This window comes from Emydura macquarii, unplaced genomic scaffold (assembly GCF_026122565.2).
Source record: "Emydura macquarii macquarii isolate MOO-44397 ecotype Brisbane River unplaced genomic scaffold, CSIRO-AGI_Emac_v2 contig_1305, whole genome shotgun sequence".
Taxonomy (NCBI): Eukaryota; Metazoa; Chordata; order Testudines; family Chelidae; genus Emydura; species Emydura macquarii.
Window position 1 is genome coordinate 76,149 of NW_027131442.1, and position 71,839 is coordinate 147,987.

Below are 71,839 nucleotides of genomic sequence, written 5' to 3' on the forward strand. Positions count from 1 at the left end.
CATGTGTGGTTGTCCCCAGAGTACATGGAAAACATGAGGCATTGTTCTTAGCCTTAGCAGAACTCTGGGGGCCACCAAGGGATTACATCTGAAAACACCCACTTGAACTTATATATAAACAAACCCACCAGTCTCCAAATACAATTCTTTTTGGGCTTAACAATGACAGACGTCTCCCTCCTGCAGGTAGGTTTCATCACTCTGGTTCTGATAGAGGTGGCATAAATATTCTCTTCTGATTTTTTGCAAGTGGAAATAGTTCTGATTTGGAGCCAATTCACATCCAGGTGGGACTCGGTGCAATCAGAATCCGGACTCTCGGAACAGCACATTTATTTTTTTGCACAGTAACACAGTGATGAGAGAAGCAGTGCCTCAAGGAATCTGGGAAACACAGATGACTACTTAGGTAAGAATAACGTATGAAAAAATAAAAGTTCAGGTGACGGATGGCAGTGGGCGTAGATGTTACAAAAGAGCTACATTCTTTAGTAAGTGTCAGTCAGTGGAACTCTGAAATCAATGTTCATTTGCACGAGTTGAGGACCTGGCTCATTAAAAGGGAGTGGTAGCTTTGGTATACTTAAAGATGAGACTTGCCTGCTGTTTAAGAGTATGCTTGCTCGGGTTGTCTTGAAAATTGTGATACCTCCTGGAAGCCAAGGGTAAGGATAATGGTCCAAATGTGCAATCTTTTGTGCCTGGTATCCTCAAGATACAGCCCACTAAAAAGTTATGTAATACCAAATTTTAAGGGTTCTTGTTTTTTCCACTGCACATCTGGGGCTCACACAATGGCACTGATCCTTCCCAAATGGATCTCACGCCTGAGGCACTGATCTCAGGTAGGAGTCTGGCACCCTCTGCTTCTTCGGGGGAAGCAATATTTCAAAATATTATCTGGGTGAATCTATATCTGCAGCAGGACCAGAGCTCTGTTGCAAGCCAGAAGGTTTGCAGGCAGCCTGGGTCTGGGTTGGGTCCACTCCTGGTGCTGGGACACTCTGGCAGTGGTGGGGGGAACGACTCCTGGGGTGCGGAATGGCCAGGGTAAGTTGGGGTGGGGAGAAGCAGGAGTACAGGCTCTGGGGGCGCTTGGGGTGCTTCAGCACGGGTGCCACTCGGCCAGCCTGGCTGGTGCTTGGGCTGCCCAGGGTGGGACTCTGACGGGAGAGGGGTGGAAGGTGCAGAGCTTTGGGCAGAAGGAGTGGGGCTGGGGGCTAGCCTCTCCGAATGAGCGATTCACCAGCCTCTCAGATTTATTTTTGTGGGGCCCCCCTTAGCCCAAGGCCCTGAGCTGCAGCCCCTAAAGCCCCTGCATTAATCCAGCCCTGCCAGGGTGGCTCAAGTCTGTGCTCACTGAATCTTACCATCACTCTTGAGTCTCTGTGATCTTGAGTCCTGGCCTTGACAGCTTTCTTAGCCTGTGTGTTGTGTGCATTAGTTCCATTCTGCATAGGCTCATGCGGGAGCTTTCACCCTGAGAGCAAAGCTTCTGGTTTAGGAGCTGATTTCTCAAAATGCTCCAAAATTCTATATGCACACAGGGATTATCTTTAAAAGTGACATGTTACAAAAGAGCCCGGGGTGGCATTTGTGGTATAAATTAGGAACCATTTTGTTCAGAGGCTCCAGAGATACAGGGCTCCTTAAAATCAGCTGCTTACAACTTTCAAAGAGCACTAAAATCCACATATATGATGTGGGTTATGGTATGAGAATCTGGGTTTTCTGTCACCTGTATTGGAAGCCTATTCCAGCACTTAACAATCCTTAGAGCTAGAAAGCTTTTTCCTCATACCTATCTCTAAACTGAGTGGACATGAAGAAGAATTGATCACTGTCCTCTTTATAACAGCCCTTAACATATTTGAAGACTATCAGTTCTCCCCGCAGTCTTGTTTTCTCTAGACTAAACATGCTCAGGTTTTTTAACTTTTCCTCTTAGGTCAGGCTTTCTAAACTTTTTTCTCTGGACTCTCTGCAATTTGTTCATATCTTTCTTCAAGTGTGACACCCAGAATTGAGCACACTATGTCATCTGAGACCTCACAAGTGCCAAATGCAGCGTAACAATCATCTCCCTTGACTTACATACAACAGTCCTGTAAATGCAGCCTGGAATGATACTAGCCTTTCCCTCAACTGCATCACATTGTTGATTCACATTCAATATATGATTCATTGTAAACCCTAGATCAGTTTCTGCAAGAGCTACTGCCTAGCCAGTCATTCCTCATTTTTATTTGTAAATTGGTTTTTTTTTTCATAAGTGTAGAACTTCACACTAGTCTTTATTGAATTTCATCTTGTTGATTTCAGACCAATTCTTTAACTCAGTCATTTTGAATTCTAATCTTGTCCACCAAAATGCTTGCAATGCCTCCACATATTTTATAACCATGTTCTCCACTCCATTATCCTAGTCATCAGTGAAACTATTGAATAGTCCTGGATCCTGGACAGACCCCTGTGGGACCCTGCTAGATATATCCTCCTAGCTTGATAGTGGACCATTGATAATTACACTTTGAGTGCAGTTTTTCAACTAGTTTTGCACCCATCTTATAGTAATTTCATTTCGACCACATTTCTCTAGTTTACTTCTGAAAATGTCAGGTGGGACTATGTCAAAAGACTTACTAAAACTCTATATTATGTCAACTGCTTCCTCCCATATACTAGGCTGGTTACCCTGTCAAAAAATAAATTAGGTTGGGCTGGCATGATTTGTTCTTGACAAATCCTTGTTGGCTGTGACTGATCATTGTTGACAAAGAGGGATTGAATTTGCAGCTCTGACTTTAGGAGTATGAGCTTCTACTGCCAGAATTAAAAGACCCAGTTGTGTAGCATGAAGTCAGCGGTAGACACTTAAATCTCTAAGTGGTCCAGTCACTACAGGGGGGCAGATGCACGTGGTATATGTGAGAGTTATATCTTAGGGCCTATCCACTGACTAGAGTTTATGCTTTATGGACGGTGACAGTCAGAATTAATCTGAGGTGTTTGCGTTCAGCCCTTATTTGTCTCACCTTTCAGCGTATTCCTCACTATCTCCCCTGCAGAGGAGAGTGCGTCTGGGATAAATGGGAGAGAGGAATCACACTGCCGTGACCGAGTTCATCTTCTTGGGATTCACAAACAACCCAAAGCTTCAGGTCACCCTCTTTGTTGGGTTTCTGTTGCTCTACCTGCTGATCCTTGTGGGAAACTTCACCTTGATCACCTTAATCAGGATCGACTCCCGACTTCACACCCCTATGTACTTTTTCATCAGTAACCTGGCTCTCTTAGACGTCGGCTACTCCACCATCATCATTCCCAGCACGCTGATGTCCTGTATCACAAAGAACAAGGCCATTTCTTTCACTGGGTGCACGGTGCAGTTCTTCTTCTTCTGCATCGCCGTATCCTGCGAATGTTGGCTCTTGAGTGTGATGGCGTACGACCGCTTCACGGCCATCTGCAGCCCATTGCTCTACACCGTCATCATGTCCAAGCGGTTCTGTGTGCTGCTGGTGGTGGGGTCATACTTCATAAGCTGTCTGATTTCCATTGTTCAAACTGCATTTATATTCCATTTGTCCTTCTGTGACTCTTATATCAATCATTTCTTCTGCGACGTGCCCCCCATCCTGAAGCTGTCCTGCTCTGACACCCACATCACAGACATGGTTCATTTCATCTGTGGTGCAATGCTAATAACAACGACCCTCCTGATTATCCTTGTCTCCTACATTTACATCGTGGTTGCTATCTTAAGGATCAGCTCTGCAAAGGGCCAACGCAAGGCCTTCTCCACCTGCGCCTCCCACCTGACAGCCGTCACCATCTTCTATGGAATGGGCTCTTTCATGTATTTACGGCCCAGTTCAAAGTACTCCATGGATCAGGACAAAATCATCTCCTTGTTTTATACCCTTGCAATCCCCATGCTGAACCCCCTGATCTACAGCCTGAGGAATAATGAAGTCAAAGAGGCCTTTAGGAGGATAAGAGAGAAGAAGGTTTTTTCACTTTTAATGTAAATGCTGTGTATGGTTTTTATTCAATAAATGGAAGGAAAAGCGGGGAGTGACTTCTCTGTATTGATATCTTGATTTCTGTGAATAACCCGGTACGTGTACATTGCATGCAAAGGAACAAAGGGAGGTAGATTTTCCAAAGAGCTCTGTACCAGCAACTGCAAGAAGGGCACCCCAGCAAGTAGGCAGAGTTTCACAGCTCTTTGCTCCCAGTTAGGCACTGTTTTGTGCTAAGGCAGTATTGCCATCCCCAAGTGTTCAAAAATCACGAGTCAATTGCTCAAATCATGAGAGTGGTTGAAAAAGCATTAGTTTTTTATTTTAAAATAATCGTTCCATGTCTTGAACCTTTGAGTTCTTTTCAACCATTGAATATTTGAATGAACGCTCATCGTGTTTACTGGATTTTCTTTCCAGGATTTTGCTAAGAGAAAAGGATGCGTCCCGACAAGCCAATCTGAGGTATTTTTAACCACTTTTATCATGCTAGGCCATTCATTCTGTACCACCTTCTACCTACTCAACAACAATCCTTTCTGTACCCTGGATGTCCACATGTAATTTATACTTGATGGTTGCCTAAAAAATTGATCGTGGTTTGTTTTATTCAAATTTCTAATGGACAGCACACAAATTAAGCACCATAATTAGAAGTAAATTACTTCAACAGAGTTATGCCAACTGCGAATTTGGCCTAGTATACACATCTAGAGCTGAAATCTGCTTAGGCAGTTGACTTATTCTTAGAGGAGACAGACTGATTTGTAAACAACTGTCAGTTCTTCCTGTATTATTGGGTACTCACTCCACAAGGTTTTGTTAAATATCTAAAGAAGAGGTGGGATTAATAAAACCAGCAATGGGGCACACAGTGCTGAGGGGAACAGAGTGTCTGAAAGCTTAACCAGGAGGCTTGGGGCCTCAGCTGAATTGGCCAGGCCAGGCCAGTCCTAGCCTTGTGACTACGTCCATACTGCCGTCTTCTCTCTTTGATCAAAACACTCCTAGATGAATTTCAGCAAGAAAATAGTGACACCAGCAGAGCAGGTTGGAAAATTCTGATTTGACGGAATCGAAACATTCAGTGGGAAGGTGTCAATTCCGTCCAAACTTTTGACAGACTCCAGGCAGACTGGCCATCTGGCCATCCTGTCTTCCTGGCTGGTTTCCTGACAGAACACCTGGGGCCTCAGGAATGCCACGGTTCCCCAGGGTCACTGGGTGACCTGGTTCCCACTTGGTGGGCTGCTGCATTTCCATGGCCCTGGGGTTGCCTGGTTCCCATGATTTAGGTTGGCTGACAACTCTGTCTAGCATCCTGTGCTTTTGGATTCCCAGTACTTGGAGTGGTGGGCAATCTGGCTTCCTGTGGCTTCCCATCCTGCTCAGAGAGCCATGTGGCAGCTCTTCAGTTACTGTGGTGCCCTGCTTGCTAGTTGGCTGGGGCCCTGGTTCTTGGGTCCCTGGTCAGCCCACGCAAGAGGAATATTTCAGTATTTCCCAAACCATATATTTCAGAATTTTCAGTCCTGTGTGTAGTAGGCTGCTAAACTACTATAGTGCCCAGCCACTAGATGGTACTGTTTCTAAAATACCTCATTTAAACAAATCTCATCCATAACTTGCGGAGCAATAAAGGATTTGATGATACACATACTTGGTGTGTAAAAGCAAGTTCTGTAACTAGTCCATGCCTGTTAGAGGAACATGACATGGTGTCATGAGTAATCTAAGAAGAGAAACAGAAGGAACAAAGCGACAAAGGTTGTAGACAGAAGGAACAACAACCAATACTGCAGGATCTCATCAACATGCCACTCTTCAATGCCCCAGAGAACTTCAACTTTCTTATCCCATGACCGCTTATGAGCCTTTGATGAAGGACCTTGTTGAAGACTTTCTGAAAGTCCAAGTCCACTACAGCCACTGGATCACCCTTGTCCACATGTTTCTTGAGCCCCCTCAAAGAATTCTAGTAGATTGGTGAGGTATGATTTCTCTTCACAAAAATCGTGTTGACTCTTCCCCAACAAATGATGTTCTTCTATGTGCCTGATAATTCTATTCTTTACTATAGTTTCAACCAATTTGCCTGATACTGACATTAGATTTACTAGTCTGTAACTGCCAGGATTGCCTCAGGAGCCTTTTTAAAAAATGGCATGACATTAGCTGTTCTTCTCATCTCAGAAGATGATTTAAATAATAGGTTACATACCAAAGTTAATAGTTCTGCAATTTCATATTTGAGTTCCTTCAGAACTCTTGGGTGAATACCATCTGGTTCTGGTGCCTTATTACTGTTTAATTGATCATTTTATTCCAAAACCTGCTTTACTGATTCCTCAATCTAAGAGAGTTCCTCAGATTTGTCACTAAAAAGAATGGCTCAGATATGGGAATCTCCCTCACATCCTCTGCAGTGAAGACCGCTGCAAAGTATTCAGTTAGCTTTTCCGCAATGGCCTTGACTTCCTTGAGTGCTCAATTAGCAGTCAATTGTCCAGTGGGCACATTGATTCTTTGGCAGGCTTCCTGCTTCTAATAGACCTAAAAAAAATTGCTATTAGTTTTTAAGTCTTTTGCTATTTGCCTTTCAAATTATTTTTTAGCCTGCCTAATTGTACTTTTATACTTGACTTGCCAGAGTTTATGCTCTTTTCTGTTTTTCTCAGTAGGATTTGACTTCCAAATTTTAAAGGATGCATGTTTTGCTTCTAATCACGTGTTTTACTCCAGTGTTTTGCCATGATGGCATTCTTTTGCTCCTCTTACTATTCTTTTTAATTTGGGGTATACATTTAAGTTGAGGATCTATTATAGTGGTTTTCTTTTTTTTAAAGATTCAGTGCAGCTTGCAGGCATTTCACTCTTGTGACTGTTCCTTTTAATTTCTGTTTAACTAGCGTCCTCATTTTTTTGTACTTCTCCTTTCTGAAGTTAAGAAACAATTAAGAAACAATGCCAACCTATTAAGATGCTAATTCCTTAATTATTCCTTGAATAACCAAATTTCTTTGAGACAAGATAGGTGAGGTAACATCTTTTATTAGACCAACTTCTGTTGTTGAGAAAGTCAAGCCTTTGAGCTTACACAGAGCTCTTTTTCAGGTCTGGGAAATGTACTCATAGTGTCATGGCTAAATACAAGGTGGACCAGATTGTTCAGCATAAATAGTTAACACATATTTGAAGGGACCAGTCAAGGTGAAGTGGCCCATTAACACTTCTCCAGTCATATGGAGTAAAGAGGAAAAAAAAACCCTGGGGGATGGGCTAAGTGGGTTATAGATTGTCGTAATAAACCATAAATCCAGTGTCTCTATTCAGTCCATGATTTTTGTATCGAGAAAAGTTGATTTTAAGCTCCCAGGTTTGACTTTTGTATCTGTTATGCACGTTTCCTTTGAGGATGAGGAATGAGAGGTCAGATATAGAGTGATGGCTTTGTGAAAATTGTTCACCCACAGCTGATACAGGTGTTTTTGTCTTTTATCATTTTGTGTTGCGAGTTCATTGGAGAGTGTAGTGATTGTCTCATTTCACTCACATGGTTGTTATTGGGGGCACTTAGGTCACTGGATGAGGTACACCACATATTCTGATAGGCACGTGTAGGACCCATGGATCTTAAAAGGTGTGATATGGGAAGTGTTGATCTTGGTAGCAGTGGAGATATGTCTACAGGTTTTGCATCAGTTGTTCTGGCAGGGACTGGTGCCACTTAGAGATGGTGTGTCTGGTCTGTGAGGAGCTTGCTTCTGATGATGAGGTTGGAGATGTTGGGAGGATGTTTTGAAGGCCAGAAGAGGGGTTTTAGGAAAGATTGCTTTCAGGATGGGGTTCCCATCAAGTATGGATTGTAATTGTCTGATGATACCCCATTTGGATTCCAGTTTGGGTGGTAGATGACAACTAGAGGTGTGTGGTTGGAGGGGGTTTTATTTCTTTATTGAAATAGGTTGTTTCCGGTATTTGGGTGGCTTGTTCCATGATGCAATCTATTTCTCTGGTGGAGTGCCTTGTTTGGGAAAGGCGGTTTCAAGTATGTTAAGGTGTATGTTCCAGACCAATCTCCTCGGAGCACATTCTGTGGTATCGAAGTGCCTTGTCATAGATAACAGATTTCTTGGTGTGCTTGGGTGAGTACACTATGAGTATATTTCCCAGACTTGAAGAAGAGCTTTTAGTAAGCTCAAAAGATTGTCTCTCTCTTACCAGTAGAAGTTGGTTCAATAAAAGGTATTACCTTACCCACCTTGTCTCTCTAATATCCCAAGACCAACACGGCTACAACACCTCTGCATACAAAAAACCTTCTTGTCCTTCATCCTTTTAAAGGTCTCTTTCACCTCCTTGTTCAGAAGACCGTTGGAATGTATCTCTGAGATACAGTGTAAGACCAAAAATGCTACAACTTTTTAACCCCTGCACAACCAGACAAGACAACCCTGACTGGCCATTGGGAAACATCCGCCTGTATTATTGGGAGTAGTGAGCACAAAAAGGTGTGTGTATCCTGTTGATATGTTACTTATCGTTAATAAATACTTGTACGTGTTTAAGGATATTCATTGTGTGAAGGCTATTTCACTGGGAAAAGGTCTCATAGACCCATAGAGCCCTGAGTCCACTGGGAATGGGTGTCTGCCCTGAGCGTACGGAGGGGTAAATTTGGGATCCTTACACCCTGAGTACCCATGAGGATGGGTAAGGGTGGAGCCATAAATTGTGTGGGTAACACTACTATTCCAAAGCCTCAACTGCAACCACATGCTCACTCCTCAGCTACAAGCTTCACCTTCCTATTTGCCTCTCCATGCCCCTGGTAAGCCTGGAGGAGGCATGGGGTGGAAGCTTCATGGTAGCCTTCTGAGGCGTGCACGTTTCAACGTGAGGCAGGAACAGGCAGGAGAGTGGAGATGCAGTGTTCCCACTCTAAATCAGGGCCAAGTGTATGGGGAAGGGGTTCTGCACATCCTCCTGCTGCACAGGTAGCTCAGGGTGGTGTGGAGTGGCCCATTCATGTCCATGAGATATTCTCAGCAGAATGAGAACCCCCAAAAGAGACGAATTCAGCCTGAACCAATAGCTCTGAGATGTGTGAGCTGCTCTATTCATCTCAGTGGGTGTTATTATCCTCAACCCTGCTGTGTTAACACTGTTGAGCTGGTGGCATGCCCCTAACATGCCCATTTCCCAGTTCCTCCAGCTATTATCTCAGAGATGGGTACTGTGACATGCACTGAGCATGCCTAGTCTCAGCTTCCCACCTCAGTAATGAGTGCCTGGCTGGTGTGCTGAGCACACTCACTGCCAGCGCCCGGCACAGACACTGATCTTCCTGAAAAGTGAACATCCCATTCAGACTTTCAAGATCTCCATTATGGTCCCTACAGGGTTAAGGAGAAAGGCGGGTTGAGAGTGTGAATGTGCACAGCACACAGAAGACTTATTAAAGAACTGGAATGCAAAGTCCTTTGGTTCTACTGACAGCACTTGTGCCCTTAAGTCACGCAGGGAGAGCATCGCTTAGTGTGTGTCATTCACAAAGGAGTTTCGGAGAAAACAACAGCTCAACTAGTTGTGAATTATCTCTAAGCCCAGGTATTATATCTTTAGCAGTGCATTATTTAAAAAAAAATATTTCTAATCTAGTTCTTGGCACCACTGAATATCTAATCTCAGGACTGGTATAAATTGTATGAGGTTCAGAGCCCAACTTCTATTTCCCTAGCTCTGCACCAAAACAATGTTATAGGAATCTGAAAATGCTAAAAGCAACACATTTTGAGGGGTTTCATCATGGGAACCTCTGGACCAAATGACCCCAAATTTGCACCATCAGCTCTACTTCAGGCTCTTTTGGTAGGAGACCAGTTTTGAAATCAATTTACATAGCGATCTGGATTTCAGTACCCTTTAAAAATTACAAGGAAGGCTGTATCTCTGGATCCCCTGAACCAAATTTCATAGGTATAGGCATGTTACTTTTAAAGGCCATCTCCTGCAAATTTTGGAGCATTTTGAAAAATCAGCTCTTAAACCAGATGCTGTGCTGTCTGGGCAAAAGTTCAAGAAAGAGCCTCTAAGGAATGCAACTAATGTGCCCAACAAACATGCTGAGCAATCTAACAAAGCCCCGACTCAAAATCACACTTCAGGGGTGGTTCTCGAGTTGAGTGACCACCTGTGACTCGAGTTGAGTGTGTCCTGTGGAGCCACCCAGCTATTCTGAGATCAGGCTGCCTGCAAACCCCCTGGCTTGCAACAGAACCCTAGTGCTGCTGCGCATGCAAGTTTACCCTGAATAACTTTTCAAATATTGCTTCCCCAAAGAGCGTGTGGGTGCCAGACACTAGCTGAGATCAATGTTGAGGGGGTGCGATTAGTTTGGGGAAGATCAGTGCCATGATATAAGCCCCATGTGTGCAGACACACGAGTCATGAAAACCCACAACTTTTTAGTAGGGCTTTATCTCTGGAACACCTTGTACAAATGGCCCCACATTTGGACGATTATCCCTATGCTTGGCCTTCAGGAGGCATCACAATTTTGAAGAGAACTCACGCAAGCATTTTGATTTTAGAAATTTGCAGACAACAGCTGTTAAACAGCACGCAAGTCCTATCCTTAAGTGCACCAGAGCTACCACTCCACTATAATGAGCCAGGTCCTCAACCCGTGCCAAAGAGCACTGATTTAAGTGGAGCTACGCTGACTGACGTCCACTGAGAAAATAGCCTTTTTATAATGCTTACCTTCACTGCAGACATTAACCTGTATTTTATTTTCTATACAGTATTCTTACCTAAGCAATCACTTGTGTTGCCCAGATTCCTTGAGGCATCAGCAACACTTGCCTCATCAGAGAGTCAGGATTCTGATTGCAGTGAGTCACTTCCCCATGTGAATTGGCTGCAGATCAGAACTATTTCCATTTGCCAAAATCAAAAGAGAATATTTAAGCCACCTCCGTAAGAACTAGAGCAATGAGATTTACCTGCAGGCGGGAGATGTCTGTCATTGTTGACACCAAAAGGAATTGTATTTGGAGATTGCTGGGTTTGTTTATGTATTTAGTTTAAGTGGCATTTCTGGGTTGGAATTCCTGGATGCCCCAGACTTCTGCAGGTCAGTCTAGGCACAGATGGGATCATTAAAATGTCTTTCATGTCCTCTGGAGATAACTGCACATGGACATGTCGTCAAAACTTGGTCAAATGTCCTGGGATTTTCCTTCATCCCCTGTTCTTAATTTCAAAGATAATTGGCCCGTTTTTTTCGGCCTGGAAACCTGGATGATCAGTCACCACCAAATGCCACTCTGTAGATGACAAGAATGACATACTGGAAAATAGTGTCATTGGTCCCAGTTGTTTCCTTTTAGGTCTGATCTACTCTAAAAAGTTAGGTCAACCCAGCGACGTCTCTCAGGGGTGTGAAAAATCCACATCCCTGAGTACCGTAGTTAAGCCAACCTAACCCCTGTTGCAGACAGTACTAAGTTGATGAAAGAATTCTTACTACTCTCTTTCCAAAAGGTGGATTACTTATCCCAGTGGGACAACTCCTTCTGTCAGCATAGGTATTAAATACATCGAAGTGCTACTACAGGACAGATGCAACACTGCAACTGTGCCTCTGTAGCATTTCTAGTGTAGACAAGCCCATAGTCGCCTGACAGCTATTATGACCATGCTAAAAATGTGGTTTTGTTTGCGGCTCTGGCAATAAAGGAGCTCAAGATCAAGCAGTTTCCCAAAGGAAGTCAGGATTGACATGCATTACGGTGAAGGCTGGGATTGTTATGTGAATATACTGGGGTTAACTGTCCAACCAACAGCAAGTGGGAGTTTGGTGCTTTATTTCCTTAGGCCCTTTCAAAATTCCAGACTAAACATTTAGCTGCAACTTTGTGCTGAATTATGTGGCCCAAACCTTTGTTAAGGCAGAGGTAAGTTTGGACAGTTCTGCCTTGTGCCCTTTCAAAATGTGGAGAGAAATGAAGAATTGAAGCACATACCATTCCTGAAATACATTACCTTTGTCCCTTGGAATTGGCAATAGCCTCTGGAGTGGTTGAGTAAAGGGGGTTTCATAATGAGTTCATGTAAGGAAGTTCTAAGAGAATGGGCCATTATTTGAGTTGAATGCCAGCCTTTATTTTCCTGCAATCCACTTGCCTTTACTGTGTTAAGAACAGCTGTATTAAATAGCAGAGGGACTAGCTGGAGCAGGTTGGCAGAGTTGCCCCTGGGCTTGGAGGAGAGGTGCACGTCTATGACAAAGAATCATTTAACTGCTGAATTTTGTAGTTTGTGCCTGCAGAGATGCCCAGGGTGACTTCTTGCCATGGGGATAGTCAATAGTCTGGTGGCATACATGGCTGTGATCTCCAAGGCTTAGTGTGTCGTGTGTGGTCGCGTGGACCCTTCGTGATTGCCAATTGTTGAAGGAAAATATTAGTTTGTTTTGTTTTGTATAGATAAGAAATTTATATAGGAATTTGGATAGTTTTTAATAGTTTATTTTGTAGAAGGTTAGTTATTTAATTACGGGGTGGTTAGTGAGAGATTTTGAGTTTTTAGTTATAAATAATTTTATGAGTTCATATATAATTAGTATGCAGGCATAAATTATAAGGCTATATTTGGTTTTTTTATACTAGCCGCGTGTGGTTTCTGTAGAATAGGTTCAGTGTTTGAGTGTAGACTAGGTGCAATAGCTCCTATTTGCTGCACCTGACCTAAGTCCAGGATGTGCTGTAGTAAAGAGAAGGTGTTAGATTTTGTCCTACGGTGTTCACATGCTCTAGCTCTGCTCTAAAAATAGCTGTGTAGCTGGGGTATCATGGGTGGCTGCTCAGGCTAGCCACCTGAGTACAAGCGCACCCGGACCTCTTAGGTACGTACTCGGGTGGCAACCCCAAGTCACCACTGGTGCTACCCTGGCTACATTGCCATTTTCAGTGAATTAGCTCGAGCAGAGCTAGCACATGTCCGTCTGCCTGCACTAGGAAGCCCGCTTCCAGGTGCAGAGGACACATACCTCAGTTCCACTGTTCAGAAGACATGACTTCATTATCCTATCTGCCGTTTGTCTTCCCACTAGTTTATCAGGCAATGATTTCTGCCCAGGAAAGGGATCAAACTCACAGCCTGCAGGTGTACCTTAGGCCTGGTCTACACTAGGAAATTAGGTGGGCATAGCTACGATCCTCAGGGGTATGAATAATCCATATCCCTGAATGACGTCATTAAACCAACCTAAGTCCCTGTATAGTCAGTGAGAGGTCTACAGAATAATTCTTCTGTTGACCTAGCTACCACGTCTCAGAGAGGTGGATTACCTACGCCCCCCTCAGTGTAGGTAGAGTCTATACTGAAGTGCTACAGCAGCGCAGCTGCACCAGTGTCAAGAAGCTTTTACATTCAATGGACATGGACTTTAAGCCCCTCAGGGTATGTCTATACTGCATCTGGGAGTTATCTTGACCATTGCTGCACTTAAGAACGTAGGCCCAGATCCTCAAAGGTATTTAGGCACCTATCCCCCAAGGATCTGGGCCTTAAAAAAATGACATAATGGATCAGAAAAATGGGAGATGCAATCCAGTCATACACCTCAACCCATTGAGGAAAATAGCAATGCAAGACACGCAATTGACAACACCCGTGAGGTAGCAGGGGGCCATTTCCAAAGATAAATTTTTGGTTTTCAGCCAAAGTTTTTAGGTTTTGGGGCATAGGTATTTTGTCAAAACTTCAAATTTTGTGTGTAAAAAAGCTCCCCTGTTTTCTGACCAGCACCAGTATATCTATTTCTTCAGTTAGTTCTGAATGTGTTACCTTTCCATTTCATTGGGGAGAAGCTTTCATTCAACTCTTCCCTCTAACACCAGAGAACTTTTCGCCAGCAGATATAGTTAACTTCGAACATAGCATTGTGTATGAGCAGTCCAAATGATTCTTTCCAGTGTGCATTACCGTATACTTGTCAAAAGCTAAATTTATCTGCCATTAAGCAGCCTGTTCATCCAACTGAGTTAGGTCCATTTGAAATTTTCACTATCTTTTCAAAGTCTTGAATAACCTACATAAACTCATATCATCTGCAAACTTTGCCACCTCACTGTTCGCTACCTTCTCCAAATCATTAATAAATAGCTTAAACACCACCAGTCCTAATACGGAACGTTGTGTCAACCCATATTTTACCTTTTGCTATTGTTGAAATTTTCTGTTTATTACTTCTCTTTGGCCAAGGTCCTCAAAGGCATTTAGGCTCCTAACTTCCACTGAAATCAATGGATGTTAGGAGTCTAGATAGCTCTGAGGATCTGGGCCTTTCTTTTCCATTGCTTAACCAATTTATCTATCATGCCAGCATTTTGACTTATATTCCATGACCACACAACTTCTTTAATACTTTCATGTGTGGGACTTTGTCAAAGAAAGTCCAAATATATTATGTCACATGTTTCTTCCACATTCACTCTTTTGCTGACACAATAAAATATTTATAGTAGCTCAATGAAGAATGATTTTCCTTAGTGGAATCTGAATTTGTTAGTCCCTATCATGACATGCTTATCTTGGTATTTTTTAAATTCCATTTCATCATGCTTCTACAGAGACACATTTATGGCTTATAGTGGGTGAGCTATAAACCAGGCCATGCTGCTTACCACCATTACAACTGGAACCTTTATCATTCCTATTTTGATCAGAACCCTACTGATTCTTGTGAAAATTGGAAAATCAGAAAAGCCTGATTTCTACTAAAATCAAATTTTACTAGTTTTCTGAGTTTCAGCAGTATTAATATGGGACAATATGTGATTTCAATTATTTTGGTTTTGGTTGGTAAGTTTATCTAGGGTTTTTTTCTGGGGGTTTATTATTTTTCAGGGGGACAGAGAAGTGCAAAATATCTCAGTCCTCATTTCTCCTCTGATTTTCACATTGTACTTTAATTTGCCTGCAACCCCCTAGCTATTCCAATTCTGAGCTACTAGCTCACACCACTGCTAATGCACCTCAAAATAGAAAAGCATTACACTATGCTATTCCAGCCCTATCTGAACTCCTGACTCAATCCTGATTTTCAGCCATTTTTGCTACTCCAATCCGACCTTTTTAGACATCTCTGAAAAAAATACCTTAATCTTGATCCACGGTACACCCTATTGCATTCTGCCTGGAAATGACTTTTAAAATTCTAACTCTGAGTTCTCAAAATACCAGTGTCATGAATGACACAATTCTTATTTTCTTAGCAATTAAAAAATAACTACATAAACATAACAAAAATGAATTTTCAGTAAACTTTTCCATGTGTACTCCTGATTGAAAGTAATTCTTGTGTTTGCTATTCTAAGAATCAACTCCAGAGAGGGCAGATGCAAAGCCTTCTCCAACTGTGCCTCCCATTTGATGGCTGTCACTACATTCTTTGGAACAGGCTCTTTCATGTATTTACGTCCCAATTCTAAGTACTCAATAGATCAGGCGAAGTTATCTCTGTGTTTTATACCTGGGTGATCCCTGTGCTGAACTCCCAGATCTACAGTCTGAGGAACAAAGAGGTGAAAGAGACCTTTAGAAAGACCATCGAGAGGAAGCTTTTTTTAAACAGAGTATGTAAATATTAGGCATGGTGTTTATTGAATAAATGGGACTGAAAGGAGGGAGTGAGTTCTCTGGATTGTTATCTTAATTTCTGTGAATATCCCAAAATATGCATCTTGCATGTAAAGGAACAAAGAGAGACAGATTTTTCCAAAGATCTCTGCATGCAACCACCACTGGAGGGACACCTTAGCACATGCGGCTCTTTGGGCATACAAATGCGGCTCACAGCTCTTTGCATGCGGCTCTTTGCTGTTTGTTCTTTGCAGCTTTTTGAAATTTACAAGCTTTTCAGGGGAGGGTAAGAGTTGAGGGGAAACTGAAAAGGTAAATGTGACTCTTTGAGGCTCTTCATCTCTGATTGGTTGGCCACCCCTGCCTTAGGAAATGGACAGATTTTCAAACTGCTCAGCTCCAATTAGGTTCTGTTATGTACTAATGGAATAATTTCAACTGCAAGAGTTCAAAAATCATAAGGTCACCAAAAACTCATGGGAATGGATGAAAATTCATAAGATTTTATCAAAACAATAAAAGCTGTGTTCTTTATTTGACTTCTAGTTTTTGAACCTCTGGGATATTTGGGTAAACTCTAGTCATATTTTCATGTGTTTCTTCACCACCACAAAGATTATACATTTCTTTCTTTCTTTTAATAAGAGATTTCTCCATATCCTGTTGACTCCAGGAGTTGGGGCTGTAAAAGGATGCAAGATATAACGAAAGACGTGACAAAATGTTAGTGAGATGGCTTAATGCATGACTGGAAGATGCTCAGATATTATAGTGTTGTTAGTAAATTTTTACTTTTTATGATTTTTTATTTTAAATTCTCATAATTCTTTGCATATTAACTATTCTTCGAGAATCCTTACAGTATTGGCAAAAAAGTGCATCTGAATTCTAAGGTCTCAGAGCATTGGTTCTTAACCTGAATCTAGAAGTGAGGAGTGTTCAAAAGAATGTATATAATTAAGTATTGGGCTGTACCTGATCATCGCCAGTGCCTCTAAGTCTATGAATGTCTAGATTTCTAGGAAAAAAAAAACCAACCAACCCTCAGAGCTAATAAAGGTGTCTACAGAAGTATGTTATAATAATCAAGACTGGGTAATTGATAAGGGTTGCTTATGATCCAATTGTGTTCTGTGACTGATAATAATCTGCTTGTTATTGCAGATGTTTTCTGCAATGGATAAATAAGGACCCATTAAAAATGTTTTGAACTCATGAAGAACTGCCGGTTGCTACTGCTGTCAGCAATAAAGACCAGATTAGAAATTCCTTTTACTTCTCAATCAGGTAAACTGAGATGACCATAAAAGAAATCCTATAGATAATTAGGTAAAATAAAATATTGAAAACAGAATGGATTATGAAATTAATTGTGGAAAGGTAGTTTTTTCACGTAATAAGGAATTTCTTTGTCTCACACTCTATAAAAGAAAAGAAAGTTTGGGAATTAGTTTGGAAAGAACACTGTCAGCGTTCCCCCAGGTACACAGGCAGGGACCAAACTACCTTCTCCTCACCATCTACAGCAGATGGGAAGTTATGTTTTTTCCTGTATCCTGCACAGTGCTTTATTACTCTCGGATGATAATCTTTGATTAAATAATTCCATTTGAGCCTGTTATTTTGACAGTCTCGCATTGTTATTGTTGTTAATGAATTCAAACACGTGACAGGGATGGGTGCAGTAGAAGAACCTATGGAGAATAGAATTCAGTTGGGGCTGAGGGTTCAGATCGTTGTACATCACTCTCTTTGTGATGTTGCTAATGATGTTTTTTATTATCCTGATGGGGAATCTTAGTATGATTGTCATGGAGATTGTCTTAGTCAGGATCAGTTCCTCACTTCTCACTCCAGGGTGCTTTTTATCTCTTTCTCTAGCAGACAGCTAGATCCAGGATACCAAGACACTGATGAAGCAAAAGTGAAAGCCATTCAACCTACGACCTTCCAAATTCCCAGTGAATGACATGTGCCAGATAAATACATTACTTACAACTGAAATGTGTAACAACTGTGGGTTTTTAATGCTTCTGTGTATACTTTTATTTGTTCTATTTTCAATTTCAATTTCAATGAATTACTGACAAAATTCTAATGCTGTTTACCACATTTCTAACACTCCCCCTCCCCCCCCAAAAAAAACAAACAAACAAAAAAACAAACAAAAACAGTTTCCTGAACTTTCATTTTCTGTTCACCAAAAAGAAACAGCTAAAATGTGCTAGAATTTACAGGGAGTTAGATTTAAATTCCCACATTAGTGTTACTGCTTTTTGGCCCACGTGGGTAGCCAAAGTTCAGGGCTCTGCAGGTTGTTTTCATTAGCAGAAGACACTGCTGGTGGAGTTAGGTATCTTTGATGCAATACTGTTTATTTACAAAGAATGTACAAAGTCCTAGTTTCCTTGAACGCAGTGGAACTCGAACTGCAGGCCACAGTTAGTTCACATTTCCAAATGTGAAACAGCCAGCACTCTACCCAAAAGCTTGCTCTCTCTAGGCATTTCTTATGGTTATGTTTGTTCTGGAACTATCTTTGATTTTTGGCCCTATTCCATCTCTGTGGTCTCCCCCCTTTTTGTTCTTAAACACACAGACACACAAATTCCACCAATCAATGTCCTAGCCCCATTCTATCTATATATCTATCTGAATTCTGTAGTTCTATATGTATAATATAATACATTTAATATTTTAATATAATACAAAAGTGAAAGCCAAAACAAAATTGCAATGATAAAGTTGAAACAAAATGTTTTTCATTATTGAAAAGATACATTTTTACCTCCTCGAAACAAAATATTTCAACATTATTAAAACTAAATGATTAGACATTATCAAAATGAAACTTCCTGATGGTCCAAAACTGACATTTTTCAGAATTGTGGTTTTGTGGGAAATTTCAAAACACTGGCTTTCTGTTACAATTCCGACGGGAACATTTTTTTAAATGTGCGAATTTTCTGGGGAACAGGGATCATGTTTTCTGATCAGTCCTAGTTCTAACACAGCTCTACCAATTTTTATGGAGTGCTTTGCTGACTGGATGTTGAATTGGACTATGCATTGCCTCCAATGGCTATATCCCTTCCCTGTGGCTCAGCCAGCATGGGGAGAAGTTGCAATTATTGACTCTGATTCTCTCCTGACTTGTCCCTTGTGCTATCGTTTATACCTGAGCCCAGTGAATGCTAGGTGGGGAGCCACTATTCTATTTCACCCAAATACCTAATTCTGTGTGAAAATAATACTGAATCACAATTATTTCAGTCAATCCTGCATGTCATGAAGAATCAGCCCCAAATAGATAAAGCAGCCCTTCTCAGTGAAGTTGTTACTAAGTAGAGCTGGTTGAAAATGGAAAAACAGTGGGCTGGGGAAGCGGACAGTCTGGGCATTCTGGAAGTCAGGGTAGCCCAGTGATCCTGAGAGCTTGGAGGAGCAGGGCAGCCTGCCCACCCACCCATCAGCCAGCAGGCAGGTGCGTGGCCTGGTAGGAAATCAGGCAGGCAGACCAGACTTCCTGTGGTACATTTTGATTCAGTCTGTAAACGTGTGGCCTCCTCCCAGGTATCTCCCTGTGGCCTTGAGGCAGCCCTGCAAGTGGCTCCTCATCTCAGTTGCCCTCTCGGGTAACCCAAAGCACTCCACTTCAGGCTCTTACTTAAACAGTAGTCATCCAGGGGTCCAGTTCCCCAGGCTGAATGGTGTGCGGTGGATGGGAGAACTGCCTGAATCCACAGGATCTGGCATTTCCCTGGCTTCCAGGGAAGTACTCCATATCATCCCAGTGCTTATATTCCTTGTTCTCACCCTACCCCAGTGTCCTCCACCACAGCAAAACTCCTTCTCTGTCCTCTTCCATCCCTGTGCCAGGACACCCCCCCCCCACCCCTTCCTTCTGAGGTGCAACCCAGCCCTTCCCAGTGGGCACTCCAATAGCCTCTCTGTGGAGAGCATCCTTGCCAGTAGCATCCCTCACTCCACCTGCCCCTCTCACTGGACGTTAGGATCCAGCTGTCCTGCAAGGAGATGACAGTGGGTAAGTCGCTCTGCTGTTCTCCCTTCCTTTGAACCACTCTGGCCATTGGCTCCACTTCTTCAGGTTGGAGCCAGAAGGCATCTCTCTCTTATGCTTCTCCTGCCTTCTTTCTCACCAGGCAAGACACAACGACTGGTATAAGGGCAGTAAGATCTCACTTTTGCCTCACCTCAGAGCCAGTTGGGAATCTTCTATTGGAATGATTTTCTGGTAGAACATACACTTTCCACAACATTTTATGTGGGGTGGGGTACTTTTATTTTTACTGAAAATTTTTGATTTTCCATTGGAGAAATCAAACAAACAGCTCCCTGGCTATCCCTTTGGAAAGCTCTTCCCAATTTTGTGTTCTACTGACAGAGAGAACGTAAAATTGGGAAAAGCCTTCCAGGTGGGTGGCCAGCCAGCCAAAAAATTCAATTTTTGTTTTTCCAAAATGGAATTTTTTCAGACTTTCTGTCCCACAAAAATATTTTGAGGTTTTAACTTTTTGTCCTGAGTTAGGATTAATTTTTATTTTAAACCTCAACATTTCCCATAGGAGAGAAATTCCATTTTCAGGCCAGCTCTACTCATTTCTATTTATTATTAAATCATGAAACTCATCCCCTCAATTAGATTCACTGAGGAATAATTTTCTGGTATATTGTCCTCCTCAGGGCATCCTTCACCTCCTTGTTCCTCAGGCTGTAGATCAGAGGGTTCACCATGGGGATCACGAGGGTATAAAACACAGACACCACTTTGTCGCAATCCGATGAGTTGCTGGATATGGGTCGTAAGTACATAAAGAACAGAGCCCCATACAGTATAGACACGGCCGTCAGGTGGGAGGCGCAGGTGGAGAAGGCTTTGCGTCTGCCCTCATTGGAGTGGATCCGCAGGATGGCGACAAAGATGAACACATAGGAGACCAGGATGACCAGGATCGTACTTAATGCAGCTATGGCAGCAAAAACGAAATGCACTATGTCACCCGTGCGAGTGTCAGAGCAGGAGAGTTTCTGGAGTGGGGGGATGTCACAGAAAAAGTGATCAATGATATTGGGACCGCAGAAGGACAGGCTGAACAAAGAGCCTGTGTGCACAACAGCATTCAGAAAGGCATAGAAGTATGATACAGCTACCAGCTGGATACAGACTTTCCTGGACATAATGAGTGTGTACATCAGCGGCTTGCATATAGCTATGAATCGATCATATGCCATCACGGCCAGAAGTAAACCCTCAGAGTTCACAGAGAAGGAGTGAAAGAAAAATTGCGTGGCACACCCAGCAAAGGAAATGACTTTACTGTCTGCTAAGAAGTTCACCAGTGCCTTAGGGGCAATAATGGACGTGTACGTGATGTCTACAAAGGACAAGTTGCTGAGGAAAAAATACATGGGGGTGTGTAGTCGCAGCTCAATCCTGATTAAAGTGATCATGCAGAGATTCCCCGCTAGGCTCAGGGTGTAGATAATCAAAAACATCACAAAGAGGACAGCTTGCAGCTGACGACTGCCTGTGAATCCTAGGAGGATGAACATGGACACTCCAGTGTGATTGCCATGCACCATATAGTCCAGATGTGTTCTATGCTGTTGGGGCAGAAGAAACAAACACAGCCAAGATAAAGTTTATACTTCAAGATGAACCATATGGGGCCGGGAGGTGGATACCAGTACTAATAAATACAGAAGAAAGCCAAGAAACAAAAGTCAAGCTATGCTGTGCCTGGTGTGTGACATTTGCAACCTTAAAGTTCTCTTGACTAAATGTTGTGTGAGTCTGTGTTATTGCCAAGAATTTGCTCCTTTTAAAGAAAGGAGATTATGAAATAAAATAAAATAAAATAGGAAGATCACTTTAGAATTTTAAAAGTCTGCATACCTAGAAGGCATTGGCCATTGCAAATATAGCTTCATTGTACTATGGTACTATATGGCTACGCATCATTTGAAAGGATGTAGAGACACTGGAAAGGATCGAGAGATGGGTGACAAAAATTATCAAAGAGATAGAATGCAAGCCATATAAGCAAAGGCTGAAGGAACTGATATGTTTAGTTTGGAAAAGAGGAGATTAGCTGGGAACATGATAGTGGTCTTCAAATACTTGAAAGGCTGCCATAAAAAAAGATGAAGAAAAGTTGTTTTCTTTTGCCACTGGATAAGAGGCAATGGGTTCAAACTACAACATAGCAGATTTAGATTAAATCTCAGGAAAAACTTCCTAACTGTAAGAACAGTAGGACAATAGAACAGACTGCCTAGGGGTGTTGGGGAAACGCCTTCACTAGAGTTTTTCAAAAGGAGGCTGGATAGCCATCTTTCTTGGATGGTTTAGATACAGCATATCCTGCATCTTGGCAGGGGTTAGACTAATATATGACTCTTGTGGCCCCTTCTAACCATATGGTTCTATGATTCTATGACTATTACAACAACTTGATATACAGCAGAAAGGTGGATGAGATGTTTGAAAATCAGCCTTATATTGGAGCTTTAGCATCCTTCCATAATTAAAGCTTCAGTTAAGATCCATTTTATATTTATAATGAGAAGTCAGCCAAATCCTCATGGCTGGAATAAAGTCCCAGAATAAATTCAGTAAACCCAATTCATTTTGAGATAAATAAGGTCATATTCACAAAGGGGACGTTTATATAAATAAAGGCGATGGGAATGAACAGCAGAATTAAGCAAAGGGAGGCTGCATTTAAAACATTGTTGAAACCCTCATGCCCATTCTGGCCCCTTGCACCAGCATGAAACTGGTGTAACTCAGTGGGAAAGCAGAAGCCACAAGTGGGTTTGGAAAAGATTGCCATTCAAGAGAAAAACACTGTATCACTGAATAGTGATACAAAGAAAACATCTCTTTCTCTCTCTCTCATGCTCACTATGGCAGTATCTGATCACTCTCCCCCCTTCCCAGGTGTCAGAGCCCGGGCTCCAGCCTGAACCCAAATGTCTACGCAACTATTTTTTGCCCTGTAGCACAAGCCCCGTGAGCTAGAGTCAACTGACCTGGCCTCTGAGACTGCCACAGGGTTTTTTTCCCCCGCAGTGTAGACATACTTTGTAGCTCTGTTAATCTCTGTCATTTACCAGGGTGAGTGGAGAAAGTGCAAGGACCATCATTTCTTTCTCAGAAGATATTTTGAAAGCAGAGACATTAAGCAGTTTCATAGAGAATACACACCTGATAGCCACCTGGAACACCACAATGAACTTCCCCAGTAGCAGGAAGTGCCGGTCAGACAACATCCAGGGACACTTTTTCTTAGAATCAAAGTGGGTCAAAATATACTTGTTTTTCCACTTCAAGCTAATAAGAAAATCTGAAATATACAAGAGATATTTATTTTCATTACATTATCAGGGTGTATCCACCCTGAACCTGAGAGACTTTCCACAGGAGCAGAGAATGGTAGGTTGGGAAAGCCAGTACTGTCCATTCTCTACTGTGCCTTTTTTGTGCGTCGAGAGATCTTCTCTCTCTAGGGCTGTCAATCTAGAATATTTCACCAGCAGAAAACCCACCCTAAGAAGTATAAAATGAAAACATTTGCTGTTCAAAAGCATGAACGGCATTTTTACAAAAAAATCCTTAAAACTTGATTCCTGGCAAAGGAGCGGTATTTTTATTTAACCGTTTTCATTTTTCATTTGCAGGGAGTATACCATAACTGAGCTCATTAAAGCACATTAGGCCAGATCCTCAGTACAGTTGAGGGTCTAGCCCCATATATGACCCCAAAAAATCACATGCAACATTCAAGGTATTTTAGGCTTTTTATCCCATTTTACTGCAAATTATACAGCGAGAGATGATCAAGACAACATTTTGGTGGTAATAGAGTCAACATTTTGAGAACAGAAAAAAAATCTTTTTCTCAGTAGCAAGAATGGATCTGATAGTATTTCCCAGGTAGTCGAAGAAAATAAAGCATTTCTTTTACTCCCCTTAGTCTTTGTCCCGTAATGTTAAAGTTACCTGTTGCAAGAGACACATCTTTCTTGGATTCAAAAGAGGTAATTAGAGGCAAGGCGTATTTATTTCATCTGCTGACATTTGGAGACAGAATCCCGTAGAGCTTTCAATCTCAGGTCAGGCACAAAAAGCATCATTAAAATGCCCTTTAAGTCACATGGGAGCAGGAGATAGTTTGATTCCTATCTAGTAGCTTCAAAGCATGGTTCAAATTCTTTGAAGTGTGGAAACGTCTCTTTATCCCTTTCCTCTGTTTTATGCAATCCGTAAATCTGAATCTTACCCTGCTTTGGGAGCAAACATGGAAAAGTTTATTGAAAAGGCATACTTTGTTATGTTTATTTAATTATTTATTAATTGCTGAGAAAAGAAGAATGGAGTCAGTCCTGACACTGGGATTTTGAGAACCCAGGGTTAGAAACTTTAAAAGCAGTTTCCAGGAAGAATGCAATGGAGTATGTAGTGGAACAGGATTAAGATGTTTTTTGGAGATATCTAAAAACATGGAATTGGAGTAGCAAAAATGGCTGAAGATCATGACTGAGGGGCCTTGGCAGAGTCAGGGGTTCAGATAGGGCTGGAATATCATAAAACAATCAAGACAGAGGTGCATTAGCAGAGGTGCGAGCTATTATGCCAGGACTGGATTAGCAGGGGGGATTGCAGTTTGAAAATTAGAGAAGAAATGAGGATTGAGATATTTTGCACCTCCTGGCTTCCCCAAAAATGAACAAACATCCAGAAAACAAACAAGCAAGCAAACAAACGAACCCAGATAAACCAACCAACCAAAACCCATAACTCTTTGTAAAATGCATTGTCCCCTATTAATATTGCTGAAAGAAAACCAGTAAAACCTGATTTTAGTGGAAATCAGGTTTTTCCAATTTTATCAGAACCAATGAGATTCTAGTCAGAACAGGGATGGTAAAGGTCCCAGCCATAATGGTGGTAAGCAGGGTGGCCTGGTTTACAGCTCAGTCGATATAAGCCATAAAGTTTGTGTCTCCCTAGTAGTATGATGAAATGGAATTAAAAAATACCAAGATGAGCATGTCATGACAGGAACTGACAAATTCATATTCCACTAAGGAAAATCATTTTTCATTGATCTACTTCTTGATTGTGTTGACAAAAGAGTGAATATGGCAGAACCACATGACATGATATATTTGGACTTTTTTTGACAGAGTTCCTCGCATGAGGCTATTAAGGAAGTTGTGTGGTCATGGAATACGAGGCAAAATGCTGTCATGAATGAAAAACTGGTTAAGCAACAGAAAACAAAGGCCCAAATCCTCAGAGCTACCTAGACTCCTAACGTCCATTGATTTCAGTGGAAGTTAGGAGCCTAAATACCTTTGAGGATCTGAGCCAAAGAGTAAGAATAAACAGTCCATTTCAACACAGCAACTGGCAAAATATGGGCTGACACAATGTTCCACATTAGGACTGGGGGTGTTTAAACTATTAATGATCTGGTAAAGGGAGCGAACAGTGAGGTGGCAAAATTTGCAAATGACATAGACTTATTTAGAATAGTCAAGACTTGGGAATGATAGTGAAAACTTCAGAGGGACCTAACTGAGTTGTGTGAATAGGCAGCTGAATGCATATGAAATTAGCTATTGACAAAGGCAAGACAATGGAAAGAATAATTTGAATCCCTCATACACAGTTCTGTGTTCTAAGTTAACAGTAACTGTTGCCTGAACAGTGGAACTGAGGTATGTGTGCTCTGCACCTGGAAGGGGGCTTCCTAGTGCAGGCAGACAGACATGCACTACCTCTGCTTGAGCTAGTGTTCTGAAAATGGCAATGTAGCCAGGGTAGCACCAGTGGTGATTCAGGCTAGCCACCCAAATACATACCTAAGGGGTCTGGGCAGGCTTGTACTCAGGTGGCTAGCCTGAGCTCCTGCCCATGGTACCCCAGCTACACAGCTATTTTTAGAGCAAAACGAGCAGGACAAAATCCAACACCTCTTTACTACAGCACATACATGATTAAATACATACATGATTACATACATGATTAGGGGTATGGAACAGCTTCATTATGAGGATAGATTAAAAAGACTGGGACTTTTCAACTTTGAAAAGAGACAAGTAAGGGGGAATATGATAGAGCTCTATAAAACCTTAACAGGTATGGAGAAAGTGAGTAAGGAAATGTTATTTACTTTTCCACACAGCACAAGAAATAAGAGTCACCCAATGAAATTAAGAAGCAGCATGTTTAAAATAAACAAAAGGAAGTACTTCACGCAACGCACAGTAAACCTGTGGAATGGATGGATCACTTGCTGATTTCCTGTTCTGTTCATTCCTTCTGAAACAACTGGCATTTGCCACTGTCAGAAAACAGGATACTGGGCTAGATGGACCACTGGACTGACCAAGTATGGTTGTTCTTATGTAAATCCTACTTATTGTTATTTGGACACTTAACTTCTGTACATTCCCATAACAATCCCAGCCTTCACCATAATGCACGTCAATCCTGACTTTCTTTTGGAAATTGCCTTGATGTTGGGCTCCTCTATTGCCAGGGCCCCAAATAATATCACATTTTAGCAGTGTCATAGCAGCTCTCTGGAGACTAAGGGTTTGTGGAACACTACAGCAGCATGATTGCAGTGCTGTAGCTACGCCACCATAGCACTTCAGTGTAGACACCACCTATGCTGATGGGAGGGGTTATCCTATTGGTATAGGTAATCCACTTCCCTGAAAGGCAATAGGTAGGTCTATGGAAGTATTCTTCAATCAACCTGCCACTTTCTACAGCAGTGTAGGCTGCGGAAGATGTTTGTAACGCGTTGGACAGAGATAGGGGCTTGATGGGTCTGGTCAGAACCGGTTTGATAAGCGGCACTACTTGGCCTGGTAAACAGGCTGTGCAAGGCCGTGTGAATTTGTTTGTGGTGCCAAAAGAGGAGGAAAGTTAGGGAGCAAGGTCATGTGCTGTAAATTTGCCAATGCTAGCTGTACCTTAGAGTTGATATGGTATGCTGTATATAAAAGCTTGAAATGTAAACTGCGCAATGAGACTCGGCCATGAATCCACTTGGATTGCAAGGCAAAATCCCCCAGCAGCCCGCTTCGCAGCTCGCACTAGAGTCTCCTGTGGCTGTTTGGAGCGTAAGCCGTGATTAAAGATAAGTGTACCTAACTGGTGTGGGTGTGTTTTTATTCCTCACCTGGTATCCAGAACCTGCAGGCAGCTGTGATCAGCAGTGCCTGGCATAACAAGCAGATGTTAGCTTGTCTTAACTATGTTGATCAGGGGTGTGGATTATTCACATCCTTGAGTGACAGCTGGATCAGCCTAACTTTTAAATGTAGACCAGACCTAAAAGGAGTCAGTTGTGATCAATGACACTATTTTTCAGTATGTCATTCTTTGCGTCTACTGAGGGGCATTTGCTGGTGTGGGTTCACTCAGGTTTATGGCCTGAAGAAAATGGGCCAATTCTCTTTGAAACTAAGAAAGGAGGGGATGAAGGAAAATCCCAGAAAGTTTGCCCAAGTTTTGAAGAAAACACGTGCATGCGTGGTTATCACCAGAGGACATGAAAGACATTTTAATGACCCCATATATGCCTAGCCTGATTGTAGAACTCTGAGGTTCTCCAGGGATTCCATCCCAAAAATGCCACTTAAACTAAATATACAAACAACCCCAGCAGTCTCCAAATACAATTCCTTTTGGTGTCAACAATGACAGACATCTTCTGCCTGCAGATAAATTTCCTCATTCTAGTTCTGACAGAGGTGGGATAAATAATTCTATTTTGATTTTAGCAAGTGGGGAAGTGATTTACTGCAATCAGAATCCTGATTCTGTGAACAGCCCATTTACGATTGTTTTTCTTTTGCACAATAACACAGTAATGAGGGAAGTGATGCCAATGCCTCAAGAAATCTAGGCTACACAAGTGATTCCTTGGGTAAGAATAATGTACTGAAAAATAAAAGTACCGGTTACTGTCTGTGGAGGTCAATGTCGTAAAAAGGCCCCAGTCCCCACCCACAACCCCTTAATATTCCAATCTTGGCCCCTCCCACACACCGCTGTGTCTATGAACCTCATTCCCAGTAACAGCATCCCCTGTTCTTCCAGTCCTGAGCTCCCAACCTATGCCTCTAGTAATGCAACTCAGTCCTGACTGCAGTCCTACTGTTTTTGTAAGACTGGATCTCACCCCGCCATTTCTCAACTCATTACCCTCAGTCTGGGTATGCAGCACCCTGAGTTCTCCCAGTCCTCTCTCACCCAGTGGCTCTGCCAATTACCCTCAATCCTGATATACAGCCCCTCTTGCCGCTCCAATCCCAGGCTTCTGCATAATTTTGCAATGCACCTTAATCCTGACTCACTGTTCGTTCGCCCATTCCATTGCACATGAAAACTTGTTGAAAAGTTCCTAACAGTGGACTCTCCCAAGAGCAGTGTCATGAATTATACACTTATTTCCTTAGAGGGAAACCCCCTCAAAAAAGCAATGAAAAATGATTTTCAAAAACATTTCCAAGTTTATGCCTGATTGGAAGTGCTTGAGGGATTTTCAGATTTATGGACTGCGTAAATGAAAGGAAATGGATTAAGATATGCATCACCATTTCCAAAAACTTGAACAGCATTTGAAGACAATATATTGGTGACTAGATATCTCCTGTTGCTAGGAGACAGAAATGGCATTTTAATGATGCCCTTTGTGCCTGGCCTGAGAGTCAGAGATCTGAGGGATTCTATCCCCAAATGTCAGAAGACCAAATAAATATAACTTGCCACTAATTCCACTTTACATGATCCATTTGAATCCATGAAAGAGAGATGACTCTCTTGCAACAGGCAGCTTTAACATTATGGGGGAAATACTAAGGTGAGTGTAATAACTTTTTTTCAGTTCTAATACCTGGGGAAATCACCAAAATCCATTGTGACTGTTGAGAAAAAGACTGTATTTTCTGTTCTAAAAATGTTGACTCTTTTGACACCAAAAAGTTGTCATGATTTTCAATCATAGAACAATTTGCAGTGAGATGGGGCAAACTGCCTAAAACATCCTGAATGAGGTATGAGATTGTTCAAGGAGGTTGGGCTAGATCCTTAGCTGGTGTCAATCCCCGTAGCTCCATAGACACCAACAGAACTGTAGTGAGTTACACCAGCTGAGAATCTGGCCCAATGTTCTTACATGAGCTAAGTTTCTGCATCCCCTGTGTAAATGCAAAGAACACAGTAAGATAAAAATACCTGTCGGCTGTAAAGAATCAAGTTTTAAGAGATTTTTTTTCTAAAAATATGGTTCATTTATTTTGAACATCATCATTTACTTTGAACATCAAATGTTTTTATTTTAAATTTCCTAAAATGGATTTTCTACTGGTGAAATATTCCTGATCGACAACGCTGGGCTGGAGACAGAAATCCTCTTTTTACACACAAACATGATACAGTACAGAATGGGAAGCCCTGGCTTTCCTAACACACCATTCTCTGCCACTGTGGAAGGTCTCTCAGCTTCAGGATGAAGCAAGAGATTATGCAATGAAATTAAATTTCTTTTATATGCATCAGATTTTCTTCTTGGTTTGATAAGGAAGAGCAGTCCATTTGGAATACCTCTAAGAAAACATCTTCTTGAATGCCCTCTCACCAGTGCTTCCTACTACCAGAGCTCATTGTGGCTCTTTAGCCTGGATATCAGCTGTGTTTTCACCATGAAGCTGCTTAATATCTCTGCTTTCAGAAATATCTTCTGAGAAGGACATAAAGATCCTCCCATTTTCTCCACTCACTCAGCATAAATTATACAGATTAAAAGATCTATAATGTATAGGATGCTCGTATACTGCCATGGTGTTCAATAGGATCTTCTACTCGTGAGGTGGAAGCTTTTCCAAACTCACTTGCTGCCTTTGCTTCTCTACCGTGTAACTTTAGATTGATGCCGGTATAAGGGGCTGAAATGGGGGTGAGGATTTCAACCACATATAACCTACACAGAGAGGAGGTAAGTTGATTTATTTACCAATTCTGTGCTACAGAATTCCTTTGTCTGACAAGGTATTTGCACAGACCATGAATGTATATATCCTTGCGAGTAGCTACAGCAGGATTTTCCATAGAAACCCTCTAAATACTAAAAGTGGTAATTATAATAGGATTCTCTATCCTTCCCTTTCTTCTTAGGAATCCACTTGTTAGCATACAACAGTTACACAGACACACAATCAGTCGATTCAAATTCCTTTTTACTGAATAACACTCCAAAGATAAACCGTTACAACACAGCAGTTATAATGCACCCTAGCTAGACTTACACCACTAAATGGAGATTTGTTATTTTCCCTTCCAATGAAGACTATAACACAGGGCCTAAATCCTAATATAGATATCATTAAACCTCACAAAATAAATTCAGGGATTAGGGATTCTGACAGTGGGAGATCTTTTGCTTTCATGTAGGTTCAACCTAGGTATTATATTCACAATTAGAGAAAAGATTTAGTTGTAGCACAGAACCAGTTGTTTCAGCTTCCATGATATTTGAGCACACACACAACTTCTCATAAGAAAAACTGATGATTACTGTAGCTGTCAGGCTCACACGGTGTTTTTGATTCAGCAACATTATACAGCTCACAAAGACATTTGGCCTGCAGTCTGAATCCTTCTCTGTGGTGTTTTTCCAGTCTCAATCCCATTGACTTGTGTAAAATCACATGAAACTAGGGTAACCAGATAGCAAATGCATAACATTGGGACAGGAGTTGGGGGGTAATAGGCACATAATTAAGAAAAAGCCCCGAATATCAGGACTGTCCCTATAAAGTTGGGACATCTGGTCACCCTACAGGAAACTGTATTGGGATCGAACCCACAGATTCAGCCTGGATTACCCCTAGCAGCACTATCTTCTCCCTGCAGAGCTGGGAGGTTTATGACTGGTGCTCAAAATGGCTGCTGATTTTATACCCCTGATATAACTCACTACTGGCTGGTCATGAGCTTCCAGCTTCTAACCAAGAGTGTAGATGTGCACATGCAGGAATGTGTGCCCTTAATGAAGCCTTCCACACAGCAGCTTCAAAACAGCTACTGAGCACGGTTAACAACTTCCTCCATTTCCTTTAGCATGCTGAAATAGCAACTACTTGTGCGCAGTCACTCAAGCCTCTATACTGCCACCTTGCCTGGGAATATTTCCATATTAATTTAGAGCAAATAGAAACAGCAGTTGTGATTGCAGCAATACGGATTTTGGCTGAACACCAGGGGTGGGAGTGGAAGAAAAAAAGAAAAGAGGGCTACACATAGTTTTAATTCAGCCTCTCTTTGCTTAACTCTTCTGTTCATTCAGATCTCCTCAGTTAATATACACTTCCCTATTGTGAATATTATCTTGTGAATTTCAGCAAGAATGGTGTGTGTTGCATTTAATCAGAGACTGTATTCCAAATTTGTAGTTTCAGTTGGCTTCCTATAAAATAACATGCTTCCCAGCTGATGTTTTAATTATGGAAGGGTGTTAGAGTTTTAATATAAGGGTAATTTTCTACCACTCCCTACGATAGGTCAGGTTGTTGCTGTGATGCCTACCCTTTTAGTTCCATATTAATGAAGTTATATTTGCAGTTGCCAAACTTGCACTTGTTCCAGTTGTCGTTTCAAAAGTGCTGACTTGGAAAATATATTTGCAATTGTTGATAGCTTCCAAGTCAGCACACTTGAAATTCCAAAATTCACAGATCCTTTTCTTTAAAGTTTCTTTTCCTTTGTTATCCTGTTTCAATTCCTGTTGCTCCAAATATCTACCATAATAGACCGATTCACTTAAAAAATAGATTTTTATACTAACAATTTTGGCTCTTTCCACCTGAAATTGAATATTAAAGTAATTTATTTTCTCTCTCACATTAAATCACAGCAAAAAGAGAACACAGCACTTATGAGTGTTCTGGAGATAGCATGTTCTAAGAAGGTTTGAGTAATAATGTTTTAAGATCAGTTCTGAAACTTGGAAATGCTAAAAGGAATATTGTAGAATAATAAATTAAAAAGTGTATTTTGTGGCAAAAATGTAATATTTTTCTGTGATCTGTTCAATCTAAGAAATGGGGTTTCTTTTCTTGAGTCTTACTTGTGGTTTATCATTGCAGGGAAAATTGACTAATCCAAACAGGGCAATTAATGAGTTGGTTTTTCTTTCTCTACAGTGATAAGGCAAGAGATTCTGTAAATCTAATACCAACATGGCCACGTCTGATGGGGTTTACTACTCACTGCTGGGGTACCTCCTTGTGACTGTCTGGAGAATAGCTCTCCCCAGTCTCACCCCCCTTTCTGTCTCTCATTCGTGCTGTGACCCCTCTCACACTCCAGTAGTTACAGTGCTTCTTCGTGGAGGAGGATGCACCATCTTCACAGCATGGCCCTCTGGCCACAAAACTAGTTTTCCTTTTCTGGGGTATCAAAGTCTTACTGAACTTGCTGTCCAGGTATCCTTTCCCATAGTCCTTCAACTCAAAGCTATGCCACTTCCCCAGTGGCTGGTAAGAAAACCTGGGCCTGCCCATAATCCGGTTTGCAGCTCAGGGATCCTCAAATCAGTAGCCAAGGTCTGCACCATCCTGAACTGTGCTGCTGTTTCTCTGAACATTTTCCTACTCCATCCTCATCAGTCTTCTGCTCCACCAGCTTTTTACAGAGTCACAGAACCACCAAGTTTTAAGAGGCTGCAAGAGTTTTCTAGTTTAACCCCAAACCCTAGGTAAACTCTTCCTTCAGGGACGTGGTCCCAGGACTCCTGCTCTCCTTCTAGGTCTCCTCCTTTCCCTCTGTAAGCCCAGAATGTGACTGCAGCCTTTTACACTGCAGCTTCCTTCTGCCCACACTTCCTGGCCTTATACCAATGACACCTGCTCCTGTCCAGCTGCACTCAATCCTTAAACAGCACTTGTCAAACCAGTCTCCCTCAGGTGTGACTTATATGGTTACTTAACCCCCTATGAGCCACTTTCACCCTTTTTGGGCTAGTGAGGGTGAACACCCCACCACTACAATACAGGGCGTCAAGATGAGTTCAACGTTATGCTGCTATTCGTACAAGGAATTTTCCATTCCAATCTTCAATGTTTCTCTGTCTGAGGGAGAAATTCAAGAGTTTTCACTCTAATTCTGAAATCTCTCTTATCTACTGCTTTCAGTCTTTGTTATTGGTGACCTTGGTCATAACTCTTGGTGACCAAATTTTTCCAAAAATTAGACGTTTTAATAAAAAGCAGCCAAGCCAGTTTGTGCGAAAAGAGCATATCTCAGAAAAATGGTGAATACTCACACATTGTAGTTCATCATGTCATTTTTATTGGTAAAAGACTTAAACAAAAATGCAATCAAATTATTAAAGTGCTTGATTCATAAATCCTTAAGCCATTCCAGTTTACACCAACTCAAGATCTGGGCTCCATAACTCTTCTTTTAAAGAGATCTAAGACAAGAGTCCCAGTAGGAGTATGTTTGTGTCTTGCTCTATTTGGCATTGGGTACTGTGGGTACTCATGCTGTTTTGTTATGGATTGTGTTTCTACTCATCTGTTTTTTTCACTCAAAGAAGACTTGTGTTTTTAGAACCTAATTTTAATGTATTGATTTTGATGCATTTGGTTCATTACAAGAGAAAGTAGGTTTTTTTTTCCCCTTTGAGTTCATATACATTTGTAATTTTTGTGAACTTCACCACTCTATTTGCCTTGAAAATATCTTGTATCGGGGAGTCCATAAGTTCAAATACACTGAATATTACCTTTCTTTGCTTTTTACTGTCTTAGATGTTAATATCAGTTTTCACCATGTTCTTAAAAGGCCTGATCCAAAGTGCACTTAAGTCAAGCCCATTGGCTTCAGTCAGTATCGGATAAGATCCTCACAGAACAAGTGGAACACTGGATTCCTAGGAAGTAGACATGATTGGAAAATGTGCTTTTTCTGTGTAAATTTGCAATAAAAAATGAAAAAAATTCATTGAAATTTTCCATGGAAACTTCAGCTGTTTGGAAAAAAATTGCTTTAGACATGTTGCAACAGTATCTCATGGAAGCTGTAATTTAAGTTCCACATGCTCCCATTTGCCTCTATAGGCCAAAACTGCTGGTTGGACTACATCCTTCCTTGCTCCATTTCAAAATTGAAATTCTTCAGATTTCAGCCAAAATATAATAATTTTTGTTTTGGATGTGGGTTTTTCTCTGAAAACTCAAACATTTCCATAGTGGGAGGGAGAAATCATGACCATCTCTACATTATAAGCCTCTATTAACAGTGAGACTAATTAACCCTTGGAACAATTTACCATGGATTTTCTATCATGGAAAATTTTTATTTTGGGCAAGGTCTCTGGCCTGTGTTATGCAGGAGGTCAGACTAGATGATCACAATGGTCCCTTCTGGCCTTGGAATCTATGAATCTCTTAAATTTCCTCTGATACAGCTCATTTCTATAATAACAGCTAATACCACTCTGTGCTTCAGACTGACAAGTCATAGTTATTTTTGTGGTACCCATTGCTTCCATTCTCTCATTTTCTACAGAGAACATCAACAGACTAAATGGCTCCAGGGAACTGTACCATGGTGACTAGCTTCATACTCCGGGGAATAACAGACAGTCCAAAGCTGCAAATCATCCTCTTCACGGTCTTCTTCTTCCTCTATTTCTGTGTCTTGGTAGCGAATCTCGGGATGATCGTGCTGATTAAAGTTGAGTCCCAACTTCACACTTCCATGTACTTTTTCCTCAGCAACTTGTCCCTCTTGGATGTTGGCTACAGCTCTGTGATCGCCCCCAAGGCAATGGTCATCTTCTTAGCGAAGAGTAAAGACATTTCTTTCACTGGCTGTGTGGTTCAATTTTTTCTTTTCTCCTTCTGTGCCAACAATGAGCTTTGCCTCCTGGCTGTGATGGCATATGATCGCTTTGTGGCTATCTGCAATCCATTGCTTTATAATGTCATCATGTCCAAGAGAGTCTGTTTCCAGCTGGTGGCTGGCTCTTACCTCTGTGCCTGTGTCAATGCAGTTGTGCACACGTGTACTTTGTTCAGTCTGTCCTTCTGCCACTCCAATGTCATTGATCATTTCTTCTGCGACATTCGCCCACTCCAAAAAATCTCATGCTCTGACATTCGCCTCAATAAGCTAGTGCATTTCATCTTTGCAGCCATAGAAACAATAGTCACCATTCTGATCATCCTCATCTCCTACATTTATATCATCTTTGCCATCCTGAGAATCCGCTCCACTGAGGGCAGGTGCAAAGCCTTTTCCACCTGTGCCTCCCATTTGAGTATCGTTTCCATATTATATGGGAATCTGATCTTTATATATTTACGACCCTCGTCTGGTAACTCAGCAGACTGGGACAAAGTGGTGTCTGTGTTCTATACCCTGGTGATACCCATGATGAACCCCTTGATCTACAGCCTGAGGAACAAAGAGGTAAAGGATGCCTGGAGGAGGACAATATACCAGAAAATTATTCCTCGCTGTTAGTAAGTATGGGAACTGTTTTGACTGATCAATATTGGCATACAAACATGAGCTAATTCTGACTCATTATATCAATGGGCAGAAATTTCCTTCATCATGTGATTTACAGAAAAAAACAATAAAGAAATGGGACTTGAGCCAGATAACGCAGAAAGGCACAATTTCACTTGAAAAACAACGTCCAATAACAATGTTACAGCTTTTCCTTTATGCGTTGTTATGTGATATCTGCAAAAAAGGCATCTTCCCATGTTTGTTTCACTACTTTTTAAACTATATTGATTAATTCAGCAGATGATATAAAGAAGAGATACTTGGACTGCAATTATTTTGGTTTGCCACTCCTATTATCTCAGTTCCCAGAGCCCCCACCAAAAATCACTATACAAATTAAACAAAATGAGGTGTACATGTGGAGATTTATTTAGAGATAGATCTCTATCAAGCTCCAATGTCTGTTCAATTTGGAAGCTGGCTGGATCCCCAGTTTCCTGGGCTTCCTTGATGGTCTCTGGCCATCTCATCTCAAGTGATGAGCTTCCTGGCAGGGGAATTCTCCAGTCTACCCACTGGGTGGGAAGGCTTCCCACTTCCCTGGGCAAGCTAGCTCCCCAGGCTGTCTGGCTGCCTGCACAGTTAACTCTCCAACTGCCCAGTTTCCCAAGAAGCAAGCTTCCCTGCTGCCTGCACTGCTTGGCTTTCCAGCTGACAATCTGCCTAGTTCTTCAGGCTTCCTGACTGTCCGCCACCTGGGCTGCTTGTGGGAAAGGGCAACCCCACAGCCAATCAAAATGCTTCTGCCATTCAGCAGCTGGAATGTTTCAGTGTTTCTGGATTTTAGTCCTGCAAACCAGTTCCTCAGGTTTGACTTTTTGTCCTGATTGAGGAAGGAACACTTCCCAAAACCACTTTTTTTTTTCATGGGATGGAAATTCTATTTTTGGGCCACCTCTCATTCATAATAAATGAACCTTTTCACCTGCAGTCATAGCAGACACTTCTGGGCAGTCCCCAGACTTACAAGCTGTACGCCTGAATGCATATTCAATACTTGTATTTACCTTAGTATGTCTGTGCTACTGAGGTTCAAAACCTCTGAGGAGAACTCAGAGTAAGACCTGAGTCTGGTCCCATTGAAAGCAACAGCAAAACTTTCATTGACTTAAACAGGGAGAAGATGAGACCCTGATAATAAGGATGTCTCTGATAATAAGGATAAGGTGCTTTGGGAGGTATTACAATGTTAGTATTTCAGTAATTTGTCATTATGACACCTGTGGATCAGAAGGGTTGGGAACATCAAGTGGTCAGTATAGACTTAATATATTCAGGGGAACTGTACCTTTATTCCCTCTCCGTGACCCCTCAAGGACACCCATTTAAGTCTAATTGTCTTTTTGGGGAAAAGAGAAGAGCTTAGATGAGATGGGCTGGAGCTGTTTTTGTTGCTGCTGTTGTTGAAGTCTGTTTCATCTCAGATGATGTTTGGGACTCAGACGGAGCTGGTAGAGGCGGTGATGTCAACTGGATCCCTCTCAAAGGTGGCAAGAAGCTAAATAGAGGTTGTATGCCCAATGAGGGAGATCAGCATATCAAGTTGCTGCACGTGTTACGTGCAGGCAGAGGCATCGGGGTACCAGACGTCGGGCTACTTTGTGGACCTGATTTTCCTCTCACTTACACCAGTGGAAATCAGGCTTTTCCAGTTTTCTGATATTTTACCAAAATCAATAAGGTTCTGACTGCTGATGCTTAGAGCATTCCCAGAAATTTTGGAATTGGTCAGTTGCGGCATTAAAAAACTATTGGGTTACCGACAGCCAGCCAGAGAAAAACCACAGAGCTGACCCAGGTCTGCCAACTCGGTGCACCATGCCAAAGTGGTGTCTCTATTTTATACTCATGTGACCCCCGTGCTGGGATTTCTGATCTACAGCCTGAGGAATGAGAAGGTAAAAGATGCCTTGAGAAGGACGCTAATTCCTCTGTGAATTTAACTGCTGGGATGATTTTGACAATCTAATAATAAAGTGAGGTGAGGCAGGAGTGAGATTTTGCTGTCATAATCCCACTTTATACCAATCACTGGGCTTTGCATGGGAAAAAGAAACCCTAAATGTAGTTTGTGGCATTTAATAAAGAAACTGGTACAAAATTCTGCATTATCAGTTGTCTGTCAGTCCTGTAATTGTACCAATGATCTTCTTTATTTAGCTTTCTTTGACTTTGTGACTACTGGCAAGATTCATCCGTGATATAATTTTGATGATTTGAGCTGTATGAAATTGGGCTAGATCGGGGTGAATTTGGCCTGATCAGTTTACAAACTACTAGCTGACTACAGTCTGATTAATATTAATATCTATAGAAAACTCATTCACCCTCTGTGACTTTTGAATGTTAATACTTGCTATACTCTCCTCAGCACACGGAAGCTTTTGTCTGACTCATCAATCACTTATTCATTAGAACGAAGCTTGCTGGACTCTTAGTAAAACTGCTTATGATTTTTCAATATATGGGTGAAACGGAATGAAGCAATTCATCATAACATAAAAGACTATAGAATTGGTAGACAGGTTTTAATATCTTGTTCAACATTGTGGCAACACTACACTGGCACTGTGTGTGCAGGCTAAGGTAATTTATTTGCATTGATATTTTTCCTTTGACATTCTAATATTAACACATGATTGAAAACCAGCTAGTGGAACAGACAACTAAATAAACCAAGGAAAAATTTTCAAAGGCGCAAAGAGCAGTTAGACTGCCAGTTGCAACAGGTGTTCACTGGCAACAGGTTATATTTTGAAAATGTGACTTCTCACTCCTGTTTGAACTGAAAACAAATGTCAAAATATCAGAATTTCCCATGGAATGCAGATTTCATTCCCAAAGGGCTGTAATTAATGAAATATGTAGGTCTAGATTCACCAAGGGACTTTGACATTGATCCATGTCTTAATGACATTGTTATAAACAATTTCATGTTGGTCTAAGAATAGCGTAATGAAGAAATCTTGTACTTTCATCTCTGAAATTATGAGACAATTATTGTGACTTTATTTGATCTAGATGGTCAGAATGTATTTCCAGAATAACTTATTCATCAGAATGTTTACCTCAGTTATCTAATATTATTTTATATTATTCAGCTGTCATGAATTAAAAATCCAAATATTTTGACCAAAAACCTGGAAATGTTAGCACAGTACATTGCTGGAGTTGAAGGTTTGGTGCCTCATGCTCCTTGTCTTTGCTATATGCTGGCTTCCTCGACTGAATTACATTTCCCATGAAGCACCAGTCTCATCTCATTGTAAGAGCAGGCTCTAGCCAGATGGGAGTACATGCCTATGGTGCATCACTGGAGAGGGAATCCATCAGCCCATAACAGTGAATGGTTACACAAGGCAACCCAGATAGAAATTTCATGGGCACAACCTTTTCTTAATGAACAATCATCCATAATACATACATAGAAATGGTGGTCCAAGTTCATTACAGCACTTATGTTTGTGCTTACATCCATCCCTTAGCAAACTGACATAATGCACGTCTATCAATAAATCCGTGGTACATACAATGACTGGGCTGATAATAGGCCATTAAGGCACAACCCTATATTGGTGGAAGTTCTGCATTAGCCAAGCAACAACTTGTGCGTCCTGGGCTGCTGAGGAGCAGGCTACGCTAGTGGGCTATGCTTTGCAATAGTGCAGCGTGTTTTCCCCAATAGAGGGTGTTGTGTGTGCAGGGTGTGGAATTATGGAAGTGCCTCTTCTTGCTCACGTTGTGGGCGCTAGTGCTGCTTAGCTTCTGCGCAAAGGCCCTAACATCTGTCACAGAGGCTTCGTTCTCACTCTCCATCCTCTCTCCAAATGAAAGAAATGTGTCACGGAGTTTGTGCCCACACCTTCAATCCCAGTGCTTCCCCTCGACTTCCAAAGAGCAGCAATGTATCAACAAACATACAGAGGACGTGAAAGGGAGACACAATTTACAGTGAAAAGATAGGAGAATTTAGTGTGGGCAGTAGTTCACTAATTTTAAGTTTCCAAGCTGGAGTTGTGCAAAGATGGACAGTTTCCTGGAATCCACAAACTCCTGGTTTCAAACTTGGCACTCAGTTACATGCATTTTAGAGTGTCCCATGGTTGGTTTTATTAATCCACCACTCCTTCAGTTATTTAACACTAGCTTGTCTCACATTAAGCATACTTCAGCCATGCTCTGTTTGTTTGTTGTAACATTCTTCCTCCCCCTTCCTTACAGTCCCTTCATCTGAATAGCTTTAACCTAAAACTTCTTATTCCCTGTTCTCTCTCCCTCACCTTCTTTCCTTCCCTTTCTTTCCATTTAGTTTATTGCCTCATAAGTAAACACCCGCGCACACACGCACAAATGGAACTAATACAACATTCACAGTCAGAACATTGTTCACTCTGTTTGTGTGTTCTGTGCACATGTACCTAGCACAATGGAGTCCGTTCTTGGTTGGCACACTAGATTCAGACTTAAATCACATTGTACGCTTTACCTAAATCCTCAAGGTGGAGCTGCAGAGTTTCGGAGCAGAAAGGAGGTCTTGTCCAGCAGTGCAAAAGCGAAAACACTTAACTCCATTTTATTTTTGCCGATTGACTCAGAAAAAGCCCCGTTGAGACCAAACCTCTATAAACGATTTATCATAGGCCACCAAACAGCCATGAGATATTTATTTCATTTGGGTGTCAATGATACAAGAAGGGTTGTTAGTGACGAGATAGAAGGTTCTACAGAGTCAGTAGCCTAGCAGTGTACTGGTGGGTGTTGTTCATCAAGGCACATCCTTTATTCTAGGTACAAGGTGCTCACCTGAAGGAAATAGCATTGGTAAATCAGGAGGCTGTATCATTGTTCTAGTTTGTGTGATGGCCCCTGTGCTATGTGGGTTGCTGGCATTTAAAGGAGACTTTGATATCTGTGACTATTAGAAGTCCCAAAGACTTTTCTTACAGTGGTAGGGGTATTAGCCCCAGTATGTTAAATAAATCTCTATATAAATCATTTAATCTAGCTCCCTCATTTTTACTCAGCTATTTTTCTTTATCCTACCTCCTAAATTCTGCTGGACAGTGTCATTAGCGGTGCAGCCAACCTTCGTGATTATATTTACACAATATTTGGTTGTTATCTTAAAGCCTCAACTCCTGGAGTCATGTGAAGATGTAAGACTCTCAACTTTCATTTTAAAAAAAAGGTTTCTAGTCCTCATGGTTTGAAGAAACCAGAGTGTACCCTAAATGCTGAGGGGGGGGGGGAAACAAGAAGGGAAATAAAAAAACAGAATATTTATTCTTCATATAAAATCTCAATGTTTTTCTTCCCTTCTCCTCCCCCCACAATTAATACTATGATTCTGGGGGCTTGACTCATGATTTGTGAATGTTTGGGGAGGGCAACAGTACATTAGCGCAGAACAGCCTTTATGTCCTCAACACAGAGGCAGGTTAGATACAGTTGTAATGAAAATAATACATGTATATAACTGCTGCAAAATCCTCTGTGATCCTTACAAAGATAAAATATGCAAACAAAATATGTGGGAACTCTCAGTAACAAAATGGACAGTAGATAAAGGATAAATCAGTGTAATCAGTGGATTAATTTTCTTATCATATGGCATTTTGCAGGACTGCTTCAAATTATTCCAAAGATCAGATAGTCAGTGGGAATAAAGCGCTTACGTAAAGTTAAGTACATGCTTAAAGACTTAACTGGATAGAGATTGATGCAAGCACTTACTTACGTGCTTTAATGAACTGGGACCTCTACCTGTATAAGATATATTCTGGATGCTTACTATGGGGTGTGGTGCTGGAACCAGTAAGATCTCTCAACAGAGGAGAAAGGTTTTAAGTGGGATCTTTCCTTGGTTAGAGCCAGATTTTCCAAAGTGTTCAGTAACTACCACTGGAAGCAGATTTTCAGTACTGCTCAGTTCCCAGTTAGGACCCTGATTAACGAACCAGATCTGCAAAAGTGCTCATCACCCAGCAGCTGCCATTGAGATCAGTGATTCTGGACTCTGAATTTAAGTCCCTGGCTAATAGTTGAGCTCGCTGGAAATATCTGACCATTTGCTGAGATGCTGAACTGGTAGTTGGTGGGTGCAGGCAGAGCTCTTTGAAAAACCTGGCCTTTAGCTCCTTTTGATGCAAGACAAACACATTTGGTTATTCACGGAAATCAAGATAATGACACAGAGAACTCACTCCTCCATCTTGCTACCATTTATTGGATTCAAATAAAATCTCTCTATTTACATTCACTAAGCAAAAACCTTCCTGTCTATCATCCTCCTAAAAGCATCTTTCACATCCTTGTTCCTAAGGCTGTAGATCAAGGGGTTAAGCATGGGGTTCACCAGGGTATAAAAGACAGAAATGATTTTGTCCTGGTCCATGGAGTACTTTGAATTGGGCCGTAAATACATGAAAGAGCCCGTTCCATAGAAGATGGTGACGGCCATCAGGTGAGAGGCGCAGGTAGAGAAAGCTTTGCGCCTGCCCTCCATGGAGTTGATCTTTAGAATAGCAACCACAATGTACACATAGGAGACGAGGATGGTCAGGATAGTCGATGTTACAATTACAGTAGAAAAGGTGAAATGAACAATGTCTATGATGCGAGTGTCAGAGCAGGACAGGGTCAGGATGGGGGGCACGTCGCAGAAGAAATGATTGATGATGTTTGATCCACAGAAGGACAAACGGAATATAATTATAGTCTGAACTGTTGCATTTATCCAGCACATGAGGTATGAACCCAGCACCAGCAGCACGCAGAACCGCTTGGACATGATGACAGTGTAGAGCAATGGGCTGCAGATGGCCGTGAAGCTGTCATATGCCAGGACACCCAACAGGCAGCACTCACAGGACACAGCGATGCAGAAGAAGAAGAACTGGACAGCACACCCAGTGAATGAAATGGCTTTGCTCTCGACTACAAAGGTCATCAGCGTCCTGGGAGCAATGACAGTGGAGTAACCGACATCTAACAGGGCCAGGTTACTGAGGAAAAAGTACATGGGGGTGTGAAGACGGGAGTCAATCCTGATTAAGGTGACCATCCCGAGATTCCCCACCAGGATCAGCAGATAGATCAACAGAAGTACCACAAAGAGCATGACCTTCAGCTTCGGGTTGTCTGTGAATCCCAACAAGATGAACTCGGTCACAGTGGTGTGATTCCCCTTCGCCATTTATCCCAGATGTGCTGTCCCCCATAGGTGAGAGCGTGAGCATTACATGGAAAGAAGAGACAAATAAAGGATGAGTGTCAATACTTTGGAGTAATTATGACTGTCCCCTTCAACAAAGTATAAACTTGAGGAAATGGATATGTTTCAGGATTCCATAACCTTCCCAAACACCATGTGGTTCTCTGGCCAGATCAAACAGAAGCTTAAAACTCATTATGGGTTTCAAACTAACAGCAATGGGTCTTTTAGCTGAGACAGCAGAGGTTTATGCTCTTATAGACAGAAGTCCTAAATTCAATCCTTTTTGCCGACAACTCACTCAATGTTGTCACATTATAATATAATTCATTATGGCTGGATTCAGATACAGTTACATATGTTGATTAGTTCTACCCCTGACTAATGGTACTCTTTGCACAAGGGAGGATATGGGACAGAGGAGCTTGTCCATTTCCTTTTATGGAGCCGGTTTAGTTGTTTCAAAACTAACTCCCTCCTGATATCTGACCCTATTTCTCCAGTTCCATGCCTGATATTGCAGAATTGATTCTGCTATTAAAGCGTCTCCATGACAGTGTCTATGACAAGTCGAGTTTTACAGCCCTGCCTTTATGGAGAAAGTGACTTCACTCAGCGTGCCACATTATGATACGCTCATTCAACCGAGCAGCAAGTTAGTCCAAACAGTGATCCTTTCCAGTGCAGTGGGACTATTCAACATGACCAAGGGAATGAGAATCTGGCTCTTTGTGTTTGACTAGATAAAGTCCTTCTAGAATTCTAGGACTTCAAAAAAAAAAAAAATGTTAAATGTATTAAATGTCCTAAATATTTTTGCCACATTGTGTAAATTTTTTCTTATAAGTCTCTTTCTCCAGGACTCTAATCATTTGTGTTTAGGGTGACCAGATAGTAAGTGTGAAAAATCGGGACAGAGATTGGGGGTAATAGGCGCCTATATAAGACAAAGCCCCGAATATCGGGACTGTCCCTATGAAATAGGGATATCTGGTCACCCTGTTTGTGTTGCCGATCTCTGTATATTTCTTCTTTCTTTGCTCACACTTGGAAGTGGTAGGATTTATCAGAACATCTGTACTGATTCCCTCCTAATTTCTCATCCCAGTGCCCTCTGGGATATCTGGCACCCTAATTCTGATATTATTGGCCCTGGCACCCAGGAAGGTGTATAGTAATCTGTTATCTCGATCTCAGGATAAGATGTTCACTGATAGGGTGTCAAAAAATGTCTGTCAAGTGTTTTTCAAAGGTAAATGGGTTTTCATCAAATACATGAAAAATGCCTGCTTTCTTCTAGAAAAAATTATTTTTCATAAAAAAAACAAATGCTTCAAACTGAAATATTTTGATTTAGATACCCCACCGTGGTGCCTCATAGGAGTTTTACTTTGGTTGCCTTGTGTCACCATTCTCCTTCATAGGCCACACTTCCCTGGTGGATTACCTCTCCAGTGTTGCACCAGAGCAATGGACTCTCATCTTTCTAGAGCCTGCTGTCACAATGAGGGGAGACTAATGCATCGTGGGCCATGTAATCCAATCAGGGAAGCTGTCCTGTAGAGAAGAATAGGCCTATGAAGGCACCAGAACTATAACTCCAGCAATGCACTGTGGCAGCAGTTCCAGTTGTAAATATTTCACTTTTTTGGTCAAAATATTTGGATTTTTAATTTATGACAACTGAATAACATCAACTAAATTTAGATAACTGAGGTAAACATTTTATTGACTGAGTTATTCTGGGAATACATTTTGATCTTCTTGGTCAAATAAATTCACAATAATAGTCTCATAATTTCAGAGAGGAAAACCAAAAATTTCTTCAATATGCCATTCTTTGACCGACATGAGACTTTTTATAACAATGTCATTAAGACATGGATCAAATTACATTAGGCATTATAGACTAGATTTACAAGGGGGTTTAGGCACCTGAATCCCACTTTAGGTGTCTAAGTCTAACATGTAGGTGCCACTGGCATCCAAAAGACAGACGCTCAGCTGCTGCTTGGCCCTGCAGACATCTATACTCACTCATTGCCTACATTTTTGCTGTAAAAGATCTCTGAAGGCCTAATTTCGGCCTATGGGCATGTGCACTGCTGCCTCACTCTCGGCATCCCAACACCTAGGCCACAGCATGACCCACAAACCCATGGAAGACAGATAGATGTTTCCTGGCTTATCTCACCTTCAAGGCCCGATGCTGTATGCATACTCAGCTTATGTCTACACTGCACACTGCTGCTGGTGGTGTGTAAGGTATGTATAGCTACATGTGTCAGTAAAGGGCTTGCTGTGTCCATATTGTGGTGTGTAGCTACAAGTGTCAGTGAAAGACTCTCACAGCAGAAAAACCTTCAGCAGCTTTTCTCTCTGCCAGAGTTTCCCTTAAATAATTAAATTGCCATTGGAGCAGGGGAACTGGATTCTAGGTTTCTCCAGTGGTGCCCAACCCATCAGAGTATAGAATCATTCTCGCATTCCTTTTGGCCCAGTGTCCATTTAAGTATTTGTACTCAGTAGACCAGCTTCATTTGGAGAGACTGAAGGAGCCCTCATCAGAAAACTCCATAGCCCACTGGTTAGGACATTCTCTGGGGAGATGAGAGACTCATGTTTAAATCTTTTCTCCTCCTCAAGTACAGGGAGGGAATTGGCTTAGGTCTCCCACACCCTGGGGGACTGCTCTTACCACCAGAATAAAAATTAGAAGGTTGGCAACACTAGCATGAACACCACCACTTCTTTCTCTAGAGTTGCTTGGAAAAAAAAAAGAGCTTAGGTGCCTCTCTCCATGAGCATGTTCTGGGCCAAGGATCACAAGCAGCCAGGATTTAGGGGCTGAACTCCCTGAGAAGGACGGGGATTAGGGCACAACCCTCTCATTGTCATCTCCCATTGACTAACTCCCCACTCAGTATGCTGGCTTTTTAGGATTCCTTTCCTAATCACCTTTCTCTCCCCACTCATTGCATAGGGGACCAAGGGACTAACTCAGGCTTTGTGAACTCTGGAAATTTTCTAGGCACCTAAAAGTTAGGCAGAATAACACTCAGGATTGCAATGCCTAAGTCCCTTGATGAATCTGGTCCTACTGGGTTTTAGTTAGAGCTCATTAGAAAAGGAAATTTCCATTCCATGGGCAATTCTGAACTTGGAGATTTGATTTCATTCCAAATGAAACGTTGACATTTCAAAATTTACCCGGGAATGGAAATTCCAAAGAAGAATTTCAATTCAGAAACATTAAAAAGATATTTTTGACAATATTGGTTTTTTTTCAATTATATTAAAACATAAAAGTATAATATGATATTTAATATAATATATACTATTGAAGTTTTAATATAATATAAAAGTAAACATGAAATAAAACAATATGATAAACTCAAAATGAAACATTTTTACCTTATCAAAATGAAATACTTTGACATTTTCAAAGCAAAATGAGAAAGTAAATATTTTGGTCAGACACTTGCCCATCCAAAATTTCATCACAATCAACATGTTCCTGCAAATTGTTATTTTTTGGTCACATTTTTGCATTTTCCAGTTGAACCGCTCCATTGAAATTGTTTTGACCATCTCTAGTTTTAATATTTCTAACCATTATTTTTCAGGGTGTTTATGAAGCACTAGAACATACAGTGACTATGGCAATGGAAGATTCCCCACACACACTGCTTCTTTCTTCCTGCAGTCTGCCAGTGTGACATGTTCCACACCTAGAGAATGTAAATCTAGGAAATGGACAGTGAGGAGGGAGCGGTTGCTGATTAGTTTGTGGCTAAATAGTGATGAGCTAGATCCTTAGCTAGCACAAATGGGCATTGACTTTAGCGGAGCTATATTGATTGACACCAGCTGAGGGTGTAGTGTTCTTAGAAAATCTACCTCCACTGCAGTCAATCACCTGAACCTCATCACTGCAGACAATTAATGAAATAATCAAAATCCTTGATATCCCAGTGCATGTTAGTAAATATGCAGATTAAACACATTTCTTTACAATCAAAATACATTTTCAAGAAGAGAGAAATAGATGTTTTAATACTCCGAGCTGCCCTTTATTTTGCAATACATTATTCTTTCCTAAGTAGTCTCCTGTCTTTCTCAGGATGCGAGCGGCAGTGCCATCATTTCCCTTGTCACTGTGCTATTCTGCAATAGGAAAACAAATATAATTGTGCTGTGCGGATAATCAGGATTTTGATTTCAGTGAGTCTGATCTCCATACGAATTGGCTCTAAATGGCAATTGTGTCAGAACCAGAAGAGAATATTTATATCACCTCCTTTGGAGTTTAAATGACAAACCAACAGGACGGAGATATCGGTTGTTCTTGATCCCAAATGAGACTGTTTTTTGGAGGTCAGAGGCATTGTTTATATTTGTTTTGGTGGCATATTGGGACAGAATCCTGGGAGTGCCCCTGAATCTAAACATTAGTCCTGGCACAGATGGGATTATTAGAACATATTTCATGTCCCCCAGGGATATTGCACATGATTGTGTTGTCTCCAAGACCCGTGCAAACTCCCTGGTGATTCTGTTATCTCTTTTTCAAAGTGAACTGGCTATTTTCCTCAGGAAGAAAACCTGAACGATCCCTGCATTGAATACAACACTAGTCTGAGGGTTTGTACACACTGACAGCAGCAAATTCGCTGCTGTCAGATCGACCTATCTGGATTGATTGAGTGGCAGTGAAGGCCCACTCAGTCAATCCAGAAGTCAATTCAATTAAACCACCTCCTCCAAAGGTGAAGCGCTGCATCGACAGGAACGCGTTTCCCATCGACATAGCATAGTGGAGACAGTGCGCAGAAGAGGATTTAGTAAGTTGACATGAGTTATGAAAGCTACTCTACGTAGCTTGCATAACTCCTGTCAACTGCTACTGAATTTCCCGTGGGAACTGAATGTCTAACAGCACTTTTGTGCCTTTAAAAATCTTTCCCTGGAGTATTTACCCACAGGCAGTTTTCTGTTGCACTAGCAGGTTTTCAGTCATGCACTGTTATGAGTGTGTTGAAAGGAAAATATTAATGTAAGCAAATGACCTTGGCCCACACACACTTTACCATTGTAGCACTGCCACCATGTCAAACAAGATAATAATGCAACCTGTCTATATTCCATTTCACCCATATATTGAACAAATCATATGCAGTGTTACTAAGAACCCCCAAAAGCTTCATTCTAATGAATAAGTGATTGATGATTCAGACAAAAGCTTCCCTGCGGGGAGGACAGTACAACAACTACTAACATTTAAAAGTCACAGAGGGTGAGCAAATTTGCTATTCCTATTAATAATAGTAGTCTCATCAGATTGTCAGCTAGTAGGCTGTAAACAGACTGGACCAAATTCAGATTTAGCCCAAACTCATACAACTCAAGTCAGCAGAGCTATACCAGGAATGAATCTTGCCAGTGGTTACAAAGTTCAGACAGCCAAACAAAGCAGATCATTGATATAATTATCACCAGAGAAACGTTTTCATAAATTTGATTTAAACCAACAAACAAAATAAAAAATTAAACAAGCAAAATAAAAGTACAATGGATTTCAAGGAGTAAAACCCGTGGTTCTCAACATTGCCTGGCCCGTGGACACATATTAAATAGGAAAAAATGTGAGGATCCCCTTTCTGTAAGTTTTCAGATGCTTTCTTCCTATCCAGCCATAAAGACAGGGATGGTGGCTATAATTCTTGGAAACCTGTTGGGTACCCCTCTTTGGGAAGGCAGCCCCCATGTTGAGAACCCATGAGTAATACATGGTACTACTTGGTGTGAGTAAGGCAAGATAGAGTTAGGAACCCAAACAATCTAAGGATTATGGTTCATACAAAAATAGACAAGAATGGATTTTATCTCAAATATCCCCAGGTGCTAGAACATCTTGAAACTACAGGTTCAATTCTGATGTCCTTAGGCACATTGAATGGCACCTTACTCCATGAGTGTCTCATTGACAACTATAGGGCTACTGCAGAAAAATGTGTGTGTAAAAGTGTCAAGATCTGGCCCTAAAAAGCCAAGTGTCTATGAAACTATGTCAGGGAAATAAACCAAAATGTCTTCTTAGAGTTGTAATATGGAAACAAATATTTTAAAAAAATAAAACCCCAAAACAATGTAATCCTCATAGAATTTTATGTTTATGGAAAATTAATATGAATCTATATTTCAGTGGTATTGAACAATGGTTAAGTTGAACTCAATTGGCCCAAATGCCTACCTGGTGTAAATCAGCATAGCTCCACTGATGTTACTGGGCTAGATACCCTAGTTGATGTAATTTGGATTTACTGTATTGAAATCAATGGGACCAGCTCCCCAGCAGGTGTAAATTGGCATAAGTCCAATGGAATCAATGGACCAGATTCCTAGCTAGTGGAAATTGGTGTATTTCCCTTGAAGTCTATGAGGCTATGCCAATTCACGGAAGCAGAATATCTTGCCCTTAGGTATGGGATCTTCCAAAGCATCTACAGATATTAAATATTTCTACACTGCAATGTAAGCCCAGGGTTAGCAGTGCTTGAGTCAGCTGACCTGTGGGAGGGATCCTTGGACTTGAGCATCTACATTGTATTTTAACCCTAGGCTAAGAATTTTTTGACCTGTGTTCAAAACAAGGGCTCTGGCTTCCTCTCGGCAGTGCACAGACCCAAGTCAAAGTAACCATTGCCCAGAGTCCCTAATGCCTCCTCCTGAAATGTGATCGCCCTAACCCTAGGGCCATGGTGCACTATGGGAAAACCTTACTGCTTGCCCTGCTCATTACCAGGAAGCCGCTCGCTTTGCAAAAGGCTTGATCCATTCGCTTCTCCATTGCAAACCCAGGAGGCTCTCTCACAGTGCACTTGCAGATTGGTGGTCAGAACAAAATGGGTTAATGCTGACAAGTGCTGCTGCCATTTCCTTGGGATGGGGGGTTGTTTTTAATAGAGTGGATTGCAAATTGTTGGGATAGAGATGACTAAGGAATTTGTCCTATGGAATTATGGGATACTTCTGGATGTCTCCTGCGACCTGTCAAGTGGGGCTGTGGCTGCACTGCAAAGCAATAGGGTTTGGACACTGAGTCCCTGCTTGATTCGAGGTTGGACCCTCCATCCCTGCAGGGTCCCGGGACTCTGGGTCTAAGGTCTGGGTTAGTGTAATTGCAGTGTAGATGCAAGAGAAGTTATCCTTGAGCCTGGGCTGAGATTTTTGCAATGGGCAGGGAAACTCATCAAAAAGTCAACCTTGTTTCTGTGAAAGCCCTATTCCGCTCTGCTACACCTCCCCCTCATGCCCCAGTGACCCTCCCCAAGTATCTGGGTCACAGCACTTCAGTAGAGACATGTTGCTAAGGTTTCTCACATCAGCAGTCTCCCAGCATCTTGCATACCATGCAAACACCCCAACCATGTCTGCCTTTGGGAGAACTGCATTCTATAGCCGGAGCACACAGATAAAAAACTGCTCCCACTGATTCAGGATTAGAACTGCAGCAAACCAAATATGCTTCAGAATTGGTAAAGGATATTCAGTGGGAGGAGACAGGGAGCCAAGACTTCTAAACAGGGGCCAAGATTTTGGAAACTGGGTGCCTATAGTCAGGATCCTTAGTTCATAGTTAGGCACCTCATAATAGGCATTCAACTCCCATTGAGTTTGGCAGCTCCCTCCCTCCCACATGGCTAACTCCCTCAGCGCATTCAAATAATCCCACTTTAGGCCACTAATGTAGGTACTTAGCTATGGTTTAAAAGCCTAACTTTAGGCATTTATTATTTTAAAACCTGTCTGGAAGTAACATGGTTAGGCCTGCAAAACACAGACCTGTTTTGCTGAGGAATGGCTTCACGCTGGCCATGTTTAACCAGCGGACATAATATCCATGTCCATCAATAAATCTAAGGAGGATATGATGACTGAGGCTATAACAGCCCTTTAAGGCATCTATGTTGGTGGAGGATATTTATAGGTCAAGTGAAAACAATGCATCCTGAACTATGACTATGACAGAACTAGTAGCAGTGGTCTCCAGTTGCAGTGGGGGAGGGCTAGGTTGGATATTAGGGAAAACTTTTTCACTAGGAGGGTGGTGAAGCACTGGAATGGGTTACCTAGGGAGGTGGTGGAATCTCCGTCCTTAGAGGTTTTTAAGACCTGGCTTGACAAAGACTTGGCTGGAATGATTTAGTTGGAGTTGGTCCTGCTTTGAGTAGGGGGTTGGATTAGATGACCTCCTGAGGTCCCTTCCAGTCCTAATCTTCTAGGATTCTATGGTTCTATGATACTGAAGAGCAAGGATATCAGGACACCTTTTGCAATGGTGCAGCATGTGTTCCCCGATATGATGCCAATGGAGCAGATTGTGTGTTCAGGGTGTGGAATTATGGATTTGCCTCTCCTTGCTCATTTCAAAGGGCTTCAGTGCTGCCCCAGGATCTAGGTTCTGCACACGGGTACTTGGATAGGAATACTCTCTATACTTCATGCCCAAAGAGCTGGGCACAATTCTGGGCTCTGAGTTTTCATGTCTGAAGTTGGACTCAGTGTTGCTTTCTCTACAGCAATGGTCAGGCAGGGAGTGTCGGGATTTGTCTAGGCAGCACATTGGTGTACTGCTAGGTCAAAGCACACATCACAACTTTTAGCAGCAAGTCCAAATGGCCAGTTAGCACATGGCACACTAGTGTGCTGTAAATTTATACCCCAGCTTGTCGTGCACTAATTCACCATGTAGGCAAGCCCTCAGTCAGCTCATACTTGGCATTCGCAGTGCTCAGAATTGACAATGCTATTTTTTCCATGACTGATATAATTTCTTGCTGTGATTTAAAGAGTCCAGAAGAAATCCTATCCTCCTACAGTTATGTACAGTTGGCAAGGCCTATGACCAAGACTTTCTGCCTCCCTATAAGACATCTGACTTTGGCCACTGACAGAGGCAAAGCACCACACTTGTGGACAGGTGGCCTAATCTGGTAGTGTAAACCCAACTTTGTTGTGAAAGTGCAAATAGGAATTGCCAGACCCAAGGTCCACCTCGCCCGGGATTGTGTCTCTGACTGTGCCCAGGACTAGGTGTTTCTGATGATGGTATTAGTATCCCACAGAAGGCAGACGTGGGATAATCTGTGCAAAGAAAATTCTTCTCCTAACTCCCAATGGAGACTGGCTTAAGCCCTGAAGCATGCAGGTGTATATCCCTTCCTATCGTTTTTGATTGGGCGTATACTATGTTAACTCTGGATATTCTTGCTATCCATATGAATAGCTAATTCGTCTTTTAGTCAGGCTAAATTCTTGGCCTCACAGTGAGTGACACAGACTTCCAAAATTTAGATAGACTGGCTATAGAGGATTTTGTTTCTGACCTTACCATTTATGGGGCAATTATCTAAAAAGCTCATCGAGGTCAGGCCTGCTCCCTTCATGGAAGTGGGCTATAGTCAGAAACTTTAGGACATGAGGTTGGTGTGTAAATAAGGGATGCCACTCAGCCAGTGTCCTGGCACTATGCTAGTAGCCGGTTTGTACCACTAGAGCACGCCACTGAGTATGTTGATTTTTTTGGTGGCCCGTGCCACACATGGAAATGGTGTGGTGATGGGGGCTCCTTTTCTAGAACTGGAGGCAGGGATCTCACTGCCCTATAAGTCAGTGATAAACCACTTTCATAGCATGGTGCTGTGAGACACTCTTCTATTAGATGGTGTCATTCAGCTGATAGGAAATCCAAAACACGGAGAATCAGTGTCTGTTTCAAAACTCAAAAATGAGGCTGGTCAAAGATTTTCCATCAAAGGGTGTTTTTGTTTTGGTTTGGTTTAAAAGGAAGTGACTTTTTGATTAAACAAAATATGCCCCCAAATATTTTCATTTTTGTTTAAACTTTTGCATTTTTTTCTTAATTTTTTTTTTAAAGTCAGTTTTTAATGACAAAACTTTTCAGTTATCAAAAACTGGAACTTTTTAAAAGTGAAAATAACTAAAAAAAAAATTGAAGCAAAATTTTGACAAAACCAAATGTTTCCTTCTCATTTTTGTTGAAAATGTTCACAGGAAAATATGTTTTCCCAACCAGTTCTATCAAAGACGTCCCCCTCTTCCCAGACTAAAGGTATTAACTCTAGTATCCTGTCTAAATCAAAACTCAAAAAATAAAATAAAAGGAGATATGGCCTCTTAAATTGTCCAGCAGATCCCATGGTATATATTGTTCATTCCTTCTCCTGAATCCTGCTGTGCAGTATTGATGGTATGTTTCCCATGCACTCAGCCCAGAAGCAACTAAGACTCAACTCTAGTGACTCTGTAGATACTTTGTGTAGCAACTTCTGGGAGTCAGCCCAGGAAAAAAATGCATGGAAAAGTGTGAGGAATAGCCGTAAAAAGACAAACAGTAACTAATGGACAGATTGTTGTTATAAATTGAATCCATCTTTATGTTGCATGAATTTCCAAGAGTTTGTAAGTGGAGGAATAACCAGGGAAAATTGATGGTATAGATGATATATAACAACGGGACATTTGGAAACATTGTTGGCTTCATTTTATTAAAAATGGGAGTCATAATTTGCTGCATTAAATTTGTCGGGGATACAATTAGTTTTAAATGAATGAGGTTAACAAAGATACATAGCTCTTATCTAGTGCTTTCCATCCACAGATCTTAAAGTACTTTCCAAAGGAGAAATGTGTCATTAGCTCCATTCTGTAAAGAGAAGTGTCATGACCCAGGGTACCCAGCACACTCATGGAAGAAAACTCAGATTTTTTGTATTCTAAGCCAGTGCCCTACCCACTTGCCTATAAGACAATGTAGCACACTGATAATTATGGAAAATACAGAGGCTCACAGCATGTCTTGCAAGTGGCATAAGGCCACCACAGCAGAGTTGGGAAACAACAAATTGCTTTACTAGCTGCCTTGAGTAACTTCAGCTCTTTTTGCGTCAAGTCACAGACAACTGGTAATTCTTGGAAATCATGACAATGAAGCAGACAACTTGTTCTTCCCTTTCATTCCTATTTATCAGTCAAAATCAATCCCGATAATTATATTGACTAAGTAAAAATCTTTCTGTCTAATGTCCTCCTCAGGGCATCCTTCACCTCTTTGGTCCTCAGGCTGTAGATCAGGGGGTTCAGCATGGGGATCACCAGAGTATAGAACACAGACATGAATTTGTCCTCACCTATCAAGAAGCTTGAACTGGACTATAAATACATAAAGGTAACAGTTCCATAGAAGATGGTGACAGCTATCAGGAGGGAGGCACAAGTGGAGAAGACTTTGTGTCTACTTTGGGAGGTGTGGATCCTCGGGATGGCAGCAAAGAGGTACATGTAGGAGATAATGGTAGTTATGGTAGTGCTAGTGACAAAATGGTGGAAAAGGTAAAGTGCACAATATCCGTGATGTGGGTGTCCGAAAATAAGACCAAACCCATGTACAAATACGTAAAGATAATTGCCTCATAGAGGAGAGTGATGGCAGTTAGGTGGGAGGTACAGTTGAAGAAGGCTTTGACCTTCCCTTCAGCAGAGCGAGTCTTCAGGATGGCGATGAGGATATACATGTAAGAGACTAAGGCAATGAGAAGAATAGTTATGGCAATTACAGTGGATAAGGTGAAGGGCCCAGAATCCTGGATGTGGGTGTCAGGCCAGGACAGCTTCAAGATGGGAGGGATGTCACAGAAGAAATGATTGATGATGGTGGAGCTGCAGAAGGACAGACTAAATATAAAAATATCCGGAGCTGTTAAATTCACAAAAAACATATGTAGATACCAACCCCTAGCATCTTAGCTTCTCAGCATCACTAACAAGCTACATAATGTAGCTTGCATATCTCCCATTGATGTACTTATGTTCACATAGTGCGGCATCTTCAGGGCGCTGCGTCAATGGGACACACCCTTCCATCGACGCAGCCTTATTCCTTTTGGGAAGGTGGACTAATTGAGTTGACCAGAGAGCGCTCTTCCATCGATTGAGCGGGTCTACACTGAGCCACTCAAACGATGCCGCTACATGGATGCCTGCTGCCATGGCAGTGAAGACATACCCATAGAAATCAGGATAATGACACAGAGAACTCACTCTTCTTCTGTCTACTGTTTATTGATTAAAATATAATAATAATGCTTATAATTACCATGTACAAATCTTCCTGTATATCATCCTTTTAAAGGCAGCTTTCACCTCTTTGTTCCTCAGGCTGTAGATCAGGGGGTTCAGCATGGGGATCACCAGGGCATAGAACACAGAGGTGACTTTGTCCTGGTCCATTGAGTAGTTGGAACTGGGTCTTAAATATATACATATCAGTGTCCCATAAAATATAGTGACGGCTGTCAGGTGGGAGGCGCAGGTGGAGAAGGTTTTGTGTCTGCCCTTGGCAGAACTGATCCTGAGAATGGCAACAAGGATGCACGTGTAGGAAACTAGGACAACCAGGAAGGTAGTCACGACAATTACGGTAGAGCAAGTGAAAAGTACAAGGTCAGTGAGATGGGTGTCAGAGCAGGACAGCTTAAGCATGGGGGGCACGTCGCAGAAGAAATGATTGATGACATTAGAGCTGCAGAAGGACAGACTGAATATAAATGAAGTTTGCAAAACTGAATTCACAAAGCCACACATGTATGTACCAGCCACAAACAGGACACAGAGTCTCTTGGACATCATGGCTCTGTATAGCAATGGGTTACAGATAGCTTTGAAGCGATCATACGCTATTACAGCCAGGAGGCAACATTCACTTGTCACAAAGAAACAGACGAAGAATAGCTGTGCTGCGCACTCAATCAAAGGAATGGTTGTAATCTCTTCTACAAAGGTCAACAGCAACTTGGGAGCTATGACTGTGGAATATCCAATATCTATAATGGACATTTGGCTTAGGAAAAAGTACATAGGGGTATGAAGTCGGGTTTCAACCATGATTAACACTATCATCCCAAGATTCCCCACCAGGTTGACCACATAGATCACTAGGAACAACATAAAGAGGGGGATCTGCAGATCTGGATAATCTGTGAATCCTATGAAAATGAACTCTGTCTCCGTGGTGTGGTTTCTCTCTGTCATTTATTCCAGAAATGCTCTCCTCTGCTGGGGAAAAATATAAAGATTACAATTAATCATGAGCCAATAAAGTGTTGAGTACAGATCCCTCATAATCCCTGGGGTTGTGCCTGTGAAACAGTGTATAAACTTAATACATCTGAAATATATCAAAGGACATTCCTAGGGAATATTTTCTTTGTATTTCCATTAGAGATAGGGCATGTTCCAGCTACAGAAATATAGCATTCTCTGCGTTAATGTGCATTAAACCATCCAGTGAGTAAAATTTTCATAAAATAAGAGATATAAAGATTGGGAGTGTTTAGTTTAGAAGGGAGGCAAATAATCTATCAATGTATGCAAATAATCAATGGTATAGAATTTATTCATTTTCATTGATTTTCTCTTCCTAATCCAAATGACCTCAATAAGCACAAGTGATGCTCAGTGCCATTTTTATATAGGTGCCTAACTATAAATTTAGGTGCCTAATATTAGGCATCCAAAGGAGAAAAGTTTGGTATTACAGTCCATGTAGCCTTAAAGTGTTAATGTCCTATTGGAGTAAGTGTATATTTTATGGACATTCTTTGTAGCCAAATGTATTATTTGTCCTCCATGTTACAAATTCTCCTACAGGCAATGACACTTGTAGGTGGCATGGACTATAACTGATTCTATGATACTTTCGCCTCATAGATTCACAGAACCTAGAGATGAAAAAATGCATCTCCTAGGGCTAGATACCATGTCTTTCTATGGAATTTCACTGCCACATGCATGAAGATATGCTCAAAAGATAATAATAATTAAACATTTCTCACTAATCATGTTGTAGATGTACACACATTAAATTCCATTGTGATTTGTATTTAATGGAGGAAGGCATGGACTGAATGGACTCCTCATTAACCAATAGATTCAACTGAGTTACTCTAAATTCACACTGGTGTGACTGAGATCAGAATCTGGCCAGTGAGATGGTAACACAATGTGAGATGCATGCTGATGGCAATAAAGCATCTCATGTCCGTTTGTAATCTTTAGGATACAAAGAAAATGAGTTGGAGATAAATTGGGAGTTTCCTAATTATTGACAAAACACTGGTCTCTGAATTCTGCCTATTCCCCCTGCCAGTACACCTGTACAGTGCTATAGGAGTAAAAAGAAATGAAATTATTTTTAGTAAATATAGGAAACATAGGAATTTCCATACCAGATCAGACAAATGATCCATCAAATTCAGTACTGTCTATACATTACTAGCCTTTGCAGTGTGCTTCATATATATATATGAAAAAAAAACCCATAGTAGGAAGTTATTCAATAACATGCCTATAGGGGCATATTTACCCGATATCCAGGCAGTTAGTGGTTGCCTCATGCTGAGAAGCATGAAACTTTACATCTCTTGCAAATGTTTATATCATACCTAATGTAACTGTTTTGAATATTCTTATTATGAATCAAGGCCCCCCCCCCCCCCCCCCCAAAGAAAAACAGACAAAGGGAAAAACAAAAACCTGCTCAAAGAACTTTATTAAGATGGAGAAGTTAAGCAATTAAAAAGGTAGGAAATGCCAGACTTGTGTTGCCTATGCAATCTTAATTCTGCCCCCTTGTTTACATGCATTATGGTAGTTTTTAATTTCATTATCACAAGCTGGTTTTTTTGAGAATCACTGGATCCCTTCCTGACTCGGTGTATAGGATAGACTAACTCTTGGTAACTGAATTGACAACCTAAATAATGTTCTGTTAATATAGTTTTGCATTTGTAATTTCCTGGGTTTTTAAAATGGCAAAACTCATTTGTCAGATGCAGCGTTAACAATTCCTCCACTCTGCATCCTCTTGGTTTGCATCTTTAACCACCTGCACTGCATTACAGATTTCTATCACTTCAGTTACAGGCCTTTGCAAGAACAGGATATTTTCCTGCAGGTGACAGGTCACTGGGGGCATGTGCTGGATCTGTGGGGAGCCTGGCCCAGTGCTGTGCCTCTTTCTCCTGCTCTGGAAGCTAGGGGAGAGCCTGCCCACATAAAATCCCCAGAGGAGAGAATGAACCACCAGGGCCAGGTATGTAATGGTGTGAGAGCTAACTCCCTTCTGTCCCAATCAACGCTGGTTCAGCAGGTCCAGAAACAGTCACTATTCCAAGTGCAACGTTGTCAACCTCAGCTGCTGTTCTAGTGGTAGTGCGGGCCCATCTCTTTAGAATGTTCAGGTATTATACTGGCAGGAAGTCAAATTTTTGCTCAAGGAAGGGGTGAAAGTGATTTTTAAAAGCTATAGCTCAGCTAAACCCGAATAGAATTTCATGGGGAGGGAAACAACAACAAAAAACAAATTAAAAAAACCCCACAAACGGTCTTCTCAAGTCTGAAGACTTTCTCTCCGCTGAATTTCAAAAACCTGCTGCGTGTTTTAGCTTCTCTAAAACAAGAATGCAAGAACCTTTTAGAATGGAAAGTGCCAGGTAACCTAATACAGGGAACACTACTAACTACTCCACTAGTAAATGCCTGATCCTTTTTTTATTATAAAAGGTACTTGATTGTGTAACCTAATCTCACTCTCCATAGCTCTTTGTCCTCCTCCAGACGCTAGACCACACAAAGCTAACAAAAACTGGTGTTTTAGATCAGGTAGTAGATGTTCATTTTTCCAGATCCTGAGGTCCTGGGCTGGATCCACAGTGTCAATGACAGAACCAAGAGCATCATCTTACAAGTGGTATTAAGATGAGATGGGAATATTATGTTCCTCCCCCAAACAGACACACAACCGAGTGTTACAGACAATTTTCTGTGGACACTGTGTCTGGTCCTCAGCCGCTGGTGTGCATCAGCCTTGCCCTGGAGACAATGTCTGAAAACTGGTGTTGTAGACTGGAATCTTGAGATGCCTTTGATTTATACTGTACACATTCTGTGTGTAAATAGAGAACTTCAATTCCTAAAATTGTCTCTCCAGCACCAGATCTTCTCTAGAATTTTTGAGTTAATACCACAATTCTTCATGCTAAAGTAACACATTTTAGACTAAATAAATTAGATGGGAAAATAAGACATAAGAAAATAAGAAATTATATTTTATTGCTCTCCCTGTCTGCCGCTTACGTTACACTATTTGATTCTTCTGCAGATAGATACCTTCAACATATGCAGTCTAATAGCATCATTTCCCTTTTTCCGCTGTATTTTATTTGGAAGCAGAAAAGCCAAAAATAAATATCCGGTCAAAATATCTGAAAAGCTGATTATAGGGAATCTAATATAAATTCCAAAAGCAAAAGATAAAGAGAATATTGATTCCTTCTCTGTGAGAACTGACTGATTAAACCTACCTTCGGAGAAAGAGGTGTGTTATTCTTGATCCCAATAGAATGGTGTGTGACTGACACAAGGTGTTCTTATTTGGTTCAGTGGCAACTAGGGACAAAATCCCTGAAGCAACATGAACCTCAGAATATCAGGCCAGGCACAGATGCGATAATTAAAATGTCTTTTATGCCTTCTGGAGGTTGGGGATAATAAATCACAGATTCCAAAGTGGAATGGCTTCAACAGGAAAGATTGAGGGAGTACCATGACAGAATATCCCATAGTTCTTAAAGCATCCACTGGAAAGGTGGGAGACCCCGGTCAAATCCCTTCTCCTGTCAGGTGGAAGGGCTGGGCCTCTAGATATCCAGAGAGAAGTAGCTGTGTGTATACTGAGAGGCAAAAATATAGGCACAAAGGAGATTTTACTGCAAAATTGTAGGTGCCAAGTGAGTTTAGGCATCCATAGGGTTTGGTGTCAGTTGAGTGAGGATTTCAGGAATAACAATGGGGCCTGGTTCTGGATTGAGGTGCCAAAATGGCAATTAGGGCTAGATTCAGAAAGTGGCTTAGGTGCCTAAGTACTTGGTGATTAGCAGTACAGGTTTCGTATCCGCCACATGTCAGCACTTAGATCTGGCTTACATCCAAAAGTTTTACAGGTTTTACTATATCTGTTAGGGATGTGCTTTTTCTACTGATATAGCTATACTGCTAAAATCATCAGTGTAGATGAAGATATATAGTATAAAGGTGTCATTTACTGGTATAGATTAATAGATTATAGGCCAGAGAGGACCATTATAACCATCTAGTCTGACCTGTGTAATGCAGGCCATAAAAGAAATTTTGAAAGGCTTGACTTAGGTGGGACCTGAATTCCCCAATCTTTGCATCACCTCCCCCATTAGGAGGGTCCCTGGACTAGCCATTGGCTCACAAAGACACCTATCACATTAGCTTAGTGCTTTCTCCCTATGGCTAGCCTAGCACAAAACACCTTTATACTGCTGTAACTGAATCTACACTACGGGGTAGAGGTGAGTGAAATTCAGAATTTCCATCCCATGAGAAAAACTGACTTTTCAACCTTTTTCATCCCTAATCAAGGCAAAAAGTTGAAATATTAACATTTTGAACAGAATGGAAATTCTGGAAAAAAATGTCAATTTGGAAATGTCCAAATGTTCTGTTCTGAAATTTTTGACCCAAACGAAACATTGTGACATTTCAAAATGGAAGCTGCTCTACTTGGGCTCAGCCTAGCCATTCTTGATTAGCTAGAACTGACAGGAGCTGCATGTAGGAGCTTGATGAGGAGTGGGGGAGCAGTCTTTCTGAACACAGACGGGTACCTAAGGGGATGCCCAAGGAAAGGATAAGCTAGAGAGGCCCATTGTCGGTAGGATGTTTGTCCTTTTCTAAATGATCTCGTGCTTTATTTGTTAAGCATTAGAGCAACAGTATTCGATTCCTGTTCGGAGAGTCTCTGTGTTATATTCTTTACATTTACCATGTGGCCCTATTGGAGGGTTCAGCTGTGCCCCAGAGGACTCATAGTGTTGGTGGGATTCTGGGACAGGATGTGTTTAAGCTATGGCGGAGTCTGGCAAGTCATCACTGAGCCCAGGGGCTTTGGCAGCTGGATAGCAGGTTCTCACTTACAAGAAATGGTGCTCGGCAGAGGGCCTGCACTCTGAGAATGTGCCTAGGAACCCCAAGTCTGCAGCACTGGCTGGGATCCATTCAGTCTCCGGTGGACTCAAACTTCTGGGGCTCTGAGCGGGGATTCCCCTCAGTACATGCTGGTGGTTATCTATCCAGGGGAGCCTGAATGGATCTGTGAAAAAGGATCCCTTATGATAGTGTATTCTATGCAGCCTCACAGTCATTCCTGAACCTGGGAAACTGAATTTTCCAATATTAATAGGCTTGGATTACATTTTATTTTTAACAAGCCACAGAATATGGTTAAACCAAAGAAATCAGGGCAATGACACAGAGAATTCACTATTCATTCATCACTTGTTTATTGATAAGCACAAATCCCAATAACTATATTATCTGAGAGAAAACCTTCCTGTTTATCATCCTTCTAAAAGCATCCTTCACCTCCTTGTTCCTCAGGCTGTAGATCAAGGGGTTCAGCATGGGGATTACGATGGTATAAAACACAGAGATAATCTTGTCTGGGTTCATGGTGTAGCCAAAACCGGGTCGTAAATACATGAAGATCACAGTTCCATAGAAAATTGTTACAGCCATCAGGTGGGAGACACAGGTGGAGAAGGTTTTGCGTCTGCCCTTGGCAGAGTGGATCTTCAGGATGGCGATGAGGATGTACATATAGGAGAATAGTACAATGAGGATAGTAGCTATAACAACTATAGTGGACAAGGTGAAATGCACTGTGTTAACATTGTGGGTGTTGGAGCAGGACAGCTTAAGGATTGGGGGGATGTCACAGAAGAAATGGTTGATGACATTGGAGTCACAGAAGGACAGGGTAAATATAAATGGAGTCTGAATAACTGCATTCACAAAGCCACATATGTACGTACCAACCACCAGTAATACACAACGTATTCTGGACATGACAACTCTATAGAGCAATGGGTAACAGATGGCTATGAAGCGATCATATGCCATTACAGCCAACAGGCAAGCTTCATTGGTCAGAAAGTTACAGACAAAGAAAAATTGTGCTGCGCATGCAGTGACAGAAATGGGTTTCTTCTCCATCAAAAAAATCATCAGCAACCTGGGAGCAACAACAGAAGAATTAGCAACATCTGCAAAAGACAAATTACTGAGGAAATAGTACATGGGGGTGTGGAGTCGGGAGTCAAACCTGATCAACATGATCATCCCTAGATTCCCCACCACAGTGGTAACATAGATCACTAGGAACAACACAAAGAGGGGGACCTGAAGTTCTGAGTGATCCGTGAATCCTTGGAAAATGAAGTCTATAGCCAGGGTGTGATTTCCCTCTGCCATTTCTTCCAACCATGATTTCCTCTGCTGGGAAAAAGTGAAATGTACAATTAAATAGGAGCCAATAAAGGACCAAGAGTGGAACCTTCACAATAATTCTGACTTATTCTGTGAAATATTGTAGCAACCCAAGGCAGTGGGAATACATCAGGGGACAATCCTAAGGAATGCACTGTTTGCCTGACATGTACATTGTTCACTACAGCTAAGACTTTGTCACCCTGAGAATTAGCGCATACTGTGCATTAAAGTGCACCCAACCCAACAGTCTGAACAAACCTTCTTATAAAGTCAGAGGCAACAAAGAAAGGTAATGTTCAATATGAGAAAGGAAATAAAAAATCTCCATTAAATATATATAGACCGGTAAATAGTCTAGAGTTCATTCATTAACCTTGCTTTTCAGTTCCTGCCCCCATTGACATCACTGGGAGCTGTGGTACTCATCATCTTTGAAAGCTACAACTGGAAAAAAATTTCAGTTGAAACATTTTTTCCCAGGAGAAATGTAAATTCAGCAACACCAAATCTTTCACAAATTCATGTCAAATTCATCAAATTGTTTATTATGAAAAAAAAAAAAAAAAAAAACCCTAAACCAATTTCAGAAAAAAATTGAAATACTTTCTTTTGACAATTTTAAATGAAACATTTCCGTTTTTTGGTTTGAAATGACTTTTAGTTTCAGTCTTTCTTTTAATTATTTTTTTTAATCCAAATTATTTAAAAATGCTCAAAAGGAAAACAAAATATTTTGTTTTAGGTTAAACAAATCATTCTGTTTGACCCCAAATTTTTTTTTTTATTTTAAGATTTACTGAAAATTTCAAAGGAATTCCTTTTCAGTGTGACTCCAAATGATTTTTTTTCTGACATTTTGAAATTGCCACAAACCAAAACATCCATTATTCACCCAGCTCTATTTAAAATATTGGCTAATTTAAAATGCAAGCCCCACTCCAGAGCCTGGCAGCTGCGTCACAACGCTATCCAGAACTGCCAGGTCAAAGCCATCCCGCCGCACCTGGGGAAGGTCGCAGTGAATTCCACCATCCCCGGAACCAACAGCCAGCTGCGGCCAGACGTTGTCGTCACCAATGAGGAGCAGAAAAAGATCACCATGGTAGACGTCACGATCCCCTTTGAAAACAGGACCCCGGCCTTCCGCGAAGCCTGAGCTTGTAAGGAGGTGAAATATGTTCCCCTGGCCGACACCCTGAGAGCGAAGGGCTATGATGCGGTGACGGAGGCTCTGATCGTTGGAGCGTTGGGCACTTGGGACCCCTGCAACGAGCGTGTGCTGCGAGCTTGCGGAATCGGTCAGCGCTACACCCGGCTCATGCAGCGCCTCATGGTGTTAGACACCATCAGATGGTCCAGGGACATCTACACGGAGCACAGCACTGGACACCGGCAGTACCAAGAAGAACGGGCCGGAGAGCCATCATGAATCGGCACTGAGATGAGACTTGGAAGCCTTTCCCTGATAGATCATATGTACCGAATTATTATCTATACCATATATCACGGGTCCTAAGCACATCAGCCACACCATAAGGGGCTTATTCGCCTGCACATCTACTAATGTAATATATGCCATCATGTGCCAGCAATGCCCCTCTGCCATGTACATTGGCCAAACCGGACTGGCACTACGCAAAAGAATAAATGGACACAAATCAGACATAAAAAATAATAACATCCATAAACCAGTCGGAGAGCACTTCAATCTCCCAGGGCACTCTGTCACTGACTTGAAAGTTGCCATACTTCTACAAAAAAACTTCAAAAACAGACTTCAAAGAATAACTGCAGAGCTAGAAATCATCTGCAAACTTGACACAATCAAACTGGGTCTAAATAGGGACTTAGAATGGTTCTCTCATTACAAGAAGTAATTGTCACTGTTCACACATTCTCACCTCCTAATCAGTGGTTGTGAATAGGCCTCAACTACTCTAACTGAATGGACTTTGCTTATATCTTCCCCATTGTTGTTCCTATCCTTGGATAGGTATATATATACCTCCTATCTGATTTCTATTCCTTACATCTGACGAAGTGGGTTACAGCCCACGAAAGCTTATGCCTGCAGAAATTAAATTTGTTAGTCTTTAAAGTGTTACAGGACTCTCGTTGTTTTATCTATACCATATTTCTCATATTTCTAATTTTGATACGTTACACCATTTTGGTTTGATTTCAAATCTTTTTTTTGTTGTTTTTTTTCCAAAATGACTTTTCATGTTGAATCATGGAAACAGATTTTTTTTTAAATTTTGAAAATGTTGAAACAAAGATTTCAACCATTTCAAAGCTTTTTTTTTCCTTTAAAAAGATATTCATGTTGAAAAAATGGTCAGAACTGACCCTTTCCTGCCAACAGTTCCAATTTTGATGAATGGGTACTGATGAAAAAATATTTAGTCGGAACATACTCAACCTGCTCTGATAACAACATTTTCAAGTCATCATTGCAAGTGATGATACGGACAGATTTCCAGAAAATGGGTGTTTGATAAATTCCATTATGATCTGCATTTGCTTCTAGAAAACAGGACATGGGCTACTTCTTAATTAGCCCAATGACCACAGTTGAGCTACTCTGGATGTATACCAGTAGGCATGAGAACAGTATCTGTCAGCAATGTTGCTGATATTAATATGAGATGTATGCTGATGGCAGTGAAACATCTCGTTCCTGTTTGGATCTTGAGTCTAGATAGAAAGTTACTTGAAAACAGCTTGGGTGTTTTCTATTTATCAAACAAACTGATCTGAAAACTGCCATTCCTTCTGTCGTGTTACCTGTGACAGGGGTTTAAAAAGTTAAATTATTGAAATTAAATATACAGAACACAGGAATTTCCAGACCAGGTACCCTAGTGATCCATTTCTCCATTGGTAGTCTCTACAGTATGCTTCAGAGGCAAATGCTAACTCTCATAATAAGCAGCTATGGAATAACATGGCTCTGGGGGAAGTTTCCTCCTCAATCTAGACAATAACCTATGTGATATCCCATGTCCCAAAGCATAAGGTTTTATATTTTAAACTTTGTCTCCATTCCAATGTACCCTGAAGTCTTTAAATCATTATTTGAGGACTTCAATAACTCAGTCTTAGGTCAGGGGTCTATTACAGGAGTGGGTGGGTGAAGGTCTGTGGCTTGCATTGTGCAGGAGGTCAGACTAGATGATCATAATGGTCCTTTCTGACCTTAGAGTCTCTGAGTCTAAATAAAGATATTCTTAGTATTCATACATATGTCAAATCTTTTTTTGGATGATTAAGTAGATAGTCAGATAGATAGATAGAATGTATATCACATAGCTCCAATCTACATTAGCTGGGGAACGTGACTTTAGCTGAACTATGGACCAGTTACACCAGCTGTACCGATTTACACCATTTTGAGATCTGATCCGTCGCTGGTGAAGGGGCTATTGGAGGCTACTGAGACTGAAATCCTAGTTTTGGTCTCAGAACAGGCACCAAAATGAAAGCACTTTGCAACCTTCCCACGGACTTTCCCCCTGTTTTCTCTTCCTGCTAATGTGAATTCTGACCTGCAGAAAATATTTGAAGACCATAGAAGAATGTGGAGGGTAAACGTGCATTGGTTCTGATTTAGGTTGCACATATTCTGTGTGTAGACTGAGAACTTCTAGCCTGCTGGAAGTCTCTCCAATCACCTTAAACCAGCACTAAATCCACTTAAAAAAACAAACAAAAAAACCCCCAGCCCCGAAAACCCTCCTCCCCCAAAAAGAGAATTCTTGGTCTTTAAGGAAAAGTGAAAGTTCTTCAGACTGAATATGTTTCACAAAACATAAAATATTAGACATCCAAATGCCTTATTTTCAATTTTCCTCCTTCTGACTCTATTTTGTTCTTACCCAAATAAATATCTTCAACAATCAGGAACCAGTATTTTATGCTGAAGCAAAAACAAAAACAAAAGTAAAATAAACATAAGGTTGAAATGATCAAAAATCAGAGTGTAGAAAATCTAACTTAAAAAGAACAATCAGAGAAAATGTTTATCCCACTTCTATTGGAGCCATGCTCATGAAATTTACCAGTGGAGTGACAGCTATTTCATTCCTCTCTCTAAACACTGGTGTGTTGATGATACAGAGTATTTATATTTGTTTCAGTGGCCATTAGGGACAGCACCTCAAGACTCAGAATCACAGGAAAGGCAGAAATAAGCTAATTAAAACATCCTTTGGGGATGAGGGATAATCACACAAAATTGTTGTCTCCAATAGTTGGTCAGAAACTCAAGTGTCCTCTGTATTTTCCTTTTCTTGGTTTCTAGATGATCTGACCCCATTGCCCTGAACTCAAAAATTGGAAGAAATTCCCAACAGATAGCCCCTTCTTGCCAGGAGTAAATTGTGTCATATATTTGATAATAAGTTTTTAATCTCAATTGGCATATTATGTGTCTCTGGAATGATAGCTAGATGAAGAATTGATATAATTTTTCACACAGGTAATATGGAACACCAGTTTCCACAGATTGTTTCCTGACCCAAAATAAAATGAGCAAGTGCTTTGGTGTATTTGTTTGAGGGAAACTGTATACAGCGCCCGACTGCATTACATCTGGTTTAACCAATTCTACTTGCCCTTCTAAATCTCTTTTGTAATGTAGCTGCAGTTACACATAAAGCTCGGTTCTGACCTCATTTACATGTCTTTCATGCTGCTGTAGCTTCATTGACTACAGTGCACTTACTCCTGATTTACAGGAGTTTAACTGAGACCAGAATCAGGCCCCTAGAGCTCTGAATGCCTCCTTTTAGTGGTAGTCCAAATTACAATGCTTTGTGCAAAGAATGCATTACCCAGAATCCATATCGGTGAGTTGGTTGTGTCTGTGTTTGAACAGAAGAAGTAAGACATAGTCAATTGCTAGCAGCAAATTTCAAGACCTTTGAAGTTTGCTACAGGACAAGCCTTTTGGGGTTCTTAAAATAAAAGCCTTTTGGAGAAAAATTAACACAAGAAGCAGCTGTCTGCCAGCAACCATTGCATCGAGCTTTACCACCACAGCTAGCACCCCAACCATCTCCTGGGATGCCAAGATCTACCATAACACTGTTGGGCCTTTATCATCCTGATCCTGAGGGATGTCCTGACCAGACGGGGAGGGGGGAGGGGGGCAAGAGGGGAACACAGGGACCATTGCTACCTCCATCTGCTTGTCTAAATCCCAACCATATCGTTGTGAGTCCTTTTCTTTTCACACTTTATTTCTTCTCTTTTCTAACCTCTCCTTTTTGCTTCTGTTTAATAGAAGTCTGACTTAGCCGGCCAAGACTATATTTTGCAACACTACTGTAGGTGTGTGACCAGAAAGACAGTTAAAAGCAATTCCTGAAACAGCCCAATGGGCCTGGTCTACACTGGCGACTTAGGTCAACTTAAAGTCACTTAAGTCGACTTAATAACACCCATGTCTACACTGGCATCACTCTTAATTCGAATTAAGGTGCCTGTAAAATCAACGTAACAAGATCACCTCTGCAAGTGGCGTAGCACCTAATTCTAATTTGTTAAATCGATTTAGCATCAGTGTAGATGCAACAGGACTTAAATCGAATTAATTGACCTCTGGAATGTATCCCACAATGCTCCATTCTGACTGCTCTGGACAGTCGTGCTGTGCTGCTCTGTGGTCCCGCTAGCAGGAAAAGTCCCCTCCCCTCAAGCCCCGGGAAGATTTGAATTTTCATATCCTGTGCTTGCTGCCAGCGTGGAGAAAGCTTTGCCACTGTTCTCCGCATGGCTACTGCAAAGCCCAAACGCGCTCTAGCATGGAGTCGACCAGAGGTCTTAGAATTCATCGGGCGGTGGGGCGAGGAGTCAGTTCTGGCTCAGCTCAGAGCCAGCAAAAGGAATCTGGACATTTATGGGAAGATATCACAGGGCATGCTGGAGAAGGGGCGTCAGAGGGACGCTCAGCAGTGCTGAGTCAAGATCAAGGAGCTGCGCCTGTCCTATCAGAAAGCCAGGGAAGCTAACAGTTGCTCTGGATCCTCTCCCAAAACATGAAGGTTCTATGAGGAACTGCATGCAATTCTCGGTGGTGATCCCACCACAATGCCTCCCCGCAGCATCGATACGTCTGCTAGTTCACAGTCCATGATCAATGATGGGGACTCCGTGGATGAGGATGAGGAAGCTGAGGAGAGCAGGTGCAGGAGAGTGGGAAGTTCATTCTCCCAGAAAGTCAGGACTTATTCCTGACCCCCGAACAGTCCACCAGCACACAGGACAGCACAAATGATCCTGGAGAAGGCACATCTGGCGAGTTTTCTTGCTTATTAGCATTTCCATCCTTGTACATTGAGTGTGGGGGGCACGAAGGGGATCTCAGGTGTTTCGTTGACTGTACTGGGTGGTTACCCAGAGATCAGTTTTTTTATGTGATGAGAAATGCTACATTTATCATCAGCTGATATCACATGGAAAATTTATTGTATATAATCTGTTATCCCTTGAAAAACTTTTCAGGGGAGGTCTGCATTGTTCCTCCCTCCACAGTAGGATTCTTCTCTGCAATCAAGGTAGCCAGCATCATGGCTTCATGTGTTTTAAGCAGAGTCTCTCCCCCCCTCACGCCGTCCGCAGTTCCTTTCTGTAAGGGTTTGAAATACAAGCAGAGATCCCCTCCAACCCACGCCATCTGCAGTGCCTCTCTGTAAGGGTTTAAAATACAAGCGGAGAGAGGAAATCATTTGCTACATTGTTTCATAGCTTCATTATCAAAATAGTTACATTTGTATCATTTTCTTCACTATGCTAACTCTGGCTACCTTGTTATTTTCCTTTCATTCTGTAGACACCTCAGCAGTGGACTGACCCCTAAGAAGTGCTGTGGACAGACTGTTTCAGATTAGAAAAAGGGAAAAAAAAAAAAAAAAAAAAAAGCAGAGATGTTTGCAGAGCTCATGAACGCCTCAGCAGCCGCAGAGACAGAGCAAAGGGCAAGGAGGCTGACCTTGTCCCAGAACATGGGACAAATGCAGGACCATGATCACAGCACCACGCAGGAGATGCTGCGACTCCTGTGGGACCAGGCAGACATGCTCCGATGTCTTGTGGACCTTCATGAGGAGCGTAGGCAGGACAGAGTCCTGCTGCAGCCCCTCCATAATGCTCCTCAATCGAGGGCTATGCTGCCTTCCCCCTCCCCCACCCCCAAGAGGTCTCAGAGGAGACTGGCCAGGATGCAGTACATGCTCTCCTCTACCCCGGTGGAGGCGAGCAGAAAGCTGAAGTGGCCATGCTGACTGCTGGACAGCAAGCTACCACCCTACCTCTGGAGACAGTGAATGAACTCTTCCCCCCCCCCCCCCCATTATGTCAATGTTAAAAAATAAAGTTTTGTATCATTCCAAAACATTTCTTTATTAAATCCTATCTTGTTCAGGAGGGATTTGTCAGGCACAGATCTCGAAGGGGGGTGACAAGTGGGGGGATCATCAAAGGCAAACAACATACAGGAACAGAAATCCTGCAACTCATTGCAGAACCTGGTTTTCAAAGCTTCCCTAATGTAAAGCACTCTGCGCTTAGCTCTCAGCGTAGTGCTGGCATCTGGCTGCTCACGATTGGCGGCCAGTCTTTCTGCCTCCACAGCCCACCCCTGCGGGAACCTTTCCCCCTTCGCTTCACACACATTATGAAGAACACAGCAAGCAGATATCACAGAAGGGAGGTTCTTCTCACTCATGTCCAACCTAGTGAGGAGACTCTTCCATCTACCCTTTTAAACGCCCAAAGGCGTGTTCTAAAACTGCTTAACGTTCTGCAACTGCTTAACCTCTTATTAAAACACTCCTTGTCACTGCCAAGGTGACCAGTGTACGGCTTCATTAGCCAAAGGAGCAATGGGTAAGTAGGATCCCCCAGGATCACTATGGGCATTTCCACACCCCCGATGTGAATTTTTTGCTTGGGGAAGAAAGTGCCTACCTGCATCTTAAAGAACAGCCCCGAGTTATGAAATACACAAGCGTCATGCACCTTCCCAGACCACCCAACAATGATGTCTGTGAAATGACCCCTGTGATCCACAAGCCCCTGCAGGACCATGGAAAAGTACCCCTCGCGGTTTATGTACTCAGTCGCCAGGTGTGCAGGTGCTAAGATGGGGATGTGCATCCCATCAATGGCCCCCCCGTAGTTTGGGAAGCCCATCATGGCAAACCCTCCAGTATGTCCTGCACATTTCCCAAAGTCACTACCTTTCATAGCAGAAGTCTATTTATGGCACTAAACACTTGATTCACGGCTATGCCCACTGTAGATTTACCGACTCCAAATTGATTCCCAACCGAGCGGTAACAGTCAGGGGTTGCCAGCTTCCAGAGAGTGATGGCGACACTCTTCTCCACCGTCATAGCTTGTCTCAAGCGAGTGTTCCCACGCTTCAGGGACAGGACCAGCTCTGAGCAGAGTTCAAGGAAAGTTGCCTTTTGTGAAGGGAAAAGAAGATGGGGTCTCTGTTTCTGCTGAGAACTGATTTTAGAAATGGTTGTAAAAAGCCTGAGATGGAAAATGTCTTTTTAGCAATTATTTAATCTTAGAATGTTTTGAAGTAATGAAATAGTTAAGAGGCCTAGACACCAGTAGGGATGGAATGCAGAGAAAGACCTTGAAACTTAGATAAGGAAAGTTGCAACTACTCAGCTAGAAAATTCCTAGATAATATTTTTTTAGTATGTATGACCATGGAAACTGTGACGTGTAAAGACTTGTTTACACCACCCTATAAAAACGATCAATTTTTTGTAAGTGGTCGTCGTTCCTTACATTTGTAGGGACCACCTTCTTTACGTAAAGAATAAAATCTGACTTTGCTGATCTGTTGTTTGGCTAATTCTGGACTATCCGCTGGGCAATGGACTTGTAAGTAAGGACCCCTGAGTTTGGGTTCTTCTGCACTATCACATCTGAAAGTTTTGCAGCCACTGATCATCATCCCACAGCTGCATAACAATGTGGTCCCACCACTCTGTACTTGTTTCCCTGCACCAGAACCTGTGCTCCACAGACTGCAGATGACACTTTACAGCCTGCAGCAATCGGGAATTGCTCTGCTGGATGTCTTCTAGCAGGGCAGCCTTGGTGGCGTAGGTGTAGTATCTGCTTCGCCTTCTTGCTCTATTTTTAAAGTACTCCATGATAAGCTGCGATGTATTTGTCACGCTCACAATTATAGTGCAGAGTTGAGCTGGCTCCATGTCTCTGCAGCAATGGTGATCGCGTGGAGTAAAAAAATGGTGCAAAAATCCTTTTCCTGTTTGTTTGGGGGGGAGGGAGAAGGGGGAATCAGCATTGCATCCTGGGATGAAGACACTCATCCCAACAGCCACCATGGCTAGTTGCACTGTGGGATAGCTACCCTCATTGCACTGCTTTCTAATCTGAATTAAGGCTGGCCAGTGTGAATGCAAGAGATGAATGCAAACAGCATAGTGTGGACAGTCTGCTGCAATTTCTAAAAATCAGCTGCTGAAAGTTGAATTCAACAAAGTCGAAGTCCCACAGTAGTGTAGACATAGCCCAACAAAGCTACTGCTGTTCATTTAGGTGGTTCTATGTCAGTGGAAGAGCTCTCTCCTGTCGACATAGCGTGACTACAAAAGTGTTTATGCCAGCAAAACTCATGCTGCCAGGGGGGTGCTTTTTCCACACCCCTGAGTGACAAAAGTTTTGCTGCCATAAGTGCTAGTGTCGACAAGGCCTAAGAGACTAGCAAATGGTTTGTGTGTGTGGTGTTGGTAGGGGGTTTCCTTTTAAATACTCTCTACAGCTGAAGGGTAAGGGAACAAATTGTTGAAATGAAAACTCATCTTAATACTTTGCATTTTGAGG

General features: G+C 41.7%; 6 protein-coding genes across 7 annotated transcripts; 2 read left to right on the forward strand and 4 right to left on the reverse strand.

Moving 5' to 3' along the window:
- Positions 1 to 3,068: 3,068 nt before the first annotated feature.
- On the forward strand, positions 3,069 to 4,031 carry LOC137154867 (olfactory receptor 5AR1-like). Its single transcript, XM_067550713.1, has one exon. The coding sequence runs from the start codon at positions 3,090 to 3,092 to the stop codon at positions 4,029 to 4,031; it is 942 nt and encodes a 313-aa protein (XP_067406814.1). The 5' UTR covers positions 3,069 to 3,089.
- Positions 4,032 to 20,342: 16,311 nt separating this feature from the next.
- On the reverse strand, positions 20,343 to 21,461 carry LOC137154768 (olfactory receptor 5AP2-like). The gene has a single exon (XM_067550576.1). It carries the CDS (start codon positions 21,279 to 21,281, stop codon positions 20,343 to 20,345), a length of 939 nt encoding a protein of 312 aa, XP_067406677.1. The 5' UTR covers positions 21,282 to 21,461.
- Positions 21,462 to 34,317: 12,856 nt separating this feature from the next.
- LOC137154868 (olfactory receptor 5G9-like) lies at positions 34,318 to 35,259 on the forward strand. Its single transcript, XM_067550714.1, has one exon. The coding sequence runs from the start codon at positions 34,318 to 34,320 to the stop codon at positions 35,257 to 35,259; it is 942 nt and encodes a 313-aa protein (XP_067406815.1).
- Positions 35,260 to 41,569: 6,310 nt separating this feature from the next.
- LOC137154869 (olfactory receptor 5AR1-like) lies at positions 41,570 to 42,511 on the reverse strand. Its single transcript, XM_067550715.1, has one exon. It carries the CDS (start codon positions 42,503 to 42,505, stop codon positions 41,570 to 41,572), a length of 936 nt encoding a protein of 311 aa, XP_067406816.1. The 5' UTR covers positions 42,506 to 42,511.
- Positions 42,512 to 53,605: 11,094 nt separating this feature from the next.
- On the reverse strand, positions 53,606 to 55,636 carry LOC137154870 (olfactory receptor 5AR1-like). 2 transcript variants are annotated; one of them, XM_067550717.1, is made up of 2 exons: positions 54,749 to 55,636; positions 53,606 to 53,653 (listed from the first exon to the last, which is right to left on the reverse strand). In XM_067550717.1, exons 1-2 carry the CDS (start codon positions 55,634 to 55,636, stop codon positions 53,606 to 53,608), a joined length of 936 nt encoding a protein of 311 aa, XP_067406818.1. The 2 variants fall into 2 exon arrangements, with proteins under 2 accessions (XP_067406818.1, XP_067406817.1); XM_067550716.1 differs by lacking the exon at positions 53,606 to 53,653 and having other exon boundaries at positions 54,698 to 55,636.
- Positions 55,637 to 61,000: 5,364 nt separating this feature from the next.
- Positions 61,001 to 61,945, reverse strand: LOC137154871 (olfactory receptor 5AR1-like). Its single transcript, XM_067550718.1, has one exon. The coding sequence runs from the start codon at positions 61,943 to 61,945 to the stop codon at positions 61,001 to 61,003; it is 945 nt and encodes a 314-aa protein (XP_067406819.1).
- Between the last annotated feature and the right edge of the window lie 9,894 nt (positions 61,946 to 71,839).

Excerpts from the sequence above, each read along its gene's own strand:
- LOC137154871 (XM_067550718.1), bottom strand. The coding sequence starts at position 61,945 with ATGGCAGAGGGAAATCACACCCTGGCTATAGACTTCATTTTCCAAGGA.
- LOC137154867 (XM_067550713.1), top strand. The coding sequence starts at position 3,090 with ATGGGAGAGAGGAATCACACTGCCGTGACCGAGTTCATCTTCTTGGGA.
- LOC137154870 (XM_067550716.1), bottom strand. The coding sequence starts at position 55,636 with ATGACAGAGAGAAACCACACCACGGAGACAGAGTTCATTTTCATAGGA.
- LOC137154768 (XM_067550576.1), bottom strand. The coding sequence starts at position 21,281 with ATGGTGCATGGCAATCACACTGGAGTGTCCATGTTCATCCTCCTAGGA.
- LOC137154868 (XM_067550714.1), top strand. The coding sequence starts at position 34,318 with ATGGCTCCAGGGAACTGTACCATGGTGACTAGCTTCATACTCCGGGGA.
- LOC137154869 (XM_067550715.1), bottom strand. The coding sequence starts at position 42,505 with ATGGCGAAGGGGAATCACACCACTGTGACCGAGTTCATCTTGTTGGGA.